This window comes from Rosa rugosa, chromosome 6, assembly GCF_958449725.1.
Source record: "Rosa rugosa chromosome 6, drRosRugo1.1, whole genome shotgun sequence".
NCBI classification, from domain to species: Eukaryota; Viridiplantae; Streptophyta; class Magnoliopsida; order Rosales; family Rosaceae; genus Rosa; species Rosa rugosa.
The window spans coordinates 17,902,798-17,974,886 of NC_084825.1; the positions used below are offsets into that span (position 1 = coordinate 17,902,798).

General features: G+C 38.2%; 4 protein-coding genes across 4 annotated transcripts; 2 read left to right on the forward strand and 2 right to left on the reverse strand.

The window, feature by feature from the left end:
* Positions 1–20,320: 20,320 nt before the first annotated feature.
* Positions 20,321–21,607, reverse strand: LOC133716314 (uncharacterized). The gene is made up of 2 exons (XM_062143021.1): positions 21,484–21,607; positions 20,321–21,063 (listed from the first exon to the last, which is right to left on the reverse strand). Exons 1-2 carry the CDS (start codon positions 21,605–21,607, stop codon positions 20,321–20,323), a joined length of 867 nt encoding a protein of 288 aa, XP_061999005.1.
* Positions 21,608–29,330: 7,723 nt separating this feature from the next.
* On the forward strand, positions 29,331–30,458 carry LOC133716315 (uncharacterized). Its single transcript, XM_062143022.1, has one exon. The coding sequence runs from the start codon at positions 29,331–29,333 to the stop codon at positions 30,456–30,458; it is 1,128 nt and encodes a 375-aa protein (XP_061999006.1).
* A 2,273-nt stretch (positions 30,459–32,731) lies between these two features.
* On the forward strand, positions 32,732–34,403 carry LOC133716316 (uncharacterized). The gene is made up of 4 exons (XM_062143024.1): positions 32,732–33,317; positions 33,477–33,586; positions 33,683–34,094; positions 34,195–34,403. Exons 1-4 carry the CDS (start codon positions 32,732–32,734, stop codon positions 34,401–34,403), a joined length of 1,317 nt encoding a protein of 438 aa, XP_061999008.1.
* Positions 34,404–35,862: 1,459 nt separating this feature from the next.
* On the reverse strand, positions 35,863–37,823 carry LOC133718238 (copper transport protein ATX1-like). The gene is made up of 3 exons (XM_062145059.1): positions 37,708–37,823; positions 37,057–37,132; positions 35,863–36,237 (listed from the first exon to the last, which is right to left on the reverse strand). Exons 1-3 carry the CDS (start codon positions 37,717–37,719, stop codon positions 36,062–36,064), a joined length of 264 nt encoding a protein of 87 aa, XP_062001043.1. The 5' UTR covers positions 37,720–37,823; the 3' UTR covers positions 35,863–36,061.
* Between the last annotated feature and the right edge of the window lie 34,266 nt (positions 37,824–72,089).

Sequence of the window (72,089 nt, forward strand, 5' to 3'; positions counted from 1 at the left end):
TATTGAAAGTGGTCCAAACTATTGGATGTTTATTTATCCAAGTCAAAGATTGACTTTAGGGTTTGTGGGTACTGTTTGTTTAGGTTTTTTTTTTTGTCCGTTTGTGCCTTCATTTAAAAACAGTTCCTTTTTTGTCGATGAAATTTGTTGGATCTGGTTGGGAGTTTGAAAATACATGTGATTTTTGTTTTTGCGTTGGTGGCTTGGAAATAGTGTTGAAGTAAATGAACTGCAGATTTGGGGTTTAAATTGTTCTTCCAAATTTGGTGAAAACAGTGGAGTCATTTAATAGCTCGGTCCCTTAATGACAACAGTAAACAGAAAAGGGAAAAACCCTGACACTTGTATTTTGACACTTACAATGATATGAATTTATGTTGAAGTTTGGTGTGTATTGTTATGTATAGTAGCTTACATTCAATTCATGGTTGATTGACTGGTGAAAATATGTTTACTGTCCGAATTCATCATGAGGGTAGATTTTACAGCAATGGTGGAGTTAATAGGCAGTATAGGGGGGTGAGATTGTGTATGTGGACGGTGTTGACCCCGATAAAGTCAGTGTTATGGGTTTCAACTACTAGGCCAACGATCTTGGATATCAAATGGGTCCAATTATGTATTGGTATAGGATCCCAAGAAGTGAGGCTGTCACTGCGTACCTACCCATAGTGACTGACAGTGATGCTGTGGATATGCTCCAATTTGTTCCATCAAGAGATAGGGTTTTGGATGTCTACATTGTGTGTCTTTCTCCAAGGAGGCTGTTTGTTTATGATTGGGAGATAGATGCAATGGATGAAGAAGTCGATCACTTGCTATACTTTGGGCATTTCATTGAAGATCTCTCTTTGTCTTCACTTGAAGCAGAGGACCTGGACCCAATTGGAAACAAGGCTGAAGGTGATGCAGAGACTGATGAAGTCCAAGGGCTGGGCCCAGTAGGTGGAAGGAGTGGGACAACCAATACCCAAACTGGTCCAAGCAACACAGATAATGGGCCAAGCAATACAGATCATGGGCCACTTAGGCAACAAAGAAGGCAGTCAACAAGGAGAAGGCCTACTGTTGGGATAAGGAAAAGGGCTATTATTGGGATTAACATTAGGGAGCTTACTGATACTCAAGGTTCTGGACCTTCTGTTCGAGCTTCTCAGTCTACCAAGGATAAAGGGAAGTAGAAAGTTGATGTGGGCCAAGCAATACAGGAAAGAAAAAAGCTGGAAGACCCAAAAAGGGAGTACAAAAGAGGTATCCTACCAGAGGCAACGAAGGATGTTCATATGCTGTACCTGAGGATAGTTCTCAGAGCTTAGACTCAGATGATCCCAACTGGGAGGATTTTGTAAACAATGATTATGAACTGTTTGATGAGGATGATGAACTGCAATTTCAAGCAAATGTTGATGGTGATCCAAGTAAGGTGGATGAGTTTTTTGAGATGGGCTTTGTTGTCAATTTTAATTTAGTACTCGCAAGTGCACGAATCAATTGTAGAATAGATGTGCAAGCACGAGGTCATTCCCTCAAGGACTGATTGAGACGATTTTGTTATGACAAGTGTGCTATACTTAAGTGAAACAAACTGATTTTTATGATGTGATTGAGTTTTAAACAGAAAATTAAAGAAAGGAAAACTAAAATTAAAGACAAGAATGAGCAATGAGATTCTTTAGAGTTTAAAAACCAGATTATGAAGATGCTAAAGCATTGAATCCACCACCTAATACTCCTATCCTACTCTCTAGTTGATAACAATTGAATTCTCTAGATTTCATGCTAAAGATTTCCGTACATAAACCTTATTGATCCAAGACATATGCCAAAGTTCTTCTAACCTATGAAATCCAACTTATTGATCCTGTATAGAACTCAAGTAGCCAAACTATAATTTACTCCACTTAATGATCAGGTTCAAGCAAACATGTTCAACTCCATTAATCACAAAAGAACTAGGAAATCATGCAAACAAGAATATCGACTATGATCAAGCACTTGTATCCTTAATTCACAACTCTTTAATCACAAGATTGAATTATCTTTTGGCACCCTACCAAACATCTACTCATTGATCAAGCATCATGTTCTCCAACCAAATAACTCATAAACAAAAACTAGGTCTTATTGATCCCGAGCAATGATTTTGAATAAGTTCTATTGAAACTGTGATTAAGAGTTTAACATAGAAATCCAGAAATTCAATAGCAAACCAACTAAATAAATAGAATAGTCATACTAGGGGCTTCATCTCAGCCCTAGCTTAGAAGTTTAGCAATCCATGACTATGAAAAGCATGACTAGAATCAAAGAAAACATGAAACAAACAATGGAAGAATTGAGGAACTCGAGTCCAGTGATGGTGAGAGCTTCTCTTCTCCTTGTTCTCTGCAGAATATGCTGCCTCTTGTGTCTCTAGACGTTCCAGGTTTTCTGCCTTGTATGTCCCTCTCAATTCCTACTTGACTTGGACTTCTTAGGTCTTCTAGTCCAACTTGGAATAGATTTCTTCTCTCCAAAGAAACACAGGATTATTAAAGTCAATGCAAGAAATTACTCCAAATATGTCAGACACGTTCAGCCTTGTTCCATTCAAGTGCTAAGAACAACGGACTTGGGCCTCACAAGTCAGATTCCGTAAAGATATGCAAAATCCATCAGAATCTACCTTCCTGAACTAGGTTCACGTAAATCATCATAACTTTCTCCAAAAGAATGCGAATCCACTTCTGTAAAATTCCTTAAAAAGATAACATCTGTATCTTTCCAGTGGTGTAAGGCTCGCCTGCTAATTCCTTGTGAGAAGGTATGGTTTAATCCTCAAAGTTGACGCACAGCAGAGACAATTCTGGACACTCAGGATAGCAAGCACCCTTTCAATCCTGCGTTTGACTTTAAGCTCCAAATCTTTCTTTTCTCCAATTTAACCTACAAAACACAAACACAAAGTAAATGACTCAAAAATAATAAGAACTAAGCCCAGAATCCTACATTTAAGGGTATAAAAATGTATGAAATTATGAACCTATCAAATACCCCCAAACTTAGATTTTGCTAGTCCTCGAGCAAACAAGAAAAGAAAAATAAATGACTCAAACTACACATGTTTTCCCTTTATGTTGTCTGAATTTATGCAATTTCTATTAATTTGGCTAAACTATCGTAGAGTATAGAATCACACAGCAGTTTATTACCCAAGTGTTGTGTGAAATGATCTTAGCACAACAATTTTTCCATGCCTGTGTGGTTGTGTGATTCATCCAACAACATAGATATGATAAATATGTTGTCTGGAGTGAACCTTAAACAAGAGTTCATTTGGCAATAATAAATATGTTATCTGAAGTAAACCTCATACTATAATTACTATTTCCTTCTATTGTCTGAATTCACCCTTAGATAACAATTTGTTTGATGGCCCTGTTGTCTGAAATAAGCTTAAGATGACATGTGTAGGACCAGTTGTCATCTTGAATGAACCTCAAACTACACATGTTTTCCCTTTATGTTGTCTGAATATTATTTTGAATAACAAGTTTGAGAATGACTTTGTTGTCTGAAATTAATTTAAAATAACAAGTGTTGGATAACATGTCGCCTGGAATAAATCTCAGAGTGCACATTCTTTCCATTTATGTTGTCTGAATTATATTTAGGATAACAAGTTTAAGTGTGAATCTGTTGTCTGAAGTGACTTGAGATAACATTTGTTGGACTAATTTGTCGTATTGATTGAACTTAAGACTACACATACTTTCCCTTTATGTTGTCTGAATTTATTTAGGATAACAAATTTCAGCATGAATATGTTGTATGAATTTCATTTAAGAAGACAAGTTTTAAGATGCCTCTGTTGTCTGAAATTGTTTTAGATTACATCTTTTTTTGATGCATTTGTTGTGTCTTATAAGCATCACACGACATATGTTTTCGTTCCTATTGTCTGAATTTCTTTGTGATGACAAGTTGTTGGATGCCAATGTTGTTTGAATTGCTTTTAGATGACAAGTTGCTGGATGCCAAAGTTGTGTGAATGTACCTCAAACAATTGGTATTATGCGCTTGTGTTGTCTGATACTTTGTACTACTACAGTTATTGTACGCTTGTGTTGGCTCATAATTGATATATGGAAAGAAAAAAAATATGAAATACAAATCAGTTCTAATTAATGTCATTTACTAGCATATATCATTCGCATACATTGCCAAAGCACACTGAAACTACAAATACTGGTCCTCAAGTACTAAATAGCAATTCATGTCTATCTAAATCTTAAACACAAAGTTTGAGGTGAAATACCCCCAAGTACCAAGCCAATTCTTACATATAAGTCTTAACCACAAACTTTGCCCATTCATTTCTGACCACATCAATATCTTGCTGGGTATATGCTGCTTTGCCTCTTCTCTCCCACTGAAACAAAATGGTTTACAATTGGTAAATTGACAACCAGAAAACATACCATACATGCAACTCAATTGTTCACAATGATATAATACAAGAATGAATCTAGAGTGAGTAGTATAGAACTCTATGCAACCCTAAAAACAGAGGTGCTTTATTACTCCAAACCATCATGTGTACATCCTTTTGCCAAATACAATGGACTAGTAGAATACCAAAATTATTGTTGGATCAAAGGTTTACCATGCATTCTGGACAACCAAGACATAATTCATATCCACCAGAACAAGATGCAAAATAACAGTGACCAAAATTTCAATAACCACAATCCAAGCAATATAAACTAGTTTTAATTACCTTGCTGAAAAAGTCCAAATTCTTATATTCCACTATTTCCTTCATGTATCTCATTATAAAGTATCCACAATCTTTGTCGGTCTTTTGCTCCGGGATACCCTGAAAACAGTATATTAAATACCAACTATGACCAATTAAATTCGAAATAAGAAAGTTCTTACAACTAAGATTTTGAAAACTGTTTCATAAATCATACCGCACAGTTTTTCCAGGTAATTGCTTTTCTGCCCTGCCTTTTGACTTGAGCATTATGTATTTTGATGCCGCTTTAATATTAACAGAAAATTTGTGTTAAAGAACAAAATATATGCAGCTAGAAACATCAGTTTGAAATATAAGAATAACTAAAAAAACCATCCAGTACTTACTTATCGACAATGTCCTTCCATTCTCCTATAACAAGTCTCCTCTTTAATGGATCCATGAAGTAGACAGTGTCTTCTTCAGCATTTATTACAGTCAGCATCCAGTGACATCTTCAAAGCAAAAAAAAAAAAATCTGCTGTAAAACGATAGTAAAAGAATTTGAGAGAGGGAGAGTTTAGACACAGAGAATGAAATATGAGAAAATGGAGTGATTCTATTCATCTCACAATGAGGTTTATATAGGAGTATCTCAGGTTTACAAAAGGTAACTATTTAACTATTACATCAATCACTCGTCTGATTACAATCAGTCAATCGCTAATTATATTCTGTTAATCACCAATCAATCTTAATTGGCATATATCACGCAACACTAATTGCTATTACATGAATAGCCACATTAATATTTAGAACACTCTCCCTTGGATATTCCATGTCAATAGTGTTGCCCCTGCTATGCGCTTCTAAGTTGCCTTGTTAAAAACCTTGCCAAATAATAAAAACCCTGTGGGAAAAAACAACCTTGGTCGAAGGAGAAAAAGAGCACAACACACTTGAATGTGGATTAGCAGTATCACAGCTTTAGAGATAGGTGGAGTCTTCTTATCAGCACCATAAGTATGTAGTATGTCTATGAGAGGGATGCATTAGAGTTGCTACACCAAAACCTTGCCCGGTAAACCCAGTGGGAGAAACCAGTGGTCGAAGGGAAAAGATGAGCAAATGCATATATGTCAAATCAAAGCATCTTCTGGATGCAGTAAGTGGGCTGACCATGCTAAAGATGTGCCTCGTCAAAACCTTGCCAGGTAACAAAACCCAGTGGGACAAAATAACCCTGGACGAAGGACAAAAAGAGTACACGATGGTCAAATGAGTATGCTTCAGGACACTCCCCCTGATTTTGACTCCCCCTGAAAATTACATGTTAGGTAATTCAGATAGTTTACATAGACCAATACCTTAGACATGCTTCTGGAATGTAGACTTGGTAGTGACTTGGTGAAGAGGTCTGGACGATTGTCTTCAAATCAAATCTGCTTAACTTCAATCTTCTGATGCTCCTGTTGTTGCTAATTGAAGGAGAACTTCGGTACAATATGTTTGGTGTTGTCTCCTTTGATGAAACTCGTCTTTATCTGCTCTATGTAAGCAGCATTATCCTCGTAGATAATGGTTGGTTCATCAGTGGTGGAATGCAGTCCACATATGCTTCGAACATGCTTTGTAACGGCTTTTAGCCATGTACATTCACATACTGCTTCGTGAAGAGCTAGTATCTCAGCATGATTCGAAGAGGTAGCAATAAGTGTCTATTTCGTAGACCTCCAAGAAATTGCAGTATTCCCAATGGTAAAGACATAACCAGTTTGGGAACGTGCCTTGTGCGGGTCTGATAGATAGTCTATATCAGCATATCCAACAAGGAGAGCATCATTCTGAGGATCAAGGCGGTTTGATCCATTCCTTGATGCGTAGGGATAGAATAAGCTCATATCCGTTGTACCTCTAAGGTAGGCAAAAAATGTCTTTCATGCCATTCCAGTGGCGGCGTGTTGGCGCAGAGCTATATCTAGCTAACAAGTTCACATCGAATGAGATGTCCTATCTAGGGCATTGAGCCAAGTACAATAATGCGCCTATTGCACTTAGATATGGGACTTCTGGCACCAATATCTCTTCGTTATCATCTGCAGGACGATACGATTCTCTCTAGACTTCAGACGACCATGGGTGTGCTTGCTTTTATCCTCATTAAAGCATCTTAACATCTTCTGGATGTAATTTGGTTGATGGACCAAAATTTCATCAGCACTGTGCTCGGGCTCCAGGTCGAGACAATAATTTGTTCTCCTAAGGCCTTTCACCTCAAATTCCAACTTCAGGTGCTTTGCGGTTTCCTTGATCTCTTCAGGAGTATCAATCAAATTCATGTCATTGACATAGACCGCCACAATTCCAAACTAGGAACTTGTTTCTTTAATTCCAAACTAGGAACTTGTTTCCTTAATATATCATCGATGATAATCTCAATCCGATTCCAAATCTCACTAAATTTACCGGGATTTCTCTATTCTCGGGAGTGGGTTCAAATGTTGGAGCGTCCCCTAACATAGTCTCTTCTAGGACATGCCCATAATCCGGATTTATCTCGTGAGATAAATCGGTTTGAGATTGCGATGTCAAGAGGATTCATTTGTGCCAAGTTTACCCTCTTATGGGGATAAGAATCCTTCGAACCTAATGGTCTACCTCACTTCTGGGCAGGGGCATATGACTGGTTAGCCGCCATGGTCGTATCTTGTCCATCTGGGACGACACATCCTACAGGGACGTCTATCCTTGCAGGCACATTTGCAGCAGGTATATATGATCTCGTCACTTTTGCTAGATCAGAGAAAGCGTCTGGCATATTGTATTCTTATACTCTATAGATCTAGAATTGTCCGCACTTCACTATTTTCGTGCGGTTTGGAGATCAAGATGAGACATTGTGGGGACATTCCATGTTAATTCACGTAATTCATCAGAAACGGTGACGTTCTTATCTCCCCATAACGGCGGGAAGACTGTCTTATCAAAGTGACAATCCGTAAATTAAGCGGTAAAGAGATCGCCTGTCAAGGGCTCTAAAGAGCACATAATGGATGGGACTCATAATCGACATGTATACCCATCCTTTGTTGAGGACCCAATTTTGTACGTTGTGACTGCACAATTGGCACGAGGACTGCATACCCAAATGCGCTTAAGTGTGAAACATCAGGTTCGTAACCAGTCACCAGCTGTAACGTGGAGTAAAGTTGGTAGCAGTGGGCCTCAACAGGACCAACATAGCTGCATGCAAGATTGCATAGCCCTATGCAGAAATTAGAAGCTTGGTGCGCATTACCAAGATTCTATTTGCGAGACCATCTTAGGTGTGAACATAGGGAACTATATGTTCAGCATCAACCCCAAAGGATATGCAATAATCATCAAAAGATTTCGATGTAAACTCTCCGGTATTATCAAGTCTTATAGACTTTATGGGATAATCCGAGTGGTGAACCCTCAATTTCATGATTTGGGTGAGAGTTTAGCAAAAGCAGCGTTTTCTTATGGACAATAGTGTAACATGTGATCACTTTGTCGATACATTAACCAAAACCATTAATATTTAACTGGTCCACATGGTGGTTGGATATATATGTCCACAAATTTCCCTTGCATCCTGTGCAGAAAAATGGTGGTGTATGTACTAGTCTTTGCATATGATGGTCTAGTATTAAATATTCTTAACGAGTATGACATAGTGTCATTATATACAAGACCCTTATTCAGAAGGGATGCAGCTGATGATGAGTTGAGGATACGGTGCATCATACTTTGACCTGGGTGTCCCAAACGGTCATGCCATAGCAAGTAGTTGCTTGAATTAGTTAGCTTCTAGCTAACAGATTTCAATTTTCTCCAATGTACGCTTCTGGCCACACACTTGGAGGTTATGCAAAGATATTACAATCATTTTTCTCAGTGGTTTCAACGTGGTAACTGTTGGTTAGAATATCCTTAATACTCAATAACATTCTTCTGGAACGTGGAGATTATAAGGCCTCATTAATGGTAGGTTCAGTACCATTGGACAACATACAGTGGGTTTTGCCATAACCCTCTATCAGGTTGGATTGGCCTGAACGGTTGTCACAGAGGTATGAATAGACATAAGTTTGAAAAATATCTCCGATCTGGGAGTATGGTGTGCGTAATAGCACTTTTAACCAGACAACAAACTTCTCCACAAGACATGCCTATTCATAAATTTAATTCAATGGATCACATGTATAAATGAGTTTATTGAATTAAATATATTCGAACATAACCATATTTCTATAATCCAAAATAATTGAAAACATAAATCACCAAAATCCGAAGATGTTTCATTCATTAAGATGAAATAGATATGGCACAAGGGGCCAATTATACCCATGTCTTCGAGTTCTAATCCTCGGTATGTTCAGTAACTGGCTGAAAATCCATGATCTCTAGTGTGGAATCGATAGAAAATGACCCTTCAATAAAGTTGGTATTTCGAGTTCCGCGACTGGCGTAATACTCATTTACTGCTTCGGCTATGGCACAGAATAGTGGTGTAACTTTGAAGGCAGGTACCATAAGTGTTGCTAGTCAGAATGACAAGCATCCTCGTGTTGATCCATTGGCTTACTATGGACAATTGATTGGTATTGTCAAAATCAGTTACTCTGAAGATTTAAAATTTGACTTGTTTAAGTGTGATTGGAATGATACTGCATTAGGGACAAAACAAGACTGTTTTGAGTACACTTTGGTCAACTTTTAATCATTTGTTGTACAAACATGATCGAGTGGAAATGAACCTTTCATTTTGGCATCCCAAGCACATCAAGTTTATTATATATGTTCCTGATCCATTGGAGAAAAATTGGTTAACTGTTGTCATATCCCCTGCAGTAGAGTTATGTGATGCTGATAGTTACCCTGAAGCTGACCCCTATATGTTGCTGGAAGTTGATGAGAATTCAGCAGCTTTGGATGATACAAAAAATGGTCGAATGAGATCATTCCTGGTTTCTTTGCTTTTGTGTAAATGAATGGAAAACAATATCACTTTTGATGTAATATAATATCCACTAATTAATATTAACATGGTCTATTTATACATTTTTTGCTCATTAATTATCAGAATGATATGTGCTACTTTATGTTCTATAGCTAGTTTATATCACTTTATGTTTATGGTTTGTTTCATGTCTAAGTACAGGTTATTACCATGAAAAGAACAAGACAAGCAGGTCGACCTCGTACTATGTCTCAACTGTTGGAAGAAACTTCATCACGTTCTGGAAGCACAGGTTGCAGCGCAAATGAATCTGCACATCTTCCTCCTCCAGTACCAGCATGTATACCCATGTATACTTGTTAAATTAACCAAGAAATTATTGTGCTGCCTCCTCATAGCATTATTTTATGTTAATGTGATATATGAATAGTGGAAGAGCAAGTCAATACGCCAACAAGTAAAGTCACACGAGGACAGAGCAAAGGTATTCGAGAATGGAATACAGGTGTGAAAGTACATGTTCAATTTAATGGAATAAATTTTCAACCGGTGGGGGAAAGGGCAGGTAAGCTTAAGTCACAATTGGGTCAGATAGTACGAAATGGCCATAGGGTTCCACTAAATATTCTTGAGTGGAAGAAAGTTGGTAATGATGTGAAGGAAGAAATTTGGGAAGAGGTTAAGGTATGTGAAAATCAATACTACTACTTGTTACATGTGTGAATTTCCTATATGGCTCTAATGTTATGTTAATTGTAGAAAAACTTGGTGGAAGTCCCTGAAGGTTATAAATTAGTATGCTTGGAAAATTGTAATTTGCTTTGGAAGGACCATAAGAGCAAAACAAAATTGTTTCACTATGTGCCCAACAAGGATGATCCTGAACTTAGTTCTAAAAATCCTCCGCATATTGTTGCAAAACAATGGTCTGAGCTTGTTGCATATTGGAGTAGTGAGGATGCAAAGTAAAATACACAACTTGGTACATATGTATAGTGAGCTTCACAAGTTACTTTAATACCTTGAATTTGAAAACCTTGCAGGTGATAGCAGAAAGAAACTCAATTAATCGGGAGCTACTTGGCCCATGTCACAAGACCGGTAGAAAACATTTTGCCCAAGTGCGATATGAGGTACTAATTTCAGATGTTTGGATAATTGTTTCTTCAATTTTGTACATTGCTTTCTCTAATTGAAACATGACTATAATTTTTTTCAACAGATGGAAAAAGCTGGAGAATCAGTTGATAAGTTTAGTGTCTGGAAGAGAACACGTGACTTAAATGATCAACTTGTGCAAGAGTTCATTGTAAACCACAGTTTTTGAGGCTTTCATATATATATATATATATATATATATATAAGATTCATTTGTGATTATTATTAATTTTAGTTTGTTAGTTCAGTTACTTTTATTCAAATGTAATGCAGAAATCATTTGAGGAGAAACTTAGAAAGGAGTCGGAGGATCAAAACTTGACAAGTGTTAAAGACCGAATTTTCCACTCTTTGATGGGAGATGATGGTAATGGGTATTGTCGTACTTTTGGAGCTGGTGTGCCTCGTAGTCTAGTATATCCAAAGGAGTCAAATATATCTCAAAGCACAAATGATCTCGTACAAAAAATCACTGAACAAGTGCGTCAAGAGTTTCAAGTGCAGCTTCAGCAACTACATGCTCGAATTGATTTTCTGCAGAATAAGGACACTAGCTAGCACAGAATCTCCTAGACAGGTTGAGTACAAACTTTATATGCAGATATGTGGTTTATAACTTGGACTTTTGTCAATTGTATTAATACTCACACTAACTTAAGTTTATTTTGTGTATATATATATGTATTATATATTACCTAGGTTGCATCAGCAACTAGTGGGCATGAAATTTTGAGGGAGTCTATAGGAGATGAAGTAACTCCGAATGCAAATAGTGACCAACCATCATTGGAACATGATTCTCCATTAATATCCCCTTCACACAATTGATCTGAAAGGGTAATTCTCGTATAAATTTAGGCAGCAACAATCTTCTTATATTAATTGTTTATATTGCTCTTACATATTGTATTTCTAGTTGATGCTTGACATTTTCATGACCATGAGTTATAATTGGCTTGCTTGCAAATGGTTGTTGCTTCAGGCTAGTTATCGAGGTCTATACTTATGATTTTTTATGTCCTTTCACATGGAAATTGGTGTGGCTTTGTTGATATATAGATGCTCAAGTGATTTTGTTGTCTATTTGGGTAATGATGAAGTAGCTATATTTTCTGTGATTCCATCCAGCATGTAACTAACCTTTGTAATGCATATTGATAGGTGTTGCTTTTCTTTTTCATTGATGAAAGACTTTTCATTGTTTTGGTTATGATAGATTATTGGTAATAGCCCCTGGTTTGTGTTATACTGCTTGCTAAAGATGACATTCAGTTGAGATGATCTTTCAATATATATGAGGGTTAGTTGTCTTGAACGAAATTTGTACTGGAAATTAGTATTTACTGTACTATTATTACTTCCCTGCTGAATAGTTTGCTGCGAAATTGTCAGAAAATATAAGAATTCAACTGCCCTTTTGATGTCGTCTTCAAATTTGGACTTTTTTCACGTCTTATTTGTACCTAGGGAAGTTGGAACTTCATGTTTCTATGCTTTGTTCATGTATTGATGCGTATTGTGTATAGTGTTTACTGTCTAAGCAAAAGTTTATTGTATGAATCTAGTCGAACCCTGTTCAATTTTCTAGGCTTTTTGGCTGGTAAAGAACTGTTGAGTTTGTAAATGGGAAAGTGGTTAAATTTTCTGCTTTAGATATTCGTAGTCCTATCGCTGATTCGACTTCTATGTGGTATGTCCCTCGGGTTAGAGGTTGTCCATACTTCTAGTGTAGAAAAATCCCTTATGGCTAATCCACTTATCAATGCCGAAGCTTAGCTCGCTGAATTTACATGATGAATATTATTAGATTGTTTGTAAAGTATTAGCTACCCACTGCAAGAAGAAGAATTTTGTGGGTCTGAATAAGATATATAGACAGGCACACAAAACCACACACTTGTGCTACAATGTCTGTTACTATTGATTGAGGTTCATCAATGCCTTATGTTTTAGGTTTTGTTTGTGTAGACACCATCATGAAAGAATATGTGCAATTTGTTGTCTATCTTGCCTACTGGACATTAAGCTAACATTGATTTTTCTGTATTGTTTACAGGTTCTCATGGCAAAAAGAGCAAAGCAAATGAAAGCAAGTGCAAAGCTCACAAAATGAAAAAGTAAAATGATGCACTTGTGATTGGTGTTTTAGTTTAAGAGTGCTTATAATATTGTTCAATACTTGAAAACGACAACACATTTATTTTCATTTTAGTATTTGTATTTGGATATGGTAGGATGAATCAATTGATATGTTTAAGTATACTTTTCATGAATTAATGTTAATTTCCTATTTGATTTAATATATGCAGTTTTTTAATGGCTTAGTTATTATTAGGACTAAATTCAGTTTGCCCCCTCAAACTTTGGGGCAAACATCAGTTTGGTCCCTGATCTTTTTTTTTAATCATGATGGTCCTTGCACTTTCATTTTCCATCACGCGAGTCCAAAATTCAAATCTGGCTCGAAAAGTGACGTCAGGTGCTGAGTTGGCCCCGACATGAGGGCTCACTTTTCAGAATTTGACCACCTAGGAAGGGCAATTTCGTCTTTTCATCTTTTCTTCTTCGTCTTCATCTTCTCTTCCTTATCTTTTCTTCTTCGTCTTCATCTGCTCTTCCTTACTCTATTACCCAACAACAAAGCAGCTACCGACTAAACAGCGAGCCTCCACCTTACTCCGACTAACATCATCAGGTGTGATTCTATCAATCTTTCTTTTTTCACCCTTCGAATTCCAGTAAACACATAGAAACTGTGATTGAATCCCAAACTCTCGAAAACCAAAGATCTGATCTGATCCGGATCTCCACCCCTCATGCCTCGCAAATCCAACCAAGGCGAAAACGAAGAAAGCACTGAAGCAAATCGACACCATAGCAAGCGTCTTGTGTCGTCTGGTGATCCCCTGGACCTCAAATATGTTGTAGTCTTTCTTCAGTCCAGTGCTTCGATGGTAAGCCACGGCAACACCTGCCTTGTCCTTGGTGAGGTTGTCCACCGTCTTCCTCCACCTGCGGTCCACTTGACTCACTAGCGCCTAGCACAGCTTCACCTTGACGGTCTTATACGCCTAGTCGGTGGTTCCGGCTGAGAAATTCTAGTTTAGATTGACGTACACATTTAGTGTATCAATTTAAAACCCTATCAATGTAGTAAGAATAAGTAGGGATCGTTCTCAACCGGGGATTAGGGCCTAATTAATTCCTGAAAAATAAACGTTAGCAAAACAAATTAAAGAATATATATTCACAATATTTACGAAATTAAGAGGGGGATTTTGAGATTGAATTATCTAACAACTAAGTAATTATACACATGTGACACATCAAAACCAAGAATCAAATAGAATTAAATGAATGGAACGAAAATAATATGTAATTAACTACTATTAACATGTTGGCAAGGTTTCAAACATCAAATTACGAATCAAAATATATCCAAGCATAGAATCGATCAAGAACAAATCATGAACGCATGCATAAGTTCTTATTACTTCCCTTAGTTAAATTAACTAGATGAACGCACCATAGTTAACCCTATTAATCTTGTAATTACTAGTGGTAGCTAATCACTAACAAAGACAATCATAACGCAGTAAACACATTGAAAGTTTGATCAATTCAAGTCAAGAACACAAGTTAGAAATCAAGCATGCAAAACTCATTGTTAATTCACCTAAGTATTTATAGGTTTTCCACCGAAATTATTAAAGCCTAGAACGCTAGCACCTTAATATGGATTCAATTACATGTTCACCAACCTAAGTATGCATCCAAAGATCAATTAACACATAACAATTGGGATTGAAGTTCGAAATTAACAATCATGCAAGAACACTTTGAAATCGCAATTTATCTTTTTGAAAACCTAAAACCGAAATCATGCTTTATAGTATTTGGAAATCACATAACTAAATTCAATCTTTCATCCACCATAGAAATCGTATAACAAGAAACCAAGAATGAAATCCAAATCGCAATTTATATAAAACCCGAAATAGAATTCTTATACAAAACCGAAAACATAAGTGAGGTTCCATGGTTACACTTTTTGATCTTCAAGGACGCAAGAAGCTTCAAAAGGTGTGGAGAGGATGAGAGCTACGGCAAGGATGCTTGAATGGATGAATGGATGCTTCACTGTCTTGAACTTTGGATTTCATGAAGTTGCCGAAACTTGGAAGAGAAAGGTGAGTGTTTGTGGCTTTTGATTCTGAATTTTGTGGTGTGTTTATGTCTTCACAAAGCCTCCCTTATATAGTGAACGGCAAGGGCTAGGGTTCCCTTGAATTTTTCTTGAATTGCATCACTTCGACCAATAGAAAAATAGCATATGAACTTGGAGAGCAAGTAATCTTCTATTGCCGTAATCTTCTATTGCCGAATTCTTCCATGTATCTAGACCTATTTTCAGCCTCCCTTGTATGTAGAGTCATAAATCAACTCTTATTCCTCTATTTTCTCTCATAAAATCCCAAGAAAATCCAAAATAATCCCATAAAGGATATTGCCGAAATTTTTTGATAATGCCTTGTAATTCTCACGGCAAAATGCATGTAGAATGGGCCTATGACTCATCAAAAACGTCAAGAAGGATCTAGAGACTCATGTGCAAGTCACATGCTTCAAACTTCGGGCCAAACTTCCCCAAATGGGCCAATTCGAAATCCATATCAACATTGCCGAAATTCCTTTAATATTCTAGAACAATCTTGAGTCATCTTCAAGACACAGCATCTCCTAGCATCACCAGGACTCCTAGTGACATCAGGTTTCCTCATCCAACTGGGACTCTGTCATTTCTCATTTCCGAACATCATTGTTCCGAGCTTACTCCTAGTTGCATTAGGATTCCTACTTCAACTGGGATTTCCTGTTTCAAAATAGGAAAGTTTCCATTTCTCCATTTCTTTCCCATTTCTGCGCCTTATTTCCTCCTTGCCTTCATTTCCATCATTTCTAGCTCTTCTTAGCTCATTTCTTGCGTTTGAAGCTCAAATGTACCTATAAACACGAAACTAAGTCAGAAATGATAATGTTAAGAGAATAACTAAGTAAAATGTAGAGGAAATGATACTAAAAACATAAAAAATATTACTCCGATCATAGATGCCATGAAGATCCAGGATCTGGGCGTTTTCGGAGTCAGTAATTTGGGGGAGACTTGGAAGGAGTTGGGGTCGTGTGGGATTTTGAAGGAGGTGAAGAGGAAGCTGTAGGAGAGGAGGAGAGAGGAGATGAGGGTAGAGAGAGAATGGGGTGTGGGGAGATTGAGATATAATGGAGAGGAGAGAGTGTGCAATCAGAGATGGGCTGCGATGGTGAAGATTGAGAACAGAAAGTGAGGTAGGAGAGGAGGGTTGGGTGGGATTGCGTGGAGAGAAGGGAGAAGAGGATTGGTGCGCTTGATTAGGCTAAGTGGGTGATATTGGAGCTGTTAGAGATGGTGAGAAGGGTGTGGTTGCACTCATGGTGGCGATTGAGTTCATGGTGGTGGTTGAGCGGAGCTGCGTTTTGGGTTGAGCAGAGCTGCGTTTTTTGGGTTAGAGAAAGGGTCGTCGAATTTAGGAGAACAGATGAGAGGAGGGTAGTTTGGACATTTTATCCTTATTGAGAGTCAAATTTTGAAAAGTGGGCCCCCATGTCGGGGCCAACTCAGCATCTGACGTCACTTTTCGAGCCAAATTTGAATTTTGGACTTGCGTGATGGAAAATGAAAGTGCAAGGACCATCATGATTAAAAAAAAGGATCAGGGACCAAACTGATGTTTGCCCCAAAGTTTGAGGGGGCAAACTGAATTTAGTTCTTATTATTATTATTTATTTGTTTAATTTTGTGGAAATGGGCTAAATAATAATAAATAAAAAAATTAGCGTTTGCGATGGCGATACCAGCGTCGCAATTGGTATAAAATTATATAGTTTTATCTATTTGTCAAAAAAATTTAATATAAAAATTATAAATATATTTGCGACGTCAACCTAACCATAGCAACAAATTTGGCGGCAAGGTTTGGCGGTTATTTTGAAAATATACACATTGCGACGACATCATAGCCGTCGCAAATACCTCCACATGGACTACCCCTGATGCGGATTTTGCGACGGAAGCCTGCGTAGCAAATTGCCATCGCAAAACAATAACTGAAGCGACGGCAGGACAATACCGTCGCAATTACCTTTTGCGACGGCATTTTACCGTCGCAAATGGATCTTGTGACGCCACCTATTGCAACGCTAACATTGCCGTCGCAAAAGGCTCCATTTTCCGTTGCGAAAAGTTTTTGCCGTGGCAAAATAGGCGTCGCAAAAGCAATTGTTTTTAGTAGTGCAAGTTACAATAAATTTTGAGATATCTTTGTCAGAGGTTTTGAAACATATTTTGAGTTGATTTACAGTATCTATTGAGATAATTTATCATGTCAGGAATTGGAACAGTTTTAAATGAGATAACTTACAGCATGATATGAGATTTCAGTATCAGAGCAACTAAAATTAGTATTTTAACGAGATGTTACTGCATGCTTAGTTTTATATGAAAACAAATTTTGGGAAAGCATTTTATTTTATTTTCATTGAAATTATTCATTTTTCATCCACTCACTCTAACATTTTTTATAAATGCATTTCCCTGGACTTTTCAGTTTTTCATGCCCAGTCTACAGATAGGTTGAGGTCAAGTCTGTGTAGGCATTGAGGCATAGTGCCCACCACCTTCACCTCTGTTGTAGGTTACACATTTAACCAACTTGTATTTTATCTCAGTTCCAGATCTAGACTGCTCTAATTGCCTAATTTCTATAGTATTGATAGATTCTAATTCGAGAATTGTGTTTAAGATTACCTTTCTATTAGACTATTACATTGTGGGAGTTGAATGCTGAGGAGAACATGTAGGTTTGTTGGAGTTGGAACTGTGGTTGGAATTCATAGAAGTGTTAAAATATTGTTACAGGTTTGGATAGTCAAATTTTAGGGTAAATTCTATCAAATTTCCAGTACGGTCTCTCTTAAAATGGGCCCCGCAAACCCACTTTAGATTTCATGGTGAAATATGGGGTGGGCTCTATCACAAATTCAGGATCCCAATAAAAAGAAATGAAAAATGGAAGAACTGAATCTGATTGTTGGCTTAAGAGAGAGAGAGAGAGAGGTGCACGGTGGTTGACCAGCAGTGGTCGATGATCACTAGGTTTTGGAATGAAAAACTGAAGGAGGGAGCGAGAGTCTGAGAAATTAGGCATAATGGAAAAAGAAAAAAGACAAAATATATATATAGAACTTTGCTCAGGAACGGAGGTCCGTTCCTAAGCTTAGGAACGGATTTCCAGTTTTTTCCCAATTTTCGATCACACATTCACATCTTAACCGTTTAGTTTTTAGGTCCTAATGTATAGATCACTTCTGCAAATTTTCAGCCAAATTGATGATCGTTAAGGCATCCAAAACTGCAATTTACATGAACAAACCGAATCTGTCGAACCGGAACCATTCGTGTACATTGTTGTAAATTGCTGTTTTGAATGCCTTAACGGTCATCAATTTGGCTGAAATTTTGCAGAGATGATCTATACATTAGGACCTCAAAACTGAACGATTAAGATGTGAATATGTGATCGGAAAGTGGGAAAAAACTGGAAATCCGTACCTAAGAAAAGGTATGGACGTCCATAGCGAAGACAGACTGTGTGTGTGTGTGTGTGTGTGTGTGTGTGTGTCTATATATATATACATATATATAAGAGCCCAAACCCGCCTAGCGACCACCACCCAACCTAACCCCACAAATTTGGCATTACTCTAATCGGAGAGCCGCCGCCTAGTGCCTAGGCGCCTGATTTTTAGGACACTACATAAAAGTCACAAAAGCTTGCTCTAAGTGAGTCTAATTATAACATGTGATTGTCATCAACTTTCAAAGAGAACCTAACCCGCATCTATAAGAAATATCACCATGTTTACAGATTCCGGACTTTTGGGCGGGTGTGACCACTAATGCAATTAAAAAAACCACCATGTTCACCATTGGCGGACGCAGGAATGTATATCTTTGGGGTCAAGTTTCAAGTGACTCATACATCAACATATTTGCACCAAATGGGAAGCAGCGGAATGCAATCAAAGAAACAGAGTTTAATAGAAAATTTCAAGTGACTCATTCATTAACAGATTTGCACCGAATGGGAAGTAGAGGAATGCAATCAAAGAAATAGAGTTTACTAGCAAATGTCATGTGACTCACTAACTCATTCATTACAGACTATCATGCTCAGCCTTTCAACTTGGAAAAACAATGTTCAATAGCACAAAAGGTTTAACAAAACAGAGAACTTGCAAGAAGCAAAAAAGAGCACATACCTAGAAAAGCAGAGTACTTCCACATCTATAATTGTCCTCTACGAGGTGCCATCTTTTGAAAACGCTGAATAATAGACTCATTGTCAATGGAATTGAATATATCCTTCTCAAGATACACAACTAAGCTGTCATTCATCCATTGGTCTCCCATTTGATTACGAATTCGATTCTTTATAATATTCATGGCAAATAAGCTCTTTCAACAGAGGTCGTTGCAACTAGGAGTACTAGAGCTAAAGTGATCAGCAAATAAACATAAGGATATGCCTTATGCCTTCTTGTCTCAACTAATTTCTTTGCAAGATCAGCAATTCCTTGCAACTCTTGGAATTTGTTGTTAGATTGCATATCATCAATATAAGTCTCTAACTGACATTCTAGCAACAACAACTTTGATGCAGAAAAATCATGAGGATAAAGCTCAGCAAGACGCATCAAACTTTGCTTATTATAGGCTGCAAATGAATAATTAGGACTTAGAGATGCCAAACAAAGGAGAAGTTTAGTAGTAGCCTCACTGAACGGTTTTCTAGCTCCTGAAGTTGGAAATCAATCACTACACAAAATAAGTCAAAGCGATAGTAATGCATATTTGTCATTTCAGGAGCTCTACGCCATGATTTTCCTGGACATACATATTGATCATCCATGTTTGGAACCCTAATATTCTCCTTTCCACAAAATAGAGCAACCTGCTCAAACAGAGAAAGCCATCCACTCTCCCTCAAAGTCTGCAATTTTCTCTGGCACACTTTCACTAAATCTAGATCCATAGCATTCACTATGTCCTGATCATCATTTTTTGTAGGGCTTGTGATAACTCATGAGTGATTCCAAGTATAATTCTCATCAAATGAAAAATGAATATGAAATCAAATGATTGCAGCAACTTTAAAGAAATAAAAGCTTCATTGTTTTTATCAGAACTCACTTTATCAAATGCTATTTCAACCAACACATCAATTATGGAAGAAAACATGACAGCAAAGTTTAGAAGAGTACCATAATGTAAGCTCCAGCGTGTATTACATGAACTCTTAATTTCAGTTTCTTGATTGAGTCCTTGTCCACTTGTAAGTTCTCCAATTTTAAGTGCCTCAATGTCTTTTAAAAGCTTGCTTTTCTCGAAGAATGTCTCGACGTTTAGAAGATGCCTCAACAATTTTTATAACACTACCAACTGATGTGAAGAAAGCACCTACAATTTCATGTTTCTTGGCTACACCAACCAAAACTAATTGAAGCTGATGCGCGAAACAATGAACATAAAAAGCACTCGAGTTCTCCTTCAAAATAAGCGTCTTCAGACCATTATGTTCTTCACTCATATCACTCGCGTCATCGTAACCTTGACCACGTAGCCTAGAGAAGCTTAATCCATGTTTAGAGAATAGTGCATATATAGCTTTCTTAAGTGAGATAGCAGTAGTATTTGCTACATGTTCAATGCCTATGAAGGATTCAGTCACACACCCATTTTTATCCACATAACGAAAGGTAACAGCCATTTGCTCCTTTACAGATACATCCCTGGATTCATCACCTAGGATAGAAAAAAAGGCATCACTCATATTTCTCATAATAACATTTGTAGTTTCAATAGCAGCAGCATTAACAATGTCCTTTTGAATCCTAGGTGATGTCAATTTAAGATTTTCAGGAAAATTCTTCAATGCAACAGCTCTCACTTCATCATTGTGATCAATAAGAAATTGCAAAAGCTCAAGAAAGTTACCTTGATTGCTTGAGTTCTCTGACGCGTCATGACCACGAAAGGCGAGGCCTTGTCTTAGAAGAAACCGAATGCAATTGACTGATGCTCCTAGTCGAACTCGATAATCTGTTCGAGATTGGTGTACATTTTGATCAACAATGTTTCAAATATGCTGCTTTTCATTCATCAAAGCTTCACATTTTTGCAATGCTTGATTGTGGACACTATTCTACTTCCCTACATGATCATGCAATCTTTCTTTTTTCTTCCAATTTCGAAAACCAATACCAGTAAAACAATCACCTCCTCCTTGCTCACCAACATTTGATTTGAACAGATAGCAGCACAAACAAAATGCAGGGTCTTTGACTATGCTATATTCTAACTAAGTACGGAAGTCATTAAACCAATCAGAGACAAACCTTCGTTTCCCTTCTTCGCACTGTGTTTGGACGAACTGATGATTTCTAGGCTGACAAGGACCTCTTAGCAGATACTCTCTTCTAATTTGATACCTAAGATTGGGATGATAATTTGAAATTTTACTTCTTTCTCCAGGATCAGAAGGAAGATTAGCCAAATCAATTTCTACATGACTCTGTTTTGATCTTTCACTCTCTTTGAGGGGTGATGATAACTCGTTTGATGTTCGTTTAAAGAATCTCTCCATCTTTAATCTTTCACAACTGAAATTTTAATAAAAAAGAGTAATTTAATCTAATCAACAAAGTCATCGATTTGGGAAGTAAACTAGAAGATGAAGAACTAACCTTCAAGATGCATCAATCCAAAGCTCAAGGCTGAATTGCAGAAGAGCAGAGATTAAAGACTGCAAGAGTCGAAGTTGGACTCGATCGAAGACTGGAAGTATTGAATTTGGTTGTTTGGGGATTCTCAGTAGAACAAAAAGAATAGGAAAAGGTCTGGGGTCGTCTGGGAATTGGGATTAGCCTTTACATATATATGAATGATAGAAATTTGATGAAACGATACCGTACGTATCAATATCAATTATATATATATATATATATATGGACTAAATACTTGTTACTCCTCATACTTTTCCCTTAAAAACAGTTTAGTCCAAATTTTTAAAATTAAACAGGTTAGTCCTTATTCTCTCTAATTCTCACACAGTATGTCCTAAAATGACTATTATACCCTCACTTTCTTTATTTATTTTTTTATTTTTCTCTCTTTTTTATTTTTAAATTTTCTACCCCTCTCTCTCTCTCTCTCTCAAATCTCGAAAACTAAATCTTCCAAATCAAGATCAAGAACCAGAGAGCATTACATACACAAACTCAATAAAAAAATCCCAAGCGGAGAACCAAAAAACCATCAATCATTGTCTGAAATTTCTCATACCCAGTAAGCGAAAATGAGTGTTCTTGAATACCTAGATGCCATTAACATCCCGGAGCTTCAGGTCTGGAACAACGCCATGTCGCCTTCGACGACAATGAAGGCACTGAATTCTCCAGCATCGTTGTTAAACCCTCCTGGTCTTTCGAATCCGATTGTAGCAAAGAGAATCTGAGCCCCATTCCGAAAACCTCTCTTTTCACAGTGTCTACGATGCCGTTTAAGCCACTGAACGGAAATTAGCGGCGGCTATCGGTGGAGCCGAATAAGATGGGGTTTGAGGTTGAAGAAGAGAAAGATTGAGACCTGGGGAAGATTGATTCGTAGATTGAGGAAATCGAGAAGGAGATAAGTCGATTGAATTCGAGGCTGGAATTGCGGAAATTAGAGAAGGCCCAGAAGGTGGTGGAAAAGCGCGGCAGAGTTGTGGCGGCGAATTTCATGGTGCCTTCGTAGCAGAGTGTGAAGAATTCCGATGGGTTGAGAAAGATTGAGCAGTCTTTGAATTTGAGTGCCAAGCCAAAGGTTAATCAGAGAGGTATAAGTTTGGGGCCGTCGGTGCCGGGTTCCGGCGACCAAGCAAGCTTGAGATAACCCCTGTTCAGAAAATACAGGATCGCCGGAAATCTTGCTTCTTGAAGCTTTAGAACATTGATGAACTGAGGATTACTAAAGACCCTGGCAAAAGCACGAGTCTTAGCCTGAAATCGAAGAAGACCGCGTCGAGATCGAGAGAGAGAGAGAGAGAGAGAGAGAGAGAGAGAGAGAGAGAGAGAGAGAGAGAGAGAGAGAGAGAGAGAGAGAGAGAGAGAGAGAGAGAGAGAGAGAGAGAGAGGCAGAACCATATAAAAATTAAAAAAAAACAAAAACAAAAATAAAAAGAGAGAAACATTTAAAAAAAAAGAGAAAAAAAATTTAAGAAAAGGAAGTGACGGATATAATAGTCATTTTAGGATCTATTGTGTGAGAATTAGAGAGAATAAGGACTAAACTGTTTAATTTTAAAAATTTGGACTAAACTGTTTTTAAGGGAAAAATATGAGGAGTAACAAGTATTTAGTCCTATATATATATATATATATATATATATATATATCAATATCAATTTTATATATATTAAATGTTGAAACATGGCTGATATTAAAAAAAAATTTAAAAAAAAAAAAAAAAAAACTCAGTTGCCAAATGTCAAAAGCTAATTGGGGGTAGTGGCCCCCACTCGTCCCACTGCGTGCATCCAGCCACTGATGTTTACTGCTGCTTTGGTTTTTGTTTCTGAAATTTTTTCATTATCAGTTCTTGGTTGCTCGATCTAGTGAGTAGCCAATTAAGGGTCATTGGTATATTGGACGTATGTATGGGTTTTCCTAGTCGTGGCACACTGTCTAGATGCTCCTAGGATTCATGCTTATGGAACTTGTTATTTATACGAAGTAGTCCTAGTTTGGCTACACGACATTAGTGGATATCTTTTGTTGTTGGTATTTCATATATTGCTGCTAGTGGAGGCATCAACGGAGATGATGTTGATGATATGTTTTGTATTGTCAAGAAACATGCTAGTCTCACAATCTTACATGGTGTTGATGGTATATTAATGAAGGGTGTAAATCCTTTCTATGGTACTTGAGGTATGGCCAATTGGATAATTTGGTACCTAGTCTTCAAAAGATGACAATTTGATACTTGAACTTAGGCTCCGTTTGACTTTTTGGTGCTTCTATTAATTTTTCAATTAAATGTAAAGATAAAATTGACATTTAAAATCGAGGGGAAGTCTAAGGTGTGTTGATGTTTGTCATACATCAACTTTTTAATAAATATTTATTAAATTAAATTAGTTTGTGAAACCTGCTATACAGGTCAACATGTTATCCACTTATAATTTGACATGTGTACTTAAAAAAAAAATTACCATACTAAGTACTCATTTATTGCTTTATATGTAAATCGTTCAAAAATTTGTAATGAAGATCGTAAATGTAGTAATTACTTTGATTACAACTATAATTATCACTAAATAAGTCCAATGTGGTTGTTTGTTGCAAAATGTCTCATTGATGATATAATTTACAAAAGAAATTACTCTAGTTATAAAAAGAACAACTGGATTACAAGAATAAGGACTTGAAAAGTTTTAGGTCTAATATGATTATTTACCATATAAACAAAACATTTGTTGTAGTAGTGGTAAAATGATCCTTTTTTTTTGTAAATAGAATTACATTTCAAGTAATTATCATAAAAACAACCATAATTACAACGTTATACCTCAATTGTTGTAATATATAGTAAAATGCATTGTCAAACAAGTAATTATCTCATGGATGATGAGATTTACACAAGAAAAGTATTAAATTACAAAATATAGAACTTTAATACACAAGTAAGGACTCGCATCTCATTTACAACATATACATAAAGTTTTACCACTTTGACAGCAATTCGTTGTCACATTAGTAAAATGGATCTCAGACTTGTAATATAAAAAATTACCACAAATAAGAGCTTAATTACTACTTCTACAACAATTCATTGTCTCATCGGTCAAATGGTTCTCAAACTTGTAATATTAAAGAATTACCATAAATACAACCTTAGTTACTACTTTGGACCTCAATTGTCGTAAAATCAGGAAAAAACATCGTTAAGTAAGTAAATAACTCATAAAGGACAATAGTTACAAGATAGACAACCTTATTACACCATATAGGACTCACCGCAAATTTACTTAAATATATGAAGTTTTACTATTATAGCAACACATTCGTTGTTTTATTAGTAAAGTGGTTATGAAAACTTGTAATAATGAAGTATTAACACTTATTATAACTAAATTACCACTTTTTACCACAATTCGTTGTTTTATTGGTAAAACGGTTCTCAAACTTATTATACTGAAATATTAACACTAATTACAACTTGACTACCACTTTTTACAATAATTCGTCTATCATCAATTTTATGACACATGGTTGGAATATCAAAGCATTATCAAAATTACAACTTTAATTACTACTATTGACCTCTATTATCGTAAAATCAAAAGAGAACATGGTTAATCAAGTTGTTTTATTTTTTTTATTTTTTATTTTTTCGAACTGAGGATTGGGGTTCTCTATTTACCTTTCTCTTCCAGCGTCACTATGCCAAAAAATGCTTCAGACCATACCCCTCTTCGCGTCCTTCTTCCTTCTTCCTTCTTTCTTCTTGGTCCATAGTTGAAATTCTACCGTGTCAGATCCATGGCTGCCTGAACATCGCTCCGCTATCACTTCTCCGCTGCAATTCTCTCCATCCTTAGTTTCTCTTGTCTTTGAATTTACAGAAATCTAATCGAAGAAGCCCCAAAACCCCCAAATCAGAATTCCCAAACCCTAAAATTTTCAATCTCTCTTAGTCATCCTCGGAGCCAGAAGCCGACTAATTCGAACTCCAATTCCAGTAATGTCCAATCCGTTGGGGTTTTGTTCCCTCCCTGACTCATTACTTCACCAATATTCCCTTCTGTTTTTTCTCTTCACCATCACATTCTCCTCATCATAAGGATTGGTTTTGTCTCAAGGTTACTTCACTACTAGTTTTTCTTCTTTATCTTCCAGAGGCGCGACTCGTGGCAGCGATGTGGAGATGTCAAGTCTGGAGGAGGAGGAGGACTGGAATTTGGGGCTTTCAATGGTGGAAGCTCGGAGGACGAGGGTCTTCTTTCAGGTTCGGCAACGCAACTACCGGCTCGGATGTGAAATCTTGAGGTTGGATTTGTACCAGGTAGTTATGCTAGCTAGAAGAACTGGATTTGCACATCTTTACTCTTTTTGGTTTGGCTAGCTAGCTGTTCTGTGCAATGATATAATTTTCAGCTACTTTTAGTTTATTAGTTTCTCATTACTTGCGTATTGAATTCCTCCACTACAAGAAAAAACCCTTTTAGAGACAAAACTGTTTTGTCCCCAATTAGTACAATTTTGTCACTAACTGGTATGGGTGACAAAATGATTGGGATCTAATCTTGAACCCAAATAGGTTTAAAACATTCGAATCAGGTTCGAACATCAAATTGAAGCAAACAAGGATTACTTAAGGTTGACAAGAAGCAAACAAGGTTAATTGAAAAAAAACTTACCGGCGTGCTGCGACATATCCTTCCTAGATCAAGCTCTTCCTACTTCCTATCGTCTTCTCCTCTTCAAATTAGGGTTTTCTCTTAGAACAAAATTAGACAAAAACTGAATGACTGTTGTAAAAAATGGACGAGTAATTTGGACGGGGACAATATTCTATTCTCCTTTTCAATTTAGGGTTTTCTAAATTTTTTTTTTTTATATGTAATTGGGAATCTTAAAAAAAAAAAAAAAGTAGATACAGGTTACCTGGTAAGCTAGTTACCACTATTGAAATATTCCAGACCGTCAGATATATTCAACTTTTAATTAAATCCAACAGTCTAAAATATTCAAAAAACTTGATGTATGGCATACGTCAACATATACTAGAATTTTCCTAAAATCGATTATAAAAATAAAACAAAAAACATGAGTTTTGTGGGTTGATGGTTATCAGCCCTGGGTCTTTATCATTTTCTAGGTCCTTTGGGATCAAATGAACATGAATTAATGATTTTGGTTATGTTGAAGATGACATATATAATTGAATTTTATGTTTAAAAAAATTAGTGGTCGTGATGTGAACACCGACGAGACTACTTTCGGTTAATTAGATATAGCTCAATGGAGTAGTCTCGTGGGTGTTTAAATTACGACGGCTAGATTTCTTAAAAATAAAATTTGATTATTTCATCGCGTGCTTTTATTCATACCTCCTTTTTTTTGTACTTAGACCTCCTTACTTTTTTGAAACTTTTAAATGCCAAATTACCCCTGCAAGTAAAAAATAAAAAATAATAAAATAATAAAAAAAGGGGAAACACGCAATCCCCAGCAAGATGTCGTCTCCACTTACCATATCATATGACTACCATGAGTTCAAGTTCTTTGTGGCCTCACCTAGATGGCTGAGTTGTTCAATTTGTTTATGACATCTATGATTATATGTATGTACCATGATTCATGAGGTAGTTAATTCATAAGCAGTCAATCACTTTAAAACAAGGTATTAAAAGGCGCGCGTCAGGCGCGCCTTAAGGCTTCAAAGGCGTGAGGCGTTAGGGAAATTGCCTCTGTTTTGCAGATGAGGTGCAGAGGCGGAGATGAAGGTGATGAAGGCAGCGAAATCGCGCCTTAAGGTGTCGTGAGCATATGCCTGGGAAATTTATTATTTTATTTTTTTTACACACACCAAAACGACGTCGTTTTGGTGTTTTGAGAGAGTTTTGATTCATTTAGGTCGTGTATTATGCCCGAGCCCAAATCACTCAAACAGCCTCCTCCCCGACGCTTCACTCTCAAGAGCAGCCAATCTCAATCCCTTACTCGAAAAGTTGATAAAATCATGAAGAGCCCATAAGTTTTCTCAAGAATTTGGTTCTAAAGGAGGCTATTTGCAGAATTGGAGCAAGAAATAAGTTCGATTTGAAGAGAGTTGGAGAATTGTAGTTCGATTTGAAGAAAAGGAGTTTAAGGTATGATCATGTTTCGATCAACTTTCCTTGCTTTCTTTGGATGGTTTTGTGTTTCTTTGTTATGTGCAATTGGATACCTTGTAATTGTTTGCCACTGTTGCCCATCTCTATTTAATTGGATAAATGTCAGCAAGTTACAAAGGATGAGTGTGGTTTTATAGTTTTTGTGGAATTGTGTTTCTGGTAATCATTTTGTAATCAAAACGAAGGAGTGGTGTTTCATTATGGCCAAAGTTGCTGGCTTTACCTCTAGCAGAATTGCTTTCTCAATTTAAGGTTTGGCTTGGGAATTATGTTAATTCTGGTAAGCTAGTATGTAAAAGGACTACATTCATAGAGAAAATGAGATAGTCTTGGCCTTCCTGGGTTCACTAGAAATGCCATGTATTGCACTGGTTTTTCTTTACCTTTGTTTTTATTTTATAGTTTTTCTTGTCACACTCTTGAATTTGATTCTTTAATATTTAATCATGCCTGCTTAATTAAGTAAACACTTGTTTATGGGCTGAATGCGGACGGAGACCAATTCGTTGATTTTTTTTTTTCCTTATTTTGCCCATTATGCAATTTGGTCAGCATTTTAGATGCAGCTTACAACCTTGGAACTTTATAATTACTTCTCTGATTTTTGCTTAGTCTTTATGATTTATGGCAATGTGATGTATCATAGAAAACAATTAGTACATACATCACCAGTTCTGTTATGTAATTCTGTTTTATGGTTCTAATCAGCTGGTTTGGAAATACAAAACAAATTTCATGTAGTGAGTGAGGTATAACAATCTATGGATATTTGCAGCTTCTCAGGCTATGAAACAAATTCCCATTTAAGCATCCCATGATTTTCTCTCTCAATCAACTACATCAATACATGTTCTAATATATAAGACTAGTTCTATACATAAATACAGCTAATTGATACTTGGAACAATTGATCAAATCTAAATAATCTATACAACAGTTACCTCTTCCCCCATATTTATTACGTTTAGAAAAAACTCTGCACATTTGACAAAGGTGTTGGTGAAAATTTTATCAGTCTGATGTGAAACAGTATTGAGGTATTCATGAATCCTGTTAGTTTTAGGTTGTGCTTGAAAGCCAAGTTTTAAAATTGATTGCAATCAACCGACTTAAGCTATCAGATGCTGCATTCTTGTCAAACTTTATGAAATTTAGTTTTAATTAACTGTGGTGATATTTTGAACATGGTTTATGGCATTGTGTGTTTTTTTTTTTTTTATATATTTCTTTCATGACATTTTGTTCTATTTATGATTGTCGTTGTGTATTTAGTTGTCCTGCTCCCACTTTAAATTGATATACATTTTGAAATTGTGTAGTGTAGGCACAATGAGTTCTAGTACTAGTGGGACAACAAAGAAAGATCATGCTTGGCGATGGACTAAACCAATTCCCGGGGAGTTGAAATACTTTTTGTGTGCATTTTATGATCAAAGAAAATACCAGTGGCATATTCAGGTTCAAGCAGCATTTAGTTGACACTCATAAAGGAATCAAACCTTGTAACAAAGTTCCACCAAATGTGAAAGATTGGTGCACTATAGCACTTAAAAGAAATGATGAAGAGAAACGAGCAAGGATTGCGGTGCGTCAGGAGATAGGGGAATTGGAAAGTCTAGAAGAAGAAGATGCACATGATAATGAGGTGACAAATGTGGCTGCAAGTGAGAGTGGTAGTGCTCAAACTCCACTTGGTGGTGGTTCTACGGGTCAACCGAAGGCTAGAGGACCGATTGACAAGTTTGTATCCTCAAAAGCTTGTCAAGTTACATTGAATACTTCATACAAGAAAGAAGAAAGACATGATGTGTGTAGGGAAATAGGGGTATTGGAAAGTCTAGAAGAAGAAGATGCACATGATCATGAGATGAAAAATGTGGCTGCAAGTGAGAGTGGTAGTGCTCAAACTCCACTTGGTGGTGGTTCTACTGGTCAACCGAAGGCAAGAGGACCGATTGACAAGTTTGTATCCTCAAAAGCTCTTGAAGTTACATTGAATACTTCATACAAGAAAGAAGACAGACATGATGTGTGTAGGGAAATAGAAAGATTTGATAGTCTAGAAGAAGAAGATGCACATGATCATGAGGTGACAAATGTGGCTGCAAGTGAGAGTGGTAGTGCTCAAACTCCACTGGGTGGTGGTTCTACGGGTCAACTGAAGGCTAGAGGACCGATTGACAAGTTTGTATCCTCAAAAGCTCGTCAAGTTACATTGAATACTTCATACAAGAAAGAAGAAAGACATGATGCGTGTAGGGCAATTGGGCGCTTGTTTTATACTAGTGCATTGCCTTTCGATGTGGCAAATAATCCTTATTATTTTGCGGCATTGGAGATGGTTGCCAAAAATGGTCCCGGCTTTCAACCTCCAACAAGTCATGAATTAAGGACTTGGATGTTGAAGAAAGAAGTTGAAGATGCTCAAAAGTTGATGGTAGCACACAAAAAAGATTGGAGCCACTATGGATGCACTATTATGTCGGATGGTTGGACGGATGGCAATAGTAGGGTTATACTAAATTTTTTAGCAAATAGCCCTAAAGGTACATGATTCTTGAAATCTGTTGATGCATCGGTGTTGAGACTAATTTCTACTACATTTTTAGATCATTTCTCTCTACATTTTGCTTAGTTATTTCCTTAACAATGTCATTTCGAACTTGTTTTATGTTTTTAGGTAGTTTTGAGTCTGGAAATGGAAGGCAAGGAGTTATATGCGCAGAAATGAGAAGAAATGGAGAAATGAAGTTTTCGAAAATGAATCCCAGTTGAAGTAGGAATCCTAATGCAACTAGGAAAGAGCTCGAAAAAATGATGTTCGGAAATGAAGAAATGATAGAGTCCCAGTTGGACTAGGAAACCTGATGACACTAGGAGTCCTGATGTTGCTAGGAGACCTGGTGAGACTAGGAGATGCTGTGTCTTGAAGATGATTCAAGATAGTTCTAGAATATTGAAGAATTTCGGCAATCATAGAGATGGATTTCGAATTGGCCCATTTTGAGAAGTCTGGCCCAAAGATTGAAGCATGTGACTTGCACATGAGTCTCTAGAATCATCCATGACGTCTTCAGGAATCCATGACCCATTTATATTGCTTTTTGCCGTGACATATAGAAGAAAATACTAGAAGATTTCGGCAAAATCTTTTTTGGGATAATTTTGGATTTCTATGAAATTTTGGAGAAGAAAATAAAGGAGTAAATGTTGATTTAGGATTCTTGATTCCATTCTACATGTAAGGAGGCCGAAATAAGGTCTAGATACATGGAAGAATTCGGCAAATACAAAGGTGACTTGCTCTCCAATTCTCAAGGAATTTTCTCATTGGTTGAATGATGTCACAAGAGGAGAATTATTAGGAAACCCTAGCCCTTGCCGTTCACTATATAAAGGAGGTTTGTGAAGACATTCTACACACCACAAAATTCAGAATCAAAAGCCACAAACACTTCCCCTTCTCTTCCAAGTTTCGACAATTTCAAGAAATTCCAAGTTCAACGCCGTGAAGCATCCCCCTCTCCATTCAAGCATCCTTGCCATGATCCTCATCCATTCCACCACCTTTTGAAGCTTCTTGCGTCCTTGAAGATCAAAAAGTGTAACCATGAACACCTTATTTTGTTTTCGGCTTTTGAATGTAAACTATTTCGGGTTTTATATAAAATTGCGATTTGGTTTTCTTATTTGGTTCTATGATTTGCGATTTCTATGGTTGATGAAGCATTGATTTTAGATACGTAATTTTCGAATACTATGAAGCATGTTTTAGGTTTTAGGTTTTTAAATTGAAAAGTTGCGATTTCATTATATGTTTGCATGATTGTTAATTTCGAACTTCAATCCCATATTTTATGTGTTAATTGATCTTTGGATGCATACTTAGGTTGATGAACATGTAATTGAATCCATATTAAGGTGCTAGCGTTCTAGGCTTTAATTATTTAAGTGGAAAACCTATAATTACTTAGGTAAATTAACAATGAGTCTTGCATGCTTGATTAGCGTTCTAACTTATGTTCTTGGCTTGAATTAATCAAACTTTCAATGTGTTTACTGCGTTAAAAGTGTTTTTGTTAGTGATTAGCTACCACTAGTAATTGCATGCTTAATAGGGTTAACTATGGTGCGTTCATCTAGTTAATTTAACTAAGGGAAGTAAAAAGAACTTTGTATGCGTTCATCTTTGTTCTTGATTGATTCTATGCTTTGACATATTTTGATTCGTGATTTAATGTTTGAAACCTTGCCAACGTGTTAATAGTAGTTAATTCTATCTAATTATCGTTCCATCCATTTATCTCTACTTGATTCTGTGTTTTGATGTGTCATATGTATATATTTATGTAGTTGTTAAATTAAATAAAAATCCTAAATCTCGTGAATAATGTATATATATTCTTTAATTTATTTTGCTAACGTTTTATTTTTCAGGAATTAATTAGGCTCTAATCCCCGGTTGAGAACGATACCCTACTTACTCTTACTACATTGATAGGGTTTTAAATTGAGCACTAACTTTGTGCAGATCAATCGGATACAATTAAAAATGAAGAGTTTATGCTAAATTACTTGGATAGTATTATGAAGGAGGTAGGGGAGGAGAATGTTGTCCAAATAGTTACAGACAATGTTTCTAATTGTAAGTGGGCGGGAAAGGAACTAATGAAGCATAGGAGCAAATTCTGGTGAACTCCGTGTGCGGCTCATTGCATTGACTTGATGTTAGAAAATATTAGCAAGATGAAAGTCTTTGAAACTACCATTTAAAAAGCTAAGCGAATTGTGAAATTCATTTATGGGCACACACAAGTTCCTTCCATTATGAGGAAATTCACCGGCAACAAGGAGATTATTAAGCCGGCAGTTACAAGGTTTACCACATCTTTTCTCTCTCTTCAAAGTTTATATAAGCAAAAGGAGGCTCTTATTAGTATGTTTTCATCAAAAGATTGGTATGAATGTGGATCTCCAAAACATAAGGATGCTTATGAGGTGAGGAACTGGATCATTCGTGACACAAGTTTTTGGAACCATGTTGCTTATTGCATAAAGAGTGTCTTGCCCCTTGTTTGTGTCTTAAGAGAGGTTGATTCGGAAGTGAGACCCGCCATGGAATTTATCTATGAGTTGATGGATGCCGCAAAAGATAAGATTGCAAGTAATCTTGGAAATGTGGAAGCAAAGTATGGACTGATTTGGAGGAGAATAAATAATAGATGGAGTCCACAACTTCATCAACCATTGCATACGGCGGGTTATTACTTGAACCCTCAATTCCGATATGAAGACAACTTTAAAAATACCGAGCATGTGAAGAAGGGTTTGGAAGAGTGCATGGATAGGATGCTAGTTGGTGAGGCTCATGTCGCAGCGGAAATACAATTGAATTTATATAAGCGAAAGCTTGGTAAGTTTGGAAGTGCGATGGCCGAATCTACTAGAAAAATCCGATCACCCGGTTAGTTATTATTTGCTTAACTTGCTACTTTTAAATGCATTTTTACCAAAAGTCTATATGATTTTGATTTATTAATCTATATTCATTTTATGTTCTTAGTGTTTTGAGGGGAAAAATATGGGACACAAACACCGGAGTTGATGGATTTTGCTACTCGGGTCCTTTCCCTTTCTTGTAGTGCATCGGGGTGTGAGAGGAATTGGAGTACTTTTGAAATGGTAAGTTCTTTTTATCACTTTTAAGTTGAATTGTTATTAGTTAATAATTGCTAGCCTATTGAATTATTGCATTTGTATGTTGAATGTTGATTGTAGATTCATACCAAAAAGAGGAAAAGACTTGAGCACAAGAGGATGTATGCTTTAGTTTATGTGAAATATAATATTGCTCTAAAAGATAGGACTTTGAAAAGGAATGCTACAATGACCGATCCTATAGTAGTGGAAGAAATTGAATATGATGATGAATGGATAACAGAGATAGAGGATCCGGTTCTTTCCGCCGATCCACATTGGCTTGAGGACAATATGGAAGATCTAACATTGAATGATGAGGCGGTAAGAAATGTGCCAATTGGTACATATCAAAGTACCCTAATTGATAGAGAGCCTCCTCCTCGTGTGCATTCTCCTCCTCGTGAGTCTACTCCTCCCCATGAGCCTACTCTTTCTCTTGGTGAGCCTATTGTTTTATACAAAAGGAAATCTAGTGAAGGAGCATGTTCAAGTAAGTTCTTGGAAAAATATATGTTCAAATAATTGTATTACAAAGTATTCAAATAATTTCTCAACTCTTATCTTTAATCGTCCATCACCTTTTTGTATAGGTAAAAGAAAGGCTCCAAGGAAATCAATGCGTCTTGATGATATTACGGATGATGGTATTAGAATTAATCCATATGATGACACCAATCCTCTCTTCGAGCACCATGGTGATGATAGTGATGAAGGTGATAGTGATGGTGGTGATAGTTTGGGTGAAGATAGTTTGGATGGTGATCTTCTAATTGATGAGGATGATGGTTTCCAACGATGAAGTTGATTTCAATAATTGTTCTTGTTCTTTGGTCTTTCAACTTTAAATCTTTGGATTTATTTTAGGTTTGGTGATTTTGTTGAATCATATGGTTTTAGTACTTGCTTATTATGAATGGATGACAATTTATAATGTTTTTTTTGTTACAATACATGTTCTATATATAAGACTAGTTCTATACATAAATACAGCTAATTTATACGTAAGGCTTACGCCTTACGCCTCAAGGCGGATGCCTTGCTGAGGCTCTCTCCCGGCTACGCTTCAGCCTTTTAAAACATTGCTTTAGAAAGCAGACTGTAAGGTTGTGGTTCTGTTGCTATTTGGGTTTAGAGAAATTGAATTCGAATATTGTTTAGTTGTTTATGACAACCTTGTTATACTAATTGACATCATGAGCATTAAGGTTGCTCATACCCTCTTTATATTTCATCCAGATCACGTCACCACAACTCAAATCGATCAGGATATTAGAAGAGAAAAATATAGCAGGAGCAAAGCAATATGTTAGAAGAGATAAGGCCATAGGCATCATCAAAAAATTTTAAGTTGCGGGCAGGAGAAAGTGGTGTTATCAGAGGAGATAGTGTTGTTGGAGATATGTTGGGGGTGAGGAGGTGCAGAGAGCAAAATAGAATAGAAGCAAAGTTAGAAGTTCAGTAGTGCTAAAAACTAGAATAGAAGCAAAGTTAGAAGTTCAGTAGTGCTAAAAACTAGAATAGAAGCAAAGTTAGAAGTTCAATAGTGCTAAAATATACGTAGAATGTATCTTGGTATTTACCTGTAGGGACTAGGGACAAATTTGGAATTTAAAAGTTTTAAAATAATAAGGAGGTCCTAGTATTAAAAAATGAGGTATGAATAGAAGCACTCTATTTCATTTTCAACATAACCCAAAACTCCAAAAGCATCAATTCATACCCATAAAATGATGAACGTCCATCAACCCACAAATTAAACTCATGTTTTTTTATTTTATTTTTATACATATATTTTAAATGTCAATTTTACCCTTACCTATAACTGAAAAATTCATAAAAGTACCAAAAGATCAAACGGAGTCTAAATTCAAATATCAAATTATCATCTTTTGAAGACTAGGTACTGAAATGTTCAATTAAACTCATTAATGAACTCTAGTTCAGATATCAAATTATCCTCTTTTGAAGACTAGGTACTAAAATGTTCTAGCTGCACCAAAGATTTACTTTTTTTTTTTTTTTAACCCAGATTGTTGAATGAGTTTTTGTCAAATTTTGAATGAGTTTCTGTGAAATTCTGGAGACTGGAATAGTCCTCGAGAATATTCAGACAAATACCTTCATGGGATGGGCAGATTGAGGGGTTGGAGCTGTCTCTTTTGTCAACTCAGATTAGCCTCATCACCTCATCTTCCACCTATTTACTGTTTTCAACATATAAGAATTGAAAGCATCACAGAAGGAAGCAATAACAGGGGTTGAGGGAACGGATAACATACCACCACATTGTCACATTTCAATTATTTATACAGAAATTCATACAGCAGGCTCAGAAGGAAATATTGTAGCTTACAAACAGGCTCAAGGGAGCTTCATTAGTTTACAGTGCGTCATATAACATTCAATGAGTACCTGCATATGAAACCAACTATTACAATATTAAACAGGAAAATACTCTTATGCAGCAGCCACAGCTTCTGCAGGCTTTGCTTCGGGTTCTGCTGGTGCTTCTGCCTCCCAGTAGGCAGTCTTCTTGCCAGTTTTGGTAACAGTTTGCAGAACTGTCTCGGGTGGCACATTGCCTTTCACTGTCACCTTTTGTGCATCAAAATCAATGTCATATGATTCCACACCTGAATATTATAAGTAACATTTCTCATTATTCCCCATCATACCAATATATATTATAACATCGCATTATGCTATGTTATGTGAACAATGACTAGTAGCAACTTTATAGATCAGATAGTATGGAACATAATTGGTTGAGTGAACAGTAATATACTATAGAGTATAGATCTTGCCTATTCTCTGCATTCTGGCAAAAGCAGTTGAGATAGAAGCATGAATCTAGGTGAAGCATGCTCAGCCTACTATTAAAATCAAGACTGTACCTCTATTTTTGTATTACAACTAAAATCAATAACTGGGATAAGATGCAAAACACTAACCACCTGAGGGAACTCCAAAATTTTCATGGACTCTATAGAAGGTGATATATAACAATTATCTCTTCTCCTTTTTTTTTTTTTTCCCCTTTTCGTTTTTCTTTTTTAAGGGGCACCGGTGAGTTAACCAGTGTGAGAGACCTTAGTGTCAACATACAATGCCACGATAAATTAGACTTTCACAAGGAAGCAGCTCAGTAACGATATAAACCACATTTTACAGAACATATTACAGTCTCAAATGCTTGGCTAGTTGTTTATTGCTAACAATGTATTAACATATGCATTTCAATTTCTCGGTTATGCATTATATAGTCAGAACATTGCAATATCAACACAAGTATAACCATCAATGTGTGTGTGCCTAGACATTCACAGACATAAAATACACAAAGCACCCTAAAAGCTTTTCCTATTGTTGAAATGCTGATCATGATTTTAAGAAACAAAACGTAGTTTCCAAAAGCAATGGCAGAGAAGTCAAACACAAAAACAACAACCAACCTTCCAGTTTGCCAAGAACCCTTTTCACAGCTCCAACACAGCCTTGGCATGACATACCAACCTTGAGGACTGTAGTCTGCACACAAAACAAAGGAAAGACAGGTAATTATCTCGGTAAATCGAACAACTAACATGTACCTATTCAGTGTATCAAAACTTATTCAAACATATTAGCACTCTCAAACCACAGATCTTTTCGACCTCAACACATAATTGTTTTCTTTTCTTGCTCTCTATTTCTGCAGTTACCTCAGAAATCACCACAACAACAATCTGACATCATACTAGACTATTCAAGTTGTAAGAAAAACCCAAAATTTTCCTGTAGAGACCATCAAAATTAACATGTTTCTTAATTCATACAAACGCAAGAGATCCTCAATCCAAAAAAGCCACATAGCAAAAGCCTATTTCAACCTGAAAGCAAGAATCAAAGGAAGAATGCTTTCAAGTAAATGCTCAAAAGGAAGAATCAAATCATCTGAAAGAAAAAATACGAATCAATTTGACTCGTGCGGGCATTGACTAACATTGAACACCAGAAATCCAACAAAAACATGTGCAATCAAAGGCCGATATGTGAGATCACAAGAAAAAGAAGGAAGAAGAAAACCCAGATAGGAAAAGGAATGAGAGTAATAACCGAGGTACCTGAGATGCCATCTTTGACTATGTGAATTGGGATTGAGAGAAATTTGATGTTGTGGGTAAATACAAGGAAAAATCCCAAGGGGTTTTTATAATGCGAAACAGAGACTATTGGCGGTGGGGTTGGGTCGGTTATTGGAGTCGGGCTCCGGTCAGGTTGACCCGTATATTTATTAAACGTGACGTGACGTAAAAGACTAGAAGGTATAGATGTTTGTCTATGACATTTCCCCCTAAATCTACTCTGGTAAACTCAATACACTTCTATAAAATTAAAAAAAGAAAAGATACATAATAACATATAGATTTCTATGATGGCTGAGAATTTGTGATCCATATCAATTACGGTAACTGGACGGTATTTACCGTGGCGTTGTAAGAATAATGAGCGCAAGGACATACCTACACATGAACTGCGGTGGGTTATAGCTCACTCAAAATTTTAGAAAATTATTATTTTATAGTTTAATTTTAGTTCTAAAAATGAAGTAGCTCATCTCAAATTTCTAAACTTAACTCATATGTTATTAAAATATTTTAGTTAGCCCACCCAATCCTAAAATCATATCTCTGCTCTTGAATGAGCTAACTACAGATAATGACGTTCAGTCGGAGTTTGTCTTCTGAATGTTGTCATTCTGTGACCATTACAAGTCCAGGTGATATGGTCAACTATGGAAAAGATATCATTTGTGGTGCATATATTATCATCATCCATTATCATCTCAAAATTCTAGAGTCCAGTGACTCCAGTCATTTTGTTCTCACACAACACCAACCACACATGATTTAATTTTGGGAGTGATACTTTTAAACAGCTAAATATGTAAAATAAAAAAGTAAGCCCATTACTATTTAGTCTAAGGACATAATTTTTTTTTTTTTTTGTTAATGAAATGTCTCAAGTCTTTTTGTTTTTCTTCATCCGACATATATCCAATATCCAATTACTCAGATATATATTTACAAAATAAAAAAGGGTAATTGAGCATCCTTCTCAAATGAATTAAGGAAGATGACTGAACAACCTCAAGGAGAAAAAAGAAAGGAGAAAAAAGTTAGTTGAACGGTTGAACCTACTGATGGAACAAGAAAGAAAGGAAAGAAGTTGCAGTACAGAGTACATGTAATTTAGTTTGCAGTACAGAGTACTGGTGGTTGTAGTAGCACAGTACAATCAACTAACCCAACTGTTCCAAAAACGAATCAATCCTTTCGGTTGTGGAATCGAATGTGGGCGCGCACCATATAGAGATCGGGATAACGAAACTTTTTGGCCTACTTATTATTTAACAACTTATTACTAAGGTAGCGCACTATCGGGCGTATCTAATACAATAACATCCATGAATTTCACACATAACGACTTATTTTTATGAGCATAAGAAAAAAGTTAATATTATCCTAACACTTTCTTGCCAATGAAATTTCAATACATGCAAAGAGGATGTCAGACGAGTGACACCAAAAAATTCAAAGAGGTAATTTTAACTTGTTGGTATAGTTCAAAAATTACTTTGAACACCTAAAGCCAAATCATAAAATTTGGTATTCATGCAATTATTTTTTTTTGTTAATTTTTTACTTTATGTATATCGAGATTTAAACGCAAAAGCTCCATGGTGATTAATTATTCTAGATAATCAATTAACTAACTAATTGGTTTTTTGGATGTAGTAAAAGACATTTAATTAGTAAAATATGCCAACTTGGTGATGTTGTTAATTTCACTGAATAGTACAATAGAGTCACTTTCAATGGAAAGATGTGATTTCCCCGATCGAAGCTGAATGTATTGGTTGTTAATATCACCATCTTATTGTCAAACCCATATTGTTTAGTGCTCCTCTTATGATCTTACACCGCTTTGAAAGCGCTACTTATTCATTATTAAGAATCTGAATCTCCAATTCTCTTAAATTAAACTAAAGTTTTGGAAGGATTGGGCTGATCCCCTCAATTTGATGGAATCAATTGGATAAATTTTTGTCACACACCGGCCATTTCGTCCGAATGAAGCTGTTCGCCAAATACCTCTGGACAAAATCTTCACCATTTATAAGAATTGCTGATGCAGCTTTGAAAAGTTGTTTTTGTTTCTTATGTTTTCAGTGTTTTATTACATTTAACCAAAATTTCATTAAGATGAATGGAGGTGCCAAAGGCGTCCCTGTGTAATAGAAGACAAAATCTGGAAGAAACTAAATAATATCATAATCAAGTGGAAATTTCATTCAATATATATTTGAATAGAGTTACCCAAGGAATCCTTGTTTACTAGAGGACAAAATCTCCAAGAGTGTGTTTGGATGAGGGAAAAAATGATGGAATTTAATTGAAAGTGAGGATTTCATAATTCCTAAAAGCCAATTCCCTCGTTTGGCATTATCAGATTGGAAATTTTAAATTTCTCTGTGGAAAAAAACGAAGGAATTCGTTATTTAAATTTCTCACTTCAATTTCCACCAAAATAGGTGTCATTTACGAATTCCTTTGCAGTATTCAATTTTTATTTCTAAAACAATACTTTTTTCTATTTTATCTTTTTATTTTTTTTAAAACTTTCTTAATTTATTACACATTTCAAATCCTAAATAGATGCAACCAAACAATAGAAAATGCAATTAATGGAATTTTAGATTGATGGAATTAGAGATTCCATCATTTATAAATTCCTACGGATTTTATAATTTTCTCATCCAAACGCACCGCAAGAGATATGGATGATTCTCTAGTGATTTAAGAATAGACTTGAAGATGACAGGTAACGGAATCACTTATTTGGTTGACTTAGACCTTGGAGCCCGAAGCAACTACATTAGATATGAGAGCAAATTATCATAAGATACAATATTTGAGTAAAAATTTCGTTAGCGGGGCTTATTTTTAGAAAATCATGTTGGAGTGGAGGAGAGATCCCACATTAGAAAAGTAATAAAAAAATGTAACTTATAAGCGAGTGACTCACACCTAAGTGGATAACAAATGCAAGTCGACGACCAATTTACTCAAGTAGAAGGTCCAAGTCCTTGCGGAATAATATATATTTTTTCTTTATATATATATATATATATATATATATATATATATATTCATTCTTAGGTAAGGATATCCTTTTTTTTTTTTTTTTGAAATAGGGCCAGTACAGCTGCCCTCAAGTCTTGACCATTAATGAAATCTCAGAATACATGGGGGGGACATGATACCTAAACCCCAAATCACAATAAGCATAAAGAGAACAGCTCGAGATCATAACGAGAGTCTCTACAAAAAATATGTATTCTAACAAGCACCAATTAGCGAAGAGTGCATCATTGGCTACTCTATTCGCTTTACAAAGGTGGTGACATACCGGAAAGATTTTGCTCACGCAGAGCCATAATTTACTATTACTATCAGCTTTCCCACTATGTTGCCACCGAAAAACAATTTCGGTGACACTAAGTTTCATCCTGCCACTGGGAGGCTGCGACCATTTAACAAAGCAAGGAACTCGCCGCCTAACCAGAGCAGACAAGGCACACAAGGAGTGCAGTCCGGGACAGAGCCCACGTCGCCCTACCCAAAAGTGGTAGGGACTTATTGCCGGCATAGAGCCACAGTTAATTGAAAAAAAGCTATAAAACATAAAATAAAAACAGTGTGTGACCTGAGCCCACATCCAAGCCCAAGCCCGAGCCGAAGCCCAGGCCCACACATCATCCAGCCCAAGCCAAGAGCGCTGACTTTCAGAGTCACCGCGCTGCCACCTCGCACGCGTAGCCTGCAGTCTTCCACCGTCGGCGGCATACCCACCACACCGAGCACACGCCGGCTGTCCCTCCATTCCGTCAACCTCCCCATCATGCCAGCAATCGTCGCCACGCCATCCAACCTCCCTCCACTGGACGACATCATCCCATCCAAACCAGATCAGAACTTTCCGATCCGATCTGAACAATACAGATCCTGTCCTCGCCGCCACCCCCTCACGTCCAGCAGGCGACCCCATCTCCGCTTTTGAGGAAGACGACACCAAACCTCCCCGCCGGCCACCCAACTTGACAGAACCACGTCGCGATTTGGACAGCGCAATCACCACCACACAGCAACCACTCCGACTGGGTTTATTCCACGAACATCCATCACCGGACATTGGGTCCACTCTGACCCGTCCGACGACGCCGCCACGAGGGCGTGCCGCCGGACGGGATCTGGTTTTTTCTGTCAACTGTAGAAGCGGCTCTCTCTAGGTTTTGCTGTACCAAGTTAGAATGACGATAGGTAAGGATATCCTTACCTTAGTTAAGAAACAGATTTCCATATTTTGGCCACTTTTAGATTACATATTCACATCTTAACCGTTCAGTTTTTAGGTTCTAATGTATAGATCACTTCTGCAAATTTTCAGCTAAATTGATGATCCTTAAGGTATCAAACTCGATTAAATCAATGAACGAACCAAATCTGTCCAACCGGAACCGTTCGTGTTCATAACTGTAAATTGCAGTTTTGAATGCCTTATCGATCATCAATTTAGCTGAAAATTTGCAGAAGTGATCTATACATTAGGACCTAAAAACTGAACGGTTAAGATGTAAATATGTGATCGAAAAGTGGTCAAAATATGGAAATCCGTTTCATAAGTTAAGGTAAGGACATCCTTAGCAGAGAAGGCCTACACACACACACAGAGTCCGTCTCAGGAACGGACGTCCGTTCCTTAGCTAAGGAACTAATTTCCATATTTTGACCACTTTTCGATCACATATTCACATCTTAACCGTTCAGTTTTTAGGTCTTAATGTAAAGATCACTTCTGCAAAATTTCAGCCAAATTGATGATCGTTAACAAAAAACACATCGCCTCGTAGGCACTATATATATATATATTTTTTTAACTTTATCAAGGGGAACCCAAAGGCTTCCTAGGCCCAAGATAAACCCCTTCGACACTATATTTTATTTAACTTCAATGCCAAGCACGCAATTGTGGTACGTTATAGAGACGCTTAATTTAGTATAGACATTATTCTAAATAAAACAAACTAGGCAATACCACCAAGGAAAAAATCCAATAAAAATAGCAAAACAAAAGAATTAATTAAGTAGTAGGCCAAAAGCCCGCAGCCCAAACTGGGTCAGACAAAAGACACTAGGGTTGAGTTGGACCTTACCTCCTTGTCACCGCCAGAGATTACCATCTACTTCTATGCTCCGGCGGCAGGACGCGCCGCCATAACACAACGATGCACCCCAACCAAGATATATCCCTGCAATCAAAGCCGCTGCTCGCTGCCTTCATAGCGACCTAGAACACGGTCTGGATCCTCGCCTGCAACTCGAAACCACTGCCGCTACTTGACCCAACCGCAACCCACATTCGCCTCGCTTCAAAACCCAGAAGACGACATCAAAATCGTCCCTTCCTCCTCAGTTTCTTTGATATCTTGTCCGAAATTGACAGGACCTGCCCCGAATTCCACCATGAAATCCTAGGTGGCCATGTGGGGCCCACCTTAGGAATAACTCTACCAAAAAATCAGCAGAGTCACCCCTAAAAACGGACTACCCAAAACCTGTAGAAACACATTCACACTTCTAATAAACCATCCTTATTCTTCTGGAGCCACCTTGCTCCCCAAATCACAACAACTCCACAAAAACAACTGAAATCCGACAATACAACATAATCCAAATACACAAGTGTAACTCCCAAACTTTACAACATTTGTCCCATAGGTTATCAGAGCAATCTAAAAGACGGAAAAGAAATCAAGATAAAAGTATGTTCCATAAATAACCTACAATAAGGAATACATCAGCAGCAGATGCTATGCCCCGAATCCTACTATGCCGAACTAGCTCTCTGCAGACTAGGCATTTGAAACTGAAAGGCCCAGGGGAAAGTACATAAAAACGTTAGCATGAGTGGACAACAAAAGTAATTGTAAAAAAAAAAATGGATTCTATACTTTCCCACGTTTATTCCTTTAAAAACCCGATGCATGCAACAATTAAGGAAAACAATCCAAATGATGTTCAGCTCAAGAAAACCGACTAGCCCCGCTAGTCACAACAACCAAGTAAAAAGATTGAAAATCTGATACTCAAGAAAATAAGACCAACCCCGCTGGTTAAACAAAATCAGACTAACCCTGCTAGTTAAGTAACAGTAGAGTATGGGAAAGAAGTTATCACCATGCGTATAAGGGAGCTTCCCAGGCTCTAGAACCTCCCAGGTTCTACTCAACTCAGCCGTAAACACATAGTAAGCGGGGAGGAGTACGAATAGGCTAGCTAGCAATAAAATATAACGCCCCAGGTATGGTGGGTTAAAAACCATATGAAAACCGAAAACCAATAAGACTTCCCCAAAATCTCCAAATGAAAACACGAGTACAGTTCCCAACCGTACTCAGTAAATCTCATGATAATTCTAGTAAATCAACGAAATGTCCCACACGCCAAAATAATATTCACAAATCCAACAACAAATAAGCGAGAATTAATAGATAAGTATAATTCCCTCGAAAATCCCATTTTGGAAAACCTTTCAGAAATCTCAAAATCGACGAATGAAAATATAATATGCAATTCCGGAAATCACCTCGAAAAATAATTCACCGAAAATCAACATAAATCATAAATCAAAATCCCAGCATCACAAACTCATATCCAAAAATCATGATGAAAATCCAATCAATAAACCAAAATAAAATTTGAAACCAATTCTTTCCGAAATCAATTTATAATCCGAGATCAAAAGATATGCTCAATAATTGAAACGATAAATGAATAAATCAATAGTTCAGAAAATATTTGCATGCATCATTTAAATCAAATGTCCACTCATAGTATACAGCTAACGTGGCACCCAAATGTAAGGATCCTCGTCGAGTGATGGGTCAGTACCTCGTCCTGTAGAAAATTATATTCCCTAAACGACAATTCGACAATTAAATACGAATCTAACATGAAACCTGAAAACCCCTCATAAACCAATATCTCCATTACTTCTCAGATTCAACCCAAACTTCACCACTAACACCAATCCGTCGATTAAGTATTCCATAGTGGAAACAAGAGAAATCTGAAGGTCAAATTCCTGTAAATTGACATCCGGAACTCCAAACTTCGAAAATTCCTAATCAATAACAAACCTCTTCGATTTCCACCAAAATCATATCTACAAAATCTACAACTCATAAATAATTTATCTAGCTAAAAACAGAAGCTAAAATCCTGCCCTACGCTCCTTCATGCGCTACCCACAGTGGCTGCGCGTGGGGTTCACGCATCGCCGACCACCACCTCCTCAAGCCACCAAATTTTTGGCAGCAGCCTCACCTTAACCTCCCTAAACCAAAACTACCTTGCTCTGCCGGAAAAATGACCAAACCCGAAAACCCGATGTGAATAGTGCAGAAAAAAATTCTCGTCGTGATTTCTCCCTCCACGCTTCGATTTGCTACAAAAGGCTTTGAGGGATTCAAGTGCTTGCCAAAGCGCTTCTACTAGTCCAAGTTTCATCGCCGGCAGTGGCCGGAGTTGGGAGAAAACAGCGTTGACCACCAACTGCTGCAGTGAACTTCCACGGCTTGTATCTCTCTTTTCTGGCCACGATGCGACGATCCACCGCCACAGGTGTGTTGAGGGGGAGGAGATGAGTTGAACGGTGCCGATGGCACGCTCCCAGGTGGCCGGACGAAGGAGTTGCGACGGTGAACAGTGAGAAGGAGAGAGGGAGCTCAGGGGAGGAGAGAGAGAGAGAGTTACTGCGGTGGTTTTCGAAAATGGAAACCTACCACAGTAACTTTCCATTTATACTAAATTACCATGAACAGTATTTTTTTGTTTTTCGCTTATAACTTTCACATACGAACTCCGATTTTTACGTACCACATATGCACGGACTCGATTTAATGTCCTCTACGACTTCCGTGAAGAAAATTTTCTTAAAAACTGATTTAAACAAAAAGTCAACTTTTCGGGCCACTAAAAGTACTGAAACAAAGTAAAAAGTGAAAGTAGTTGTCGTTTACCATCCAAATGACTAGTAAACGGGTAAATTGAGATATGGGACATAACAAAAACGCCAATGAACTCTCAAAGAAGACTATCACCACCGTTCTTTAGACTCGACGACACACGTCACTACGCAGTTGGAGATGAGCCCGAGAAGACTTACCGCCACCTAGGGTTTTCTCTCATGTCTGAATATTTATAGTGGGCCTTATTTCATGTATAGTGTGATGCCCAGGAAATTCGTATTTATTTTCCGAGGATTTTCCGGAATTTAAATTGTGGGTATCAGACGGTTTCGTGGCTCGTGGATGGAGCGGAAGTGGTCCGGGCGAATAATTATTCACGAAGCGTCGTTTTAGGGGGGGGCGCAAGGGTTGACTTTTTATTCGTTGGGTTTCTCCGAAAATTTCCTTCACAAAAGTTGTCGAGCGCGTCGATACGAGTTCGTGGACATGTGGAACGCGTCAATCGGAGTTTGTATGAAGAAGTTATGGCCATTGGAAGAAGTTTCCATTTTGGTATAAATAAGGAATTTCCGAAAATCATTTCATAATTTCATTTTTCCATTTCCGGAAGGTTCCTTCTCTCCGTTCTCTCTCCTCCGCGCAACCCAGACCCGACGGAAACCCGCCTACCCGACCCGACTGGTTCTCTCACCTCCGGCCACCTCCGGCGACGGGACAAACCGGAAACCACTCAGACCAGCTTTGTGCTTTGCTCTGTGGTGTTGGTTTGCACGGTGGTTCACCGAAAAGTGGAGATCGGAGCAGATACAATCGACGTGATCGGGACCCGGTCGGAAAACATAGCTCCGGCGACGGCACTGCTTCAAGTTTCCTTCCTTGGCTTCGTGGGAGCCTTCTAGATCGATCTATGGTGTTTGTTTGGATCGATTTACGTGGAAATCGGTTCAACTCGGATTGAGCAAGAATCCAAAGCTTGTGAGGTAGTTTTCAACCCTTTATGCTTGTTTTCTGACTTCGAGCTAGTTATGAGAATTCACAAGCATGCTTAGATGAAGCTTTTTGATGTTGGGAGTTTTGGGAAATATTGAGTTTTGGCCGGCGGCGTTCCGGCAGTGTTCCGGCCATGTAAGGGACTGTTTTTGGTATTATATATGTTCTACTCGTTGATACGAGCGTTTCGATATATAATATGCAAATTTTGGAGTTCGTATGGAATTGTTATGATTTTTACGGTTTCATACCGGTCGATTTATTCGATCCGTGAGGATTCGAGCTTCCGATCGACTTGTGGTTTTGGCATATCGATCGTAGAAGTATTCCGGAGACATTGGATGGTCTCGGATGTGGTTTCGCCTCGATTGGCGTCACTTTAGGGATTTTAGTTCAAAACAGGGGTTTCTGACTTAAATCGTTTGTGGATTGTTGCTAAGTTGAAACCGTATGTGATTAGGTACTTGACGAGGTATTCTTGGACGATTGTTTTGTGGTTTCGCTGCTTTGTTCTGTATTGAAGACGCAGCGGGAGTTTCGAGGTGAATAATCTCACAAGGTTCATTATGAACGGAATTACCATTATTGTTTTGGCGTTAATTATTTAACTGCAAACTATAGTTGGTATTAGTAGGCATTCTTGAGCGAATGATTACGTATATATATATTTACGTGAAATATATATATATATTCTTGTGGATGATGTGTGATGAATAATATGCATGATGGTGTTCATATTATTGTTGAATGCGACTTTTCATTGAAACAATATTGTGGAAAAAGATGTTTTCTATTGTTTGAAAAGTATTGAACTTGATGTTACATTTTTGAGTCAAGCGTGACTCATTTTAAATGTATTGGTCCTTGTACCAAGGGTCACAGATGGTGAGCATGGATGGGGAAAGCTGAACTAGATGGTCGTAACGTTTTTAGGTCAGGTGTGACTTACTTAACGTTGACTTGAGACCAGATGGGGTCTGAAAAGCATGGGTCGCAGATGGTGACCAACGGTTGGTTCTAAGACCAGACGGGGTCTGAAAACCAAGAGTCACAGATGGTTATAGGTTGCAGATGGTGACCAATGATTTATCTGTGTTATGAGCCTAGTTACCATATTGTCTTGGAGTTATGGGATTAACTGTGACTATAGATGGTATTAGTGGCATTTCTGAGTGGATGACTATGTGTGTACATATATATATTATGGGATATATATATATATACATATGTATTCATGTATTAGTGGCTTCGTGGTGAATCTGTGTTGATGTGTTTTGTCCAGGTTGGACTGATTTGATGTGTTTTGTCCTGGTTAGACTAAAAGACTCATATGCTATTTGTTAGGTTAACGATAGGTATGATTGATGTGCGTATGTGTTTTGTCCAGGTTGGACTGATTTGATGTGTTTTGTCCTGGTTGGACTAAAAGAATCATATGCTATTTGTTAGGTTAACGATAGGTATGATTGATGTGCGTATGTGTTTTGTCCAGGTTGGACTGATTTGATGTGTTTTATCCAGGTTGGATGATTAATCATATTTGAATTGTTAGGTTAACGATTTATATGATTTTGCCACGTTGTGACTTTTGTGATTTCCTTTTTGGAAAAGAGTATTGTTTTGGGAAGCATGGTATGTTTTCCTTATTCTCGAGTCGAAAGGTTTTCCTCGTGTTTGGCGTGAGTTGTGCGGGCTTTTATCCCGTGATTTGGTGTGAGTTGTTTTGAGTTACTCATACGGGCTTGCAAAAGCTTACCGGGTTTGTTGTGTGACAACCCGGTGCACTATTCAAACGGTGTAGGGGTTAATCTTGCAGGTCAGGGTAATCGTGGCTGAAGCTGAGGTATCTTGTTGGCAGCAGAATTGGTAGGAAGCAAATTTGATTGGCTTTGCCATTGTTATGACTTCCGCTTTGTAGTAAACTCTGAGGAGCTTTTACGTTTTATCTTGTTGTTGACAATTTAATTCGTAAGCTTATGTAATATATGACTCTGTAGGCGGGTCAATATTGACATAGTGGGTTCAGGGCATCAATATGTATATTGTATAAAGGGAAAACGTTTTCCAGGTATTTGGTATTGATGGCTGAACACGCATGTATAATTATGGGGTTATATATCGATTTTTAATTGTGTTAAAAATCCAGGGGCGTGACAAATTGGTATCAGAGCGTAAGGTGCATATTTGGTGACAATCAATACTCCTCGAGTGATGGCCCGTCTGCAGCGGATCCCCATCCGATGCTCTTCGGTATTGATATAGTCATTGGGTATGCAGTGAGCATTGGAATGTGAGTCTTTGGGGTAGTGTTGGCTCAGTGAACAAAGTGTAGGAGCTTAGAGTAGCTTCTAGGAGTTATAATCTTTTTAGGAGTGAGGGCCTTTAGATTTAACTCTTGTTTACGTAGGGGATAGAATTGTATCTTCTGACGTAGTGATGTGGTTGATTTAGTCATAACGTTGACTCATACTTATAGTTGGGAGTTGTATAAGTATTCATCACAGGTTGTTATGTTCCTTAGGTGATGGATTCACCAGGAGGCAGAGCTAGGGGTCGATGTAGACCCAGAGGCAGGGTAGTGCCCGAGGTAGGGGCAGGATTCCTCCTGTTGAGGAGATTTTTGAGTCACAGACGGTGACTGATCACAGATGGTGATATATTGAGCCACAGATGGTGACTGATCACAGATGGTGATCGATATTGAGTCACAGATGGTGACTGATCACAGATGGTGATATATTGAGTCACAGATGGTAACTGATCACAGATGGTGATCGATATTGAGTCACAGATGGTGACTGATCACAGATGGTGATATATTGAGTCACAGATGGTGACTGATCACAGATGGTGATATATTGAGTCATAGATGGTGACTGATCACAGATGGTGATCGATATTGAGTCACAGATGGTGACTGATCACATATGGTGATATATTGAGTCATAGACGGTGACTAATCTTAGATGGTGATCGAGATTGAATCACAGATGGTCACAAATGGTGACAAAGGCATGTTATCGGTAATCACGTCCTTGGCCGGACGAGTGGTTACGATGTCAGTCAGAGTTCTTGTCTGTCTGCCATGATAGTTTATGGGAGTAACGGTCGAGGTTGCTGGAGACTCATAAGTATGTAATTATAGGAGAATTCCGAGAGTATTCTTCCTTTATTGTCTAGATGAGACTTGAATTGCTTCTTGATGGTTAAGTTAGCAAATAGAACATTGTCACAGCGGTGACTTATGTTGTCCTTTCGGTGGAAAGGATAAGGAGGGTTAGAAGGTACCTTATCTATTTCTACTTGGGTTGCTAGAATAATGTGTGATAGTTGTGTACTTCTTTCCATGTGTTGTGTTGTGTTGGGTTTTCCTTGTTGACTAAAGTTAGACTTTGAGTGTGGTTTGTGGTATGAGGCATCCTTAATTGTTGTGGTAGTAGAGGCCACTTTGATTGTGATTACAATGACAGGTGACGATTTCTGTGTGGGTCAGGCGGGGCTAGACCTTAGCTTGATTTTGTGTTCCCAGGTTGGGTAGACACTTATTAAGTTGTGATGCATAGGTTCGAGGTGAGTTGAAATGAAGGTTTCATTTTCAATTCTTGTAATGCAAGGTTTGCATTATTGATGATATGATGCAGATACTGTTGTGATAACAGGAATCTGGACTCTTGTGTGATCTGTGTGTAGTGCTGCTGTCACAGAGTCTTTGTTGGATAGTGTACGAGGATGAGATCCATGAAATGATTGGGTTACCACCGAGCGGTGTGGTAAAGATTCCTAGTGCTGTGATACTAGGTAGGGTACCTGTATCAGTTGTTGATCTAGGTATGTTGTACAGTGAGACAAGAACAGGTTGTTGAGGAATGAGAATTGGATTTTTGGGGATGAGTTTATTCGTACTTGTGGGTGTGGTACGTTTAAATTTCGGGACGAAATTTCCTTAAGTGGGGTAGAATGTGATGCCCCGGAAATTCGTATTTATTTTCTGAGGATTTTCCGAAATTTAAATTATGGGTATCGGACGGTTTCATGGCTCGTGGATGGAGCGGAAGTGTTCCGGGCGAATAATTATTCACGAAGCGTCGTTTTAGGGGGGGGGGGGGGGCGCAAGGGTTGACTTTTTATTCGTTGGGTTTCTCCGAAAACTTCCTTCACGAAAGTTGTAGAGCGCGTCGATACGAGTTCGTGGACATGTGGAACGCGTCAATCGGAGTTTGTATGAAGAAGTTATGGCCATTGGAAGAAGTTTCCATTTTGGTATAAATAAGGAATTTCCAAAAATCATTTCATAATTTCATTTTTCCATTTCCGGAAGGTTCCTTCTCTCCGTTCTCTCTCCTCCGCGCAACCCAGACCCGACGGAAACCCGCCGACCCGACCCGACTGGTTCTCTCACCTCCGGCCACCTCCGGCGACGGGACAAGCCGGAAACCACTCAGACCAGCTTCGTGCTTTGCTCTGTGGTGTTGGTTTGCACGGTGGTTCACCGAAAAGTGGAGATCGGAGCAGCTATAGTCGACGTGATCGGGACCCGGACGGAAAACATAGCTCCGACGACGACACGGCTTCAAGTTTCCTTCCTTGGCTTCGTGGGAGCCTTCTGGATCGATCTATGGTGTTTGTTTGGATCGATTTACGTGGAAATCGGTTCAACTCGGATTGAGCAAGAATCCAAAGCTTGTGAGGTAGTTTTCGACCCTTTATGCTTGTTTTCTGACTTCGAGCTAGTTATGAGAATTCACAAGCATGCTTAGATGAAGCTTTTTGATGTTGGGAGCTTTAGGAAATATTGAGTTTTGGCCGGCGGCGGTGCGCCACCGCCTGTGGCGGCGTTCCGGAAGTGTTCCGGCCATGTAAGGGACTGTTTTTGGTATTATATATGTTCTACTCGTTGATACGAGTGTTTCGATATATAATATGCAAATTTTGGAGTTCGTATGGAATTGTTATGATTTTTACGGTTTCATACTGGTCGATTGATTCGATCCGTGAGGATTCGAGCTTCCGATCGACTTGTGGTTTTGGCATATCGATCGTAGAAGTATTCCGGAGACATTGGGTAGTCTCGGATGTGGTTTCGCCTCGATTGGCGTCACTTTAGGGATTTTAGTTCAAAACAGGGGTTTCAGACTTAAATCGTTTGTGGATTGTTGCTAAGTTGAAACCGTATGTGATTAGGTACTTGACGAGGTATTCTTGGACGGTTGTTTTGTGGTTTCGCTGCTTTGTTCTGTATTGAAGACGCAGCGGGAGTTTCGAGGTGAGTAATCTCACAAGGTTCATTATGAACGGAATTACCATTATTGTTTTGGCGTTAATTATTTAACTGCAAACTATAGTTGGTATTAGTAGGCATTCTTGAGCGGATGATTACGTATATATATATTTACGTGAAATATATATATATATTCCTGTGGATGATGTGTGATGAATAATATGCATGATGGTGTTCATATTATTGTTGAATGCGACTTTTCATTGAAACAATATTGTGGAAAAAGATGTTTTCTATTGTTTGAAAAGTATTGAACTTGATGTTACATTTTTGAGTCAAGCGTGACTCATTTTAAATGTATTGGTCCTTGTACCAAGGGTCACAGATGGTGAGCATGGATGGGGAAAGCTGAACTAGATGGTCGTAACATTTTTAGGTCAGGTGTGACTTACTTAACGTTGACTTGAGACCAGATGGGGTCTGAAAAGCATGGGTCGCAGATGGTGACCAACGGTTGGTTCTAAGACCAGACGGGGTCTGAAAACCAAGAGTCACAGATGGTTATAGGTTGCAGATGGTGACCAATGATTTATCTGTGTTATGAGCCTAGTTACCATATTGTCTTGGAGTTATGGGATTAACTGTGACTATAGATGGTATTAGTGGCATTTCTGAGTGGATGACTATGTGTGTACATATATATATTATGGGATATATATATATATATATATATATATATACATATGTATTCATGTATTAGTGGCATTTCTGAATGGATGACTATGTGTGTACATATATATATTATGGGATATATATATATACATATGTATTCATGTATTAGTGGCTTCGTGGTGAATCTGTGTTGATGTGTTTTGTCCAGGTTGGACTGATTTGATGTGTTTTGTCCTGGTTAGACTAAAAGAATCATATGCTATTTGTTAGGTTAACGATATGTATGATTGATGTGCGTATGTGTTTTGTCCAGGTTGGACTGATTTGATGTGTTTTGTCCTGGTTGGACTAAAAGAATCATATGCTATTTGTTAGGTTAACGATAGGTATGATTGATGTGCGTATGTGTTTTGTGCAGGTTGGACTAAAAGAATCATATGCTATTTGTTAGGTTAACGATAGGTATGATTTATGTGCGTATGTGTTTTGTCCAGGTTGGACTGATTTGATGTGTTTTATCCAGGTTGGATCGATTAATCATATTTGAATTGTTAGGTTAACGATTTATATGATTTTGCCACGTTGTGACTTTTGTGATTTCCTTTTTGGAAAAGAGTATTGTTTTGGGAAGCATGGTATGTTTTCCTTATTCTCGAGTCGAAAGGTTTTCCTCGTGTTTGGCGTGAGTTGTGCGGGCTTTTATCCCGTGATTTGGTGTGAGTTGTTTTGAGTTACTCATACGGGCTTGCAAAAGCTTACCGGGTTTGTTGTGTGACAACCCGGTGCACTATTCAAACGGTGTAGGGGTTAATCTTGCAGGTCAGGGTAATCGTGGCTGAAGCTGAGGTATCTTGTTGGCAGCAGAATTGGTAGGAAGCAAATTTGATTGGCTTTGCTATTGTTATGACTTCCGCTTTGTAGTAAACTCTGAGGAGCTTTTACGTTTTATCTTGTTGTTGACAATTTAATTCGTAAGCTTATGTAATATATGACTCTGTAGGCGGGTCAATATTGACATAGTGGGTTCAGGGCATCAATATGTATATTGTATAAAGGGAAAACGTTTTCCAGGTATTTGGTATTGATGGCTGAACACGCATGTATAATTATGGGGTTATATATCGATTTTTAATTGTGTTAAAAATCCAGGGGCGTGACATATAGTTAGCAAATTTTTCCCAATCCATTTATCCACTGTAACTGTAAATCAATTAAAATAAAAGATTAGTCGATAATGATTAGAAGCAAGAAACTATTTTTCATTCCCTTTCTGCTAGGGGTGGATTCGGTTGAAAACCGAAGGGAAATTTTGTCAACCGGTGACCGACCGATGTTGATCGGTTTCCCAAATCTGCAACCGAAATCGAGCCACCGTCAACGGTTACCGACAGATTGGTAACCATCAAATTCAGAGAATGTCACCAACAACGTCTCTAACCTAATTCTGCAATTGAATTATACAAAACCTGATCGAAACCATCAAAATCCAAAACAAAAGTCCAATTCACATGCAAAATTAGAAGGTCACAAGATCGAGTAAAATTGAAGAGGGAGGGTGGGGATTCTGTGTGTTCAAGTATTGATTGCGGTCGGAGAATTGGAGATCTCGTTGATGAGAATGGAAATTGTGTGGTCGTGGACTTTGGATTTGCAAAAAAATATTTAGCCAAGGTTAGGGAAATTCTTCTTCCTTCTTGGGTTTCTGTGATGGGCTTTTCAAGGAGGGACCTAGGTGTTTAGGGCCCTTATGGAGCTGAAAAAGAAGAAGATGCTGATGGGAATTGGAAAACAGAAGAGGAGGAGGAAAGAAAGTCATGGAGTAAAAAACGATGAATGATGGCTGATATTGTTTTGTTTTAATTCTATGGTGTATGAAGTAATAAATATAAAATTTGCACATAATATAATGAGAGCAGCTTGTGCTCTAGTGGTTGAGAGACAGAGTTATTGTGTAAGAGGTAAGGGGTTCGACTTCTATCTCTTACCAAGCTTTAAACCTTTTGTATATTATTCGGTATGTATATGTATATGTATATACGGTCGGTACGGTCTACCGACGGTATAAGGATTTGCATACTGTAGCCGAGCCGAAACTGAATTTTGATATGGCTCAGCTGAACCGAAATGTTGGTAAGCCGAATCTTCGGCCCAAATCGGCTTGGCTCTGTCTGAAATAGGCCCGGCTCGGCCCAATCGGCTCAAATGGCCAGCCCTACTTTCAGCCATTTGTTTTCTTTTATTTATTTAACATAGCAAATCAAATCAAAACACCCACACAAACTTCGTGTGCGTGTACTTTCATTCAATATGTTAATAACTCACTTGTAAATTATTGTCGCATTTTGTTAAATTTAGAGTTGTCTAGTAGTAGAATTTTTAGAATTGGAAAAATTAGCTAGGTTTCTTTGTAAAAAGCAAGCCATTAATTAGGTTGTTTTGACACTATCTTTTGCAGGAGACCCCTTGACAGGACCCACCCTGGGTTTCATCCTGAAATCCAAAGTAGTCCTACAGGGCCCACATTAGGAGAAATTCTATGAAAATTCAACAGAACTTTCCCTAAAAATGGACTACCCAACCCTATAGAAAACAACTGAACACTTCCAATCATACAAATCAATTCTCAAGCCCTAGTACCTGCTCTTCATAACCTCAACCACTCACCCACTAAAAATAACAGGGGTCACATCCCATCAGATCTCAATCATGCATATCCATATCACAACATATATAAATATACATATATCGAATCAACAATCATAATAGCCACCAGTACATCTCCTCTATTCTAGTGCCACAACAATAACTATGACCACCAGTGCATCCCCTCTCTCCTGTTGTCATAACATCAAGAATGGCCACCAGTATATCCCCTCTCTTCTGGTGCCACCATAATAACTATGACCACCAGTGCATCCCCTCTCTCCTAGAGTCACAAGTCGAGACCACTAGTTCATTCTCTCTCTTCTACTGTCTCCGAAACAATATAAATCTCCATTTCAATCAATCGAAAATATCAAGTATATAATCCAATCACAACCCCAATACAAATACGAAATATTCATCGGATAAACATAAAATATAATTCAATGCAATTCCAAGATATTAATCAAATATTCACAAAATCACTTATAAAAATTTTATCCAAAGATATCTTAATTTATATATCATCATTCACATTCAAAACTCCCATAAGAATAAGTCAATAGTAAATTAATTACGGAATCAAATAAAACTCCGAAACCCTAATTTAACAACTCGTCTTAATTCCTGAAAATTTGAAATTGCGTCGGAATTGGTTCAAACTTCAAGGGTTTCACAAAATCGATATTTCTAACTTGCTCATGAAAAATCAAAGCGATCTAACATTCGGATCGTCACAAATTCACACACGAATTTCTAAAACTTCAGAAATTCCAATCGATCTTAAAGGTCGACGTATTCCTACCAAACTATGTGCACACGATCGTAACATCATGCGCTACACATTGGAATAAAATGGAAGACATGAAGCTCCCCCACGCGTGGCCACCAGCGGCGATGCGTGGACCCCACAACAACATGCACAACAACTTATTCAACTACACCTAACATCGATTTCAAGCGAGAAGATTTGAATTTACCTCGAAAGTGCCCTAACTTTCGAGCTTAAATTCCGGCGGCTTTTGACTGAATTGGGAGATGAAGCCTGTGGCGTTGAGTTCACAAGAGAGAGGGCTTCTAAGCTTAAGTGGTGGTGCTGCCGGTGATGGCCGAAAACGGGGGATCGAACCATGTAGATTTATCCCAGTTTCAGCGCCTTCTCGGCCTCATTTCTCGTTGTACACCCCAAATCAGAGCAAACCGCGGCCAAGGATCGACGGAGAGAGCAGCGGTGCTTCTTTTCTGACCGATATATGGTGAGTCCAACGACTGCCGGACGGCGGAGAACCCCCCAAAAAACCCCCCCCAAAAAAAAACTAGGGTATCATAAACTTCTCCATACTGTATCTTTCGACATACAAACTCCAATTTGGGCGTGCCACATGTTCACAAACTCGGTTTAATGTGCTCTACAACTTTCCATAAGAGAGTTTCTTCAAAAACCGAACCGAACAAAAAGTCAACTTTCGGTCCTCTGAATAATCGAAATGAAGATAAAAGTAAAGATTTTAATCGTTTACCGTCCAAAATCATCAGTAAACGGGTAAATTAAGGTACGGGACGCAACACTCCTACTTTTCTTTTATTCAAAAGTGAGTAAAGGCTAGCTAAATGCATTTACTCGAATTTATTAGATGAAATAGAGGTGTTACAGCAAGCAAGTCGGACATTACCCTCACTTGCAACGAATACAAAAGGAAAAGAACAACAAAAATGAGCTTACAGTAACTAACCGTAACCTTGAATAAAGCTAGAGAACTAAGAAAAACGACAGAGAGTACATGATGATAGGTCTCGCGCGTCTATAAAGAAGAAAATTATTGGTTCCGCGCCGCCCTTGCTCGGCCACAACCGTCCCCATCAGGATGACGAAGGTAGACAAAGCGAACTCTTGAAGCCAAAATCCCAGCAAACATCATGAACCACCACCGCAATGGCCACAGGAACTGATAGCTATGTCGCCCATATCAAACAATCACCACGTCACCATCCCTCAACAACAGATCAGAATGAAACATATCAAGGCAAAAGAGATACCACGACTAAGTGATAACATGTTAGACTTAATTAATAACTAGAACTCGAGCGTGGCCAATGACGAGGACAAAAAATCCCCCAATCCATACATGGTACTAGTCGCAAACCCTAAATTGGGAACCAGTATTGCATGCTATACTTCTCCTAAAACACTTAGCAGAGCTTTCAAAGACGTTTGACAAACAGAGGTCGTAGTATTCGTTTATCTGTCAGATTCTGTTCAGAACCTCCATAAAAGAAAACCAAGAAAATGGAGCATAGAATAAATTCCTTGATATCCACTCTAATTAAGCGTGATCATGCAAAATTCGATTGTTTCCAAAAAAGAATATTGATTTCTCATAGATTCTTTGAAAGTGCATGACGTATAGCAAACAATGACGATGCGTGGCTAACAGTAATTTGATCAATGAGAATATTGTGCTAATCCATCGTGTATCTGGGTAGAATACATGCACATCAAATGGCCAGCTTATATTCTTGGTCCAATTTTCATACAAAAAGTAAGAATAATGCATCGGTCAAAATCTACAACCTTCCATTTTGACCAAGTTGAGCAACTATTATACGATTCAACTTGGAGTCTACAACTTTATTCTTGAAAAAAGTACTTCCAACTGCAAATTAATTAATATTAGCTAGCTTAATTGAGATACAAACGACTTTCTGACCTAACTAGCGAGAGAATATTCAGTGCACCGACGTGCAGTTGCACCAATAAAAATGGATGGCTGGATAACATCAAATACATTTTGTTTTGTTATTAAAAAAACATTGTCATAAATATTAATGACTGAAATCTTCTTAATCTACTAGTTCACTTGCACTGCCGGTGCATAGAAGAATTTTCCGTAACTAAGAAATAAATAAAAAATCAGCGCAAATTAATTTTTATGTAATGTCTCTTTATATCATTGATATGTTTGCATATTCAGAGTCTCGATGGTTTCATTAATTTAGATGAGGGCAGTTACATAGTAGTTTTACAATTTCAGGACTCTCAAGAGGCCTGAATGAAATCCTGCAATAAAGATAAAAGGATATATATTTGAGTAGTGCAGAATATTTATATGACGTATGAAAAGTTGAAGTTTCTACTGCTTATATATAAGCTCTTGCAGCTCTAGTTATTCACAAAATCATCATTAAGCCCGTCACACTTTCCTAGAGATCGAAAAACTAGCTACAAGAGAAGAGAGAGTAACAGAAATGTCAAGGTCGTCATCAAGTCTCAGTTTGCAGGTATCTGAAACAGCTCCACCCCGACTTCTTCGTTTGGAGCGGAGGCCTACTTTCGGGAAAAAGTTGGAAACCATTGAGGAGGAGAACGAGCAGGGAGGTCACAGCTACAATCGCAGCGAGAAGCAACCTTCATTTGGATCGACAAATAAGGCCGAATTCACCAAACATACTCCTGGTGTGGTGGCTCGTTGATCAAGCTAGTAACACTGCAAAATATATATGCATCACAAATGTTTAATTAAGGAGTAAGCAGTTGTCTGAAGGGTTAGCGACGTCAAACATAATAAGAATTGTTGTTCTTAGATCATTACATGGATATGGTTCTGGTTAATTATACCATGATGCGTAAGGATTGTATAATATCTAGAAACAACAATTGGTTACCTCTTGAAAGACTATATGTATAATACAATATATTGGAGGAACTATATGACACGTATTTTCCTCATTCCAAGGAATTAATGTTGTTATGGATCATCTTCATTAATTATATCCTCATCATTGATATGTCGATCAGGCTTTCAAGGAGGGTGTTCTGCTGCCTTCATTTATCACAAAGTGCTTTAGGTTGGCCTGACTCAACAGTTTGGATCTTTTTGGTACTTTGGGTCTATATAAGGTATTTAATTGACAATTTATTTGAATCATGATTTTTATGAGAGTTGGTAACTATCCAGAATGTAACTGGTGTATTTCGAGCGACTTATCGATAAGGAGTTGCTCCTATTTGTTTGCTAGGAAGTTTCATTATGTTGGTACCACAATTGCATGCAGGCTAATGAGAGACTAGTTAATTGTTTTTCCCTAGAAGACACGGAGTTGTTCATTGCTCTATAAGTTCGCTAAATAATGAGCTTAAAATAGATTTGAAATGAGTTGCTATCAAACCCTGAATTTTGAATAAAGGAAATTCAAATCCGAAATGCGATAACTCAACGATAGCCCAAATGCTTAGAACTTTTTTCATTTAAACTAAGCAACAAAATAAACTGAAACCACAAATGTTAATATAGACTCAATCACTAGAATCAAATATTACATTACCAAGTGTTTACATAAACTCGAAAGCACCAAAGTAAAAGCTCACTATGAGCATACTACAACAATATATAGTACGATAACAAAATAGGTTCTGAACCTAACCCTGCTACAACTACACGCCTCGATCTCAACCCTAGTTGTCCTGACCTACAGGAATAACCCCTACACCATGGAATAGTGCATCAGGTTGCAAACAACAAACCCGGTAAGCTTTTTAAGCTCGTATGAGTAAACTTAAATAAAACGACTCAAACACCGCATGCTTGACAATTTCTCACTCATGAATAAATTAAAGCAATCCGAAACAAACTCCACAATTTAGTAGGAACCCAAGTCCCTCAATGGACATTAAAAGAAAGAAACCACCCGACACTCTCTTTTAAAAACGTGTACTCATGAGTCGCAAGTAACCTATGTGTTACCCCCATGACGTACAACGGCAGACAGACTAGAGCTCTAACTGGATTGTAACCTGTCACCCGGCCAAAGGTTATGGTATCCGATATACTTGCCTCTGTCACTACTGTGACACCAGATCCATAGACTGAAAACATTTTAAAAGTCCCACATGACTCAAAATGTTACACCAAAACTCAAATACTCTTTCAACACAATAAAATCAACAATTACATGATATATTGTATTCCCGCAAAGAGTAAATGCTTAAAACAATAACCTAAATAAAATCACAATCTATTATGTATATCACAATGCCATGCCAGCAAGATATATATTTCACGTATATATATATATACACACACACACACACACACACACGTAGTCATCCACTCAGAAATGTCACTAATACCAACTATAGTCCACAATCACAAAACTCGAGAAAAATCATTTTTATAATTAAATCTCATTTTACTTACCTATGAACAGTAGCCAATCAAGTTCATATAATTTAAAACAAATCTTTATTTCTAGAAAACAATTTCACAATTCAGTGATTAAACCGAACAATAATGTAACTCGGTTCATAAATGAACCACGTGAAATTTACTGACCTCTAAATCTCACTGCCTTCTCTTACAGCTGAGATAAGCTACAGAACACATGCACTCCGTCAATCACCTAAATAAAATAAGATCTCAACTTTGCACATGATTTAAAAATGAAAGTGGTTACGGTTCAAACTGAGCATTTGAACTCAAAACCAAAGATTTCGTCAATCGAGAAAAAACATTTTCCGAGACCTCCCAAGGTCTTCGAAAAACTTCTACGATCAATTTCTCAAAATTATAAGACGATCTAACAGTCGGATCCTCACGGAAAACCTAGAAAACCGAAATTACGTAAATCTAGCATGCTTCAATTTATCACAATATACCTCATGATATATCGACAAGATCGTATTGACAAGCAGGTGACAACTATGTAAACAGAACCCAAAAACCTGGCCGGACTCCCTGCCAAGCGCTGCTGGCAGTGGCTGAGCGTGGGCTCCACGCACCGCTGGCAACCCTAAAATTGGATCACGAAACCTATGCCACAATGTTCATTTCAACATGTACAACAATTTTCACAACTAGCATAAAGTCTGAATCAAAGCCATTTGGCCGGAATTTACCTCGAAGAATCCAAGAATTTCAAATCCAAAATTCGACCTCCACACTTCAAATCGTTGCAAACCGCTTGGAGGGAAGCATCCACATCTCCTGGGCTTCAAAAGCCCCCAAGAATCATCACTGGAGGTGGCCGGAATAGAGAGTTCCGATGGTGTCCCGACGCAGTGTTGCCACCAAGGTTCTCTGCCTTGCTGCGCCTTCCACAGCCCAAATCGTGCAACAAGGCTACCCCAGACTTGAAGAGGGAGGAGCGATGAAGAGATTGGGACTAGTGGCACAGCCAACGGTGGCTGGACGGTAGAGATATCGCCCGAAGAAGGATTATGGCGATTTCTGGTCGAGGAGAGAGAAAAGGGAGCTCGAGTTTCCAATTTTGGAAACCTTGGGTTTTTTTTGTGATTTTTCTGAAATTTTTCTATTTATCTAAAAATGGAAACCTTTTCCGTTGACCATAACTTCTTCATACAAACTCCGAAAACGCGAAGTCCAATGGACTCGTATCGACTCGCTCTACGATTTCCATGAAGGAAGTTATCACAAAATCCTAACGTATAAAAAGTCAACTCTTGAATTGAAGCATTCCGAGCGAATAATTGTCCGAAATAATTTGTAATACCCCGAAAAATCCAAATTAATTTCCGTGGATTTTTAGAAATGATTTCACGATAGTAGGAGCGAGTACGAAGCTTGGAGAAGTTGTGGAATTAGTTCGAACGATTTTATTTTCGAAAACGAACGTTTTTAGGGGGTCAACAAAGTTGACTTTTTATTCGTTCAAAATTTGGGAAAACTTCCTTCATGAAAGTTGTAGAGCTCGTCGATACGAGTTGGTGGACATGTGGAACGCATTATTCGGAGTTCGTATGATTAAGTTATGAATATTTGAAAATTGGGAATTTTCTATAAATAGGAAAAATTTCTGATTTATTCATTAAGGACAAAAAAATGGAGATTTTGCGGAATAGTCCCCCGAAACCCTCCGTCCTCTCTCCTCTCCCACGCGGCCGAACCGCTCGACCCGACCCAGCCGAACGGCCCTCCTCCGGCCTCCTCTGGCCACGGACCCGGCCTTCCCCGAGCTCGCCGTCGCACGCCCAGCCGCTCCCTGCCACCGTCTTGCCCCGCCGCTTCCCCCAGATGGAGATCGAAGACGCCCCAGCCATGTGAACCCGACCCGACCGGAAAACGACTTTTCCGGCGTTGCATGGGCCGATCCTCCCCATTTTCGTGATCTCCTCCTCCCCCTGATCATCCCCATATAGGCCTTGCTTGACGATTTGGAGTGTGGAGTGAAAGATCACGAGTTGAAGATTTCGACGTCCCTGATTCAATCTGGAATCTGATCAGACGCACGAGATTAATCCAACTTCAACGCTTGATCTAGGACGATCTAGGCCAAACCAGACTTAGCTCCAGGTATGGAAGTCGATCACCCTTTCATTTTGAACCAGTTTGTAGTTGGTCACTTTGCCATCTGAGGTGGTTGACCGTCGTTGACCGCCGCGTTGACCGCCCACTGACCACCGCTTGTGGCGGCGCATCAGACCATATTTCGAGTTTTCATTATCTAGGCGATGATCTATGCATCCATACGAGCGTTTTGATATATAACATGGTCATGTTAGAAAAAGTTGATAAATAGTGGATTTACGTTTTGACGTTACTATTTAACGTTTTTACGTTTATCTTCGGTTTACGATCTGTGAAGATCTGACCATCGGTTTTGCTTCAATTTTGGATATGTTGATCGTATGACTGTCCCGGTGACCTTGTGAGGTCACGGACGAAGATCCGACCGTTGGATCTTCGTATAATTGAGAAATAGTGATTCGGAAGGCGATTCGTGAGAATCTGACCGTCGGATTTTCATATAATTTTGTGGAGATGTTAGTAAAGGCGATTCAGGAAGATCTGACCGTTGGATCTTCGTGATAATTTTGGAGGATGATCCTAAAGGCGATCCGTGAGGATCCGACCGTTGGATCATCATTAAATTCAGATCCGACCGTTGGATCATCGTTTAATTTGAATCTGAGCTTTGGATCGTCGTTTAATTTCATATTTGAGTTGTTGGCTAAGTCAAGATCATTATTGGACTAGGTGATTGACGGTTTGAGTTGGTGGACGATTGTGGATCGTATTTTGAGCTGAATTGAAGACGCAGCGGGATTATCGAGGTGAGTAAACCTCACGTGGTTCATATTACGAACCCAATACAATTAATTGCTTATTTTGTTGCAATCATATGAACTATTGTTGGTATTACTAGACATTCCTGTGTGAATGTCTGTATATATATTATTACGTGAAATAATATGTATTGTTGGAGTTGTGTTGAGTTTATTGTTGAGAAACAATATATTGTGAGAGGTATTGAGTTTATTGTTGAGAAACAATATATTGTGAGAGGTGTTGAGTTTTATTGTTGAGGAACAATAAATTGTTGTGATCTGTGGAGATCACTAGGTCACGAGGTGACCATGGCATCTATTAGTGAATCACGCTCTCGTACCGGGCTGGTGGTTATTAATAGTATTAAATCGTAATCACGTCTGTGGCCGGACGAGTGGTTACGTTCAGTTAGAGCTCTAGTCTGTCTGCCAAATGTGGAGTGACCTTATGAGTGAAATTGAGAGTAACTCATAAGTGTCAATATATATATGGTAACCTTATGAGGGAAATTGAGAGTAACTCATAAGGGTCTATATATATATATGAGTCTGTCTACCAAATGTTGGGAAATCTTATGAGCGAATTTGAGAGTAACTCATAAGTGTCTATATATATATATGAGAGTGAGTGATCTTATGAGCTAAATTGAGAGTAACTCATAAGTGTCTACATATATATATGAGAGTGAGTGATCTTATGAGCTAAATTGAGAGTAACTCATAAGTGTCTATATATATATATATGAGAGTGAGAAAGTAACGTGGGTTTGTGGTAGTCTTGAAATCTAATAAATCAACAGTTCTTTCTTGTTTACTCATACTGGCTGTAAAAAGCTTACCGGGTTTTGTGTTGTTGCAACTCCCGGTACACTATTCAAATTGTGTAGCGGGTAATCCTACAGGACAGGAGAACCAGGACGGTGATCGCGCGGTTAGAGCAATTGTTAGAGTTTTACAACAATTGTAAGTTGTGAGGTGTGTTATGCTCATTTGAGCTTTATAATATATTGTGAGAGTGAATTGTAATAATGAACTCGAAGTTTCGAGAGTTGGATTTTGTAATTGTAATTATTCAGGTTTCGGATTTGAATTTATCATTCAAAATCCGGGGCGTGACAGTTTGGTATCAGAGCGTAAGGTGCATATTTGGTGATGTGTCAATACCTTCCGAGTGATGGCCCGTCTGCAGCGGATCCCCATCGTGTGCTCTTCGGTATTGGCTAAGTCATTGGGTATGCGTGAGTGTTGGGAGTTGTTTAGGCCGCTAGGTCGTTTTAGGAACGTGAATACCTTCCCTATAGTATTGACTTGGTTAATATGAATTTGTATTTGACTTATACTGTGTTTTAAGTGTTATACATGTATTAGCCAAGCATACTATACTCCTTAGGTGATGGAGATTCGAAGGGGTTGTACTTAGAACCTTACAGTTGTCTTGTAGGTTCGTATTGGAATAAGTTCAGTGGCCGCGAGTTACAATCCTTGAGGAATAGGAACCTCTTGATTCAACTCTGTTAAGTCAACGAGGATTGTTTTATGGAAATGAGGTTCTTTTGATTGTTGAAGTGTTTGGTTGAAGACATGGTGTGGACCTATGCACGTACCTAGTGTGGATACGAGTATGAATTGTTATAAATTTTGTCTTCTTAAGTTGGACGTACAGATGTTTAGATGAGGTGTACGTATCAAGGATTAGATATCTTGTTTTATAAAGAGACGTCTTAGTGGAGTTTTGGTAATTGACATGTGATACGTGATTAAAGTGACTCTGAGGCAATTATGCTGACCTTGTGTGAGATTGAATTCTTAGTGTAGACTAAGAAGGTTGTGTGGTGATTTTATATACACTACGTGATGAACTTTTAGAAGGAAAAGTTATGAGTAAAAGTATGGGTTTTTCCCTGATGTCTATAGCAGACTTGTGAATATAGTTTTGTTCAAGTGAATGAAATTGAATTTTGAGGCCTATGTATGGTGCAGGAAGAAGCATGGAGGACATGTTAGAGTCAGGCAAGGGTTTGCCTTTGGTGATTGATTTTAGGTGATATAGTTAAACGCAATTTCAGATATTGATTTTAGTGACTTTGTTAGGTATCCATAGTGGTTCAAGTGAATTACTATGTGATATGGAGTTTGATTCGATTTCTGAATCGCTAAATGTTAGGGATTGAATTGTGGTGAGTTTTTGTTGAAGCAATTGATAGATGGAATTATCGAGATTCTATAAGAGTTGTAAGAGTAACTCTAAAAACGTGGGTTTTTCCTAGCTAACTCAGGATGTGTTTAGCTTTATAAATCCCTAATCCTATCGATGAAATTGTTGTGTTTGGTTTGACTCAGAGGATACTAGCTAGACCTCGATGCGACTTAATTGATTGTTGGATTCTTTTTGAGTGATTGTTTTTATTGCATCATTATGAAAGATGTGTGCAGTAGAGTTGTTTATGGTTTTGAAAATAGTATTGGGTGACCAAGGTTCGATCCTTGGTGTTGTTGTTGGTTAAACAAACAGGAAAGAAAACATGCACACCATCTTATTGAGTTTATATTACAAAAAAAAAAAGAAAAAAAAGAAAAAGAAAAAGGAAAACGAGGACTATGCTGTACTAAGCCTAGTCAGCAGCTCCGGATGGGTTGAGGCTGAGCTCAAGAGAAACTGGAGATCCACGGTTGTAACCGCCTGAGCCACCGAAATAGTAATCATGTGCACTACCTTCCTCGGAAGTAGTCTTCAGGTTACCAAAGACGTCCTCGCCGTGCACGGGGAACAGAGGAAGAGTTTGAACCTCCTGGTGATCTCCTCCTCGTTGTTGCAGGGATGTTTGTCCTCCTGTTGTGCCAAAAGAGTTGGACTGGTATTAGTGTTGAAGTGTGAGGAAGAATATGAAACAAAATTTAAATCAAGAAATCCTTCATTACCAGTAGAATAGGTGGAACCAAAGTTGAGATCAATGGATCTACCATCATCAGTAGAACTAGTGGACCCAAAATTGATGTCAATGGATCCACCAGCTGGCCCAAAATTGATGTCGATGGATCCACTAGCACCAGTAGAACCAGTGGACCCAAAATTGAGATCAATGGATCTACCAGTACCAAGAGAACTAGTTCTCATGGGCACTGGAGCAGCCTGATTACACCTATTCATCTGCTTCTCTCGAGCCCTGACGTTCTGGAACCAAAAGTAAATGTTCTTACCCTCAACATACCCATACTGGTTCAGCTGGAGACAGATCTCGTGAATCTGCTCTGTAGTTGGGCACTTAAATCCCTTGACGTAGTAAAGATCCTTGAGGATTCTTATTTGTTCTGGAGTAGGAATCCACCTGGTACGGCTTCGCCAGAAATCCATGTTGGCACTACTTCCAGCTGCTTGGGTGTTTCCTCCCTCCTCTGTTGGTTGCTGTTGTTGTGGTTCCATTTGTTGCGGGGTTTGGAGCTCCATTAGTTGCAGAGTTCGTGGCTCTTGGGTCATGGGGTGAGAGGATGTGGAAATCGAGGAATACATGGTTTAGTGTTTGAGGGAGATTTTGTTAGAAGGATTGGAGTTGTTGAACTGGTGATTGGAGATCTGAGATTCTCAGAGGAAAGATGAGATCGAATCTTCAAATGGAAGAAAAGATCTGAGAAAGAAGGATTGAAGATTTGGAGGAAAAGATTGAAGATCTGAAAGTTCAGAGGAAAGATGGGATTGAATCAACTAGATGGGAGAGAAGATCAGAAGAGAAGGATTGAAATTGATGAAGAAAGGATTTGAGAAGAGAAAGGCTGAAGAGTTGAGAGAGAAAGGCTTGAGCTCGGAAGAAAATTTCTTTTCTTTTGGAGTGAACAGTTTTTCCCCAGAATGCACCTATTTATAGAACAAGGTGAGCAGATCTCCACCGTTGGATGAACGATCTCAGAATTTGAATCCACGCGTTGGATTAAAGTCATCCGAAAACCCGGAAAAGTTGTTGGCGCGTGGAGAGCGTGTAAGGGGACAGGCCGAACCTCGAGATGCTGTGGCAGACAGCTTTAGCCGAAAGCAGATTTGACTGCCGTAAATCACGGAAGGGATAAGCCGTGACACAAGTGGGCCGTACTTGGGCCTGTCTCGGATCAAGGCATCACTGTAGCTGTGGGTGGAGGCCTGATGGGCCGAGTTTCAGAAACAGTTTTGGACATGATGGGCCGAGTTTCTGAAACAGTTTTGGATACGTTGGGCTGGGTTTCTGCAACAGTCTTGGATGTTTTGGGCCGAATTGTTGAAACAGTTGAAACAGTTGGTTTAAATAAAAGGATTGGTATGGATAATAACGTGAGCAGCCGTGCTCGAGTGGTTGAGTGTACAGTTCGTGTACAAGAGGTCTGAGGTTCGAACCTCGCCTCTCGTTTATTTTTATTATGTTCGTTTATGACATAATAAGTATAAAATTTGTACACATTATATTAAGCACAGCTTGTGCTCCAGTGGTTGGGGGACAAAGGTTTCGTGCGGCAGGTTGAGGTTTCGAACCTTGCCTTCCCCGTTATTTTATTTATGTCACTTATGACATAATAAATATAACACGTGAGCATATATTAATGAAGGCAGCTCTTGCTTCAGTGGTTGGGAGCAAAACCTTCGTGTTCGAGGTCGGGAGTTCGAACCTTACCTCTTACAAATATTTTTGGATCTCGTATATGCTTGATATACGGACGTATATACGATATGTACGGTATACATAAGTATATACGGTCTGTACGGTATGCATACGTATATACAGTTGTACGGTATGCATACGTATATACGGTCTGTATGGTATGTATACGTATATACGGTATGTACAATTTCATACCGTAGCCGAGCTAAACTTTGTGGGCCGAATAGTAAGCCCAAATTGGTTGGGCCTATTCAAAATGCTTTTGTTCGGCCCGAATGGTAGGCCCAAATGGTAAGCCCAATTGTTCGGCCCGAATAGTAGGCCCAAATGTTAAACCCAAATTGGTTTGGGCCGGTTCGAAATGTGGATGGTCCGATTTCTTCAGGCCCAATTGGCCAGCCCTAGTGCTTAGCCCAAGGATTGAGCAAGCCCAAGTCATCATCATTGGGTGACATAATTTATTGGCGTGCTTTTTGGGATGATTTGTTTTGAGTGATGCATCTCTATTGTTGTGAAGAATGGTGCATGCTTGAGTTTTACTATAGAGATTTACCGTGATGCTAATTGAGTAGCGAAACACTTTGTGGGAGTGTTTACTGTGCTTGTATGCCAGTACAGAGTGATGATCTATGTGAAGATCTATGTGATGATCTATGTGAAGATCTATGTAAGGATCTATGAGATGATCCACGTGATGATTTTGTGTAATTGATGTGGAGTGATGTTGAGCAGTTGTTTTGTGAATTTACATTGTGATGAAAGGATTTAGTGGCCCTAGGAATGTATTTTTATACAAAGGATTGTGGCTTTGTAGATTACTACAGATTTGGAAAAGATGGAGATTCTATGATTAGGTCAACCTTAATCGAGAGGAATTGACTTACGCTCAAATTTCGGGACGAAATTTCTTTAAGGAGGGTAGATTGTAATACCCCGAAAAATCCAAATTAATTTCCGTGGATTTTTAGAAATGATTTCACGATAGTAGGAGCGAGTACGAAGCTTGGAGAAGTTGTGGAATTAGTTCGAACGATTTTATTTTCGAAAACGAACGTTTTTAGGGGGTCAACAAAGTTGACTTTTTATTCGTTCAAAATTTGGGAAAACTTCCTTCATGAAAGTTGTAGAGCTCGTCGATACGAGTTCGTGGACATGTGGAACGCATTATTCGGAGTTCGTATGATTAAGTTATGAATATTTGAAAATTGGGAATTTTCTATAAATAGGAAAAATTTCTGATTTATTCATTAAGGACAAAAAAATGGAGATTTTGCGGAATAGTCCCCCGAAACCCTCCGTCCTCTCTCCTCTCCCACGCGGCCGAACCGCTCGACCCGACCCGGCCGAACGGCCCTCCTCCGGCCTCCTCTGGCCACGGACCCGGCCTTCCCCGAGCTCGCCGTCGCACGCCCAGCCGCTCCCTGCCACCGTCTTGCCCCGCCGCTGCCCCCAGATGGAGATCGAAGACGCCCCAGCCATGTGAACCCGACCCGACCGGAAAACGACTTTTCCGGCGTTACATGGGCCGATCCTCCCCATTTTCGTGATCTCCTCCTCCCCCTGATCATCCCCATATAGGCCTTGCTTGACGATTTGGAGTGTGGAGTGAAAGATCACGAGTTGAAGATTTCGACGTCCCTGATTCAATCTGGAATCTGATCAGACGCACGAGATTAATCCAACTTCAACGCTTGATCTAGGACGATCTAGGCCAAACCAGACTTAGCTCCAGGTATGGAAGTCGATCACCCTTTCATTTTGAACCAGTTTGTAGTTGGTCACTTTGCCATCTGAGGTGGTTGACCGTCGTTGACCGCCGCGTTGACCGCCCACTGACCACCGCTTGTGGCGGCGCATCAGACCATATTTCGAGTTTTCATTATCTAGGCGATGATCTATGCATCCATACGAGCGTTTTGATATATAACATGGTCATGTTAGAAAAAGTTGATAAATAGTGGATTTACGTTTTGACGTTACTATTTAACGTTTTTACGTTTATCTTCGGTTTACGATCTGTGAAGATCTGACCATCGGTTTTGCTTCAATTTTGGATATGTTGATCGTATGACTGTCCCGGTGACCTTGTGAGGTCACGGACGAAGATCCGACCGTTGGATCTTCGTATAATTGAGAAATAGTGATTCGGAAGGCGATTCGTGAGAATCTGACCGTCGGATTTTCATATAATTTTGTGGAGATGTTAGTAAAGGCGATTCAGGAAGATCTGACCGTTGGATCTTCGTGATAATTTTGGAGGATGATCCTAAAGGCGATCCGTGAGGATCCGACCGTTGGATCATCATTAAATTCAGATCCGACCGTTGGATCATCGTTTAATTTGAATCTGAGCGTTGGATCGTCGTTTAATTTCATATTTGAGTTGTTGGCTAAGTCAAGATCATTATTGGACTAGGTGATTGACGGTTTGAGTTGGTGGACGATTGTGGATCGTATTTTGAGCTGAATTGAAGACGCAGCGGGATTATCGAGGTGAGTAAACCTCACGTGGTTCATATTACGAACCCAATATATTTAATTGCTTTATTTTGCAATCATATGAACTATTGTTGGTGTATTAGACATTCCTGTGTGAATGTCTGTATATATATTATTACGTGAAATAATATGTATTGTTGGAGTTGTGTTGAGTTTATTGTTGAGAAACAATATATTGTGAGAGGTATTGAGTTTATTGTTGAGAAACAATATATTGTGAGAGGTGTTGAGTTTTATTGTTGAGAAACAATAAATTGTTGTGATCTGTGGAGATCACTAGGTCACGAGGTGACCATGGCATCTATTAGTGAATCACGCTCTCGTACCGGGCTGGTGGTTATTAATAGTATTAAATCGTAATCACGTCTGTGGCCGGACGAGTGGTTACGTTCAGTTAGAGCTCTAGTCTGTCTGCCAAATGTGGAGTGACCTTATGAGTGAAATTGAGAGTAACTCATAAGTGTCAATATATATATGGTAACCTTATGAGGGAAATTGAGAGTAACTCATAAGGGTCTATATATATATATGAGTCTGTCTACCAAATGTTGGGAAATCTTATGAGCGAATTTGAGAGTAACTCATAAGTGTCTATATATATATATGAGAGTGAGTGATCTTATGAGCTAAATTGAGAGTAACTCATAAGTGTCTACATATATATATGAGAGTGAGTGATCTTATGAGCTAAATTGAGAGTAACTCATAAGTGTCTATATATATATATATGAGAGTGAGAAAGTAACGTGGGTTTGTGGTAGTCTTGAAATCTAATAAATCAACAGTTCTTTCTTGTTTACTCATACTGGCTGTAAAAAGCTTACCGGGTTTTGTGTTGTTGCAACTCCCGGTACACTATTCAAATTGTGTAGCGGGTAATCCTACAGGACAGGAGAACCAGGACGGTGATCGCGCGGTTAGAGCAATTGTTAGAGTTTTACAACAATTGTAAGTTGTGAGGTGTGTTATGCTCATTTGAGCTTTATAATATATTGTGAGAGTGAATTGTAATAATGAACTCGAAGTTTCGAGATTTGGATTTTGTAATTGTAATTATTCAGGTTTCGGATTTGAATTTATCATTCAAAATCCGGGGCGTGACAGAGAAGACCTTCTTGATCCTTAAGATGGGACAGCCTTTGATGTGGAGATGAGTTACAAGAGTTGAACCTATGGCTTGGGTCCATTCGTGCAAGTAGTTGATATCCTTCATGAGATCTTTTGAAAAAAAATTATATTCACAAAGTGCTTTTTGTTTCTTATATATGTGAGCTATTTGATTGCCTCAAAATATTTTCTCTCACATATAATTGAGTGATTATAAGCTTTTAAGCATTGCCTTGATCTAAGAGAAGAAAGAGTGGATATACCTTGTGAGGATATGAATCATACTTGTCTGAAACATGCTGAGCTCCACCCCATCACCATTGTTACAACCAAGTCCTACTTGTGTATATGTGGATTATGTGTTTCAATTAACTCTCGAATGCCTAAACATTGATTCTTGGTTGAGTGCTAATCTTGATGTTGTGTTAGTAAGAGATTTCTGAAACAAATAGTTGGAAGGCTTTTTGAGTTAAGTTTCCTTGAGTCTTTTACATTTTCTATTCTTAGTGTTTTTGATGAGTCATTGAGTCTTTGTTTTTAGTTTCTTTGTTTTGATTTTGCTAAGGGGCTAGCAAAAGTTAAGTGTGGGGGAATTTGAT

Excerpts from the sequence above, each read along its gene's own strand:
- LOC133716314 (XM_062143021.1), bottom strand. The coding sequence starts at position 21,607 with ATGGAGAGATTCTTTAAACGAACATCAAACGAGTTATCATCACCCCTC. Across the intron at positions 21,064-21,483 it reads TTCTGATCCTGGAGAAAGAA|ATTATCGAGTTCGACTAGGA; the intron begins GTAAAATTTCAA and ends AATCTCGAACAG.
- LOC133716315 (XM_062143022.1), top strand. The coding sequence starts at position 29,331 with ATGATCAAAGAAAATACCAGTGGCATATTCAGGTTCAAGCAGCATTTA.
- LOC133716316 (XM_062143024.1), top strand. The coding sequence starts at position 32,732 with ATGAGGAAATTCACCGGCAACAAGGAGATTATTAAGCCGGCAGTTACA. Across the intron at positions 33,318-33,476 it reads TTTATATAAGCGAAAGCTTG|GGGAAAAATATGGGACACAA; the intron begins GTAAGTTTGGAA and ends TAGTGTTTTGAG. Across the intron at positions 33,587-33,682 it reads ATTGGAGTACTTTTGAAATG|ATTCATACCAAAAAGAGGAA; the intron begins GTAAGTTCTTTT and ends TGTTGATTGTAG.
- LOC133718238 (XM_062145059.1), bottom strand. Across the intron at positions 36,238-37,056 it reads GGTTCTTGGCAAACTGGAAG|GTGTGGAATCATATGACATT; the intron begins GTTGGTTGTTGT and ends TATAATATTCAG.